The sequence below is a fragment of the Lithobates pipiens genome, unplaced genomic scaffold (genome assembly GCF_037356315.1).
Source record: "Lithobates pipiens isolate NorthernLeopardFrog02 unplaced genomic scaffold, aLitPip1_a1.2 Scaffold_28, whole genome shotgun sequence".
Taxonomy (NCBI): domain Eukaryota; kingdom Metazoa; phylum Chordata; class Amphibia; order Anura; family Ranidae; genus Lithobates; species Lithobates pipiens.
In genome coordinates, this window is record NW_027507789.1 from 175,018,762 (window position 1) to 175,090,850 (window position 72,089).

Genomic DNA, 72,089 nt, shown 5'->3' on the forward strand with positions numbered 1-72,089 from the left:
TTTGCCTGTATGAGTCCTATCAGCTTCAGCTGATAAGACTGCAGTACTGCTGTCCCATGCCCTGCTTTACACTGTATGTGAGGTCACATGGTCACATGGTGTGTAGAAGGAAGCTCTGAGTGATTAGCAGCCTCCTGGGAGTTCAGTGTTGTGTGCTGTAGGAAGTCCTGATAACAGATAGATAAGACATAGAGTGTGTGCCATAAATTAGGGGAGATCTTGGCATGCTCAGTGACGTCATTCTAAAGAACGAAAAGGATTACAACAATACTAAGCAAGTAAGGAGATATCTACAAGCAGTGTTCATTAGGGTTTTTTATGCTGATTCACATCGGACAAAGTTGTAGGGGAGGGTTTACAACCACTTTAAGAGCCCTTTCACACTGCCAGCACCTGAAAAACACTGGTACAGTGCTGCTTAAACTAGCGGCGCATTACCAGTGTTTTTTGAGCACTAGCGGGGCACTTTTGGCCAAATAAAGGGTTAAAAGTGTCCACAAAGTGGCACTGCCAAAAGCGCTTTGCGGGCACTTTGCAGGTGCTTCCCATTGATTTCAGTGGGAAGGGGCTCTTTAGTAGTGGTATATTCATCGCTCCAAAAGCGCTGCAAAGAAGCTGCTTGCAGGACTTTTTTTTTTTTTGACGCCCTGCCAGCGCAGCACCTCAGTGTGAAAGCACTCGGGCTTTCACACTGGGATTGCAGATGAGGCTTCTTTCAGGCGCTTTACATGTGCTTTTTTTAATGCTAAAGTGCCTGGAAAACGCCTGGAAAAACACCCCAGTGTGAAAGGGGTCTAAGAGGAGGACAGCCCATGAAATATGATAATATAACTATGCCAATATTCGCTGATCTCTCTCTGAATAAACTTTAATTAGAAGGAGACAGTTAAAACCCACATTGGAATTAATGCGAAAGTAAGATATTCAATATAATTGGGGATTCCCGGTATGTCTGACTGGGTGAAAAAATAGAAAATCAGTAAAATTGAGGTTCCCTGAGGAGTTGCAAGACTTTTGTGCAAAGTTAGACTTGCTTGTGCCAGAGATTCCCGATTGGACACAAAAAAAAAGAGAATACAGAATTCCTAGAAGATCATTGGCGATTAGTCCCAAAAATAGGAGGGTTTTCAAAGAAAAGATGAGGAGAAGGATTAGGAAGATATTCAGAAGAACAATGTAGAGGTGTGGGGGTAATGGAGAAAAATATTTTTTTCTTTTTACTTTTTTAAAATTAGGAGCTGACAGGTGACCTTGGATACCTGGGGACCTTAGGGTTCCTACCCAGGAGGGAGGGGAGAGGGGGCCCTTTCCAACAGCCCAGACAGAGTTCCATCATTCTCAAGAGAGTAGATGGGTACTAGGGACCGGAAGCTAAAATATCTGTCTACCAGGAAATAAAAGAGAAATGAGATGTATATTTGTGTGTTATGGGCGGGTTGTGGGGTTTAACGGAGGAGTGAGGATATGGGGGAAGGGTATTAGGTTAGAATAAAGAAAGGTAAACAAGGGAAATGTTTTAAAGATTATGGAGAAGGTCTGTTTAAAGGTCTACAGTCCTGTGTGTCTTGCAGGGTCTCAATTTGTTCCGTCAGCGCCTGCGCCCAATTCAGAATGAATGGGGGCGACGACGGAACAAGGAATATATTAGGATGAGGAAATGAAGAAATAAAAATAAAATGAAGACTTTGAACTTCCTAACATACAACATAAGAGGCTTAAATACTCCATCAAAAAGACAAAGTTTTAAAAGAAATTGGAAGATACTAAGTATAGTTTTTTTTTTTTAACAGGAGACTTGTATAGCACAGGATTCAAGCCTAAAACTATACTCTAGGAATCATCCGACCAGGGGTGGATCCAGGGGGGACAACAAGGCAATTGCTCCCCCTGAGAAAATAGTGAGCGGGTGGGTGGCCGGGTGGCTGAGCAGGCCGACGGGTGAGCGAGCGGATGGGCAGGCTGGTGAGCAGGCCAGTAAGTGAGCATGCCGGTGGGCAGTCTGGCGTGTGACTGAGTGAGCAGGTAGGTGTTCTTTCGGGAAGCCGCTACCCATCTAACTATACAACTGAAGTGACGTGTCTCAGCCATCTTGGTACAGCCTTACTCGTCTGCAATAAGCCTAGAGTTATAAGTCGGCAAGCAGATATCTTTATACACCCACCAGTCTTGGTTTTCACAGTTATTTTTAACAGTAAACTCAACTTATATTTCACTATATGAGCTGAGTTTACTGTATTTTGTATGTATGTACGTGTGTATTCATATGGGTTATTTTGCAGTTATATGCATATACATATTCACATCTATTTTATATCCATTTTATTCCCATTTATGAATTTATACATTTACGCTATTCATTTACAATTATAATTATTAAATTAAATTAAATTAATTAATACATTTTACATATTTCATCTTTCTTTATAAAATGTATTTATCCACAATCATGACTATGATAAAATTAGATAATTCATACAGTTATGAAAATATACACCATCTATTTCATAATATGATTTTGAGTATTTTTTATTATCATTTATGCAATGTTTTTCATCTATTAATTTAATATAAAAGTTGGTAAATATATATATATATATATATATATAGTGTCTTTAACAATCATCTTCATCCCAGTTATTCATATATATATATATATATATATATATATATATATATATATATATATATATATATATATATATTTATTTATTTTTATACATTTAAAATTATATTGCAGAGCATATTGTATAATATATTAGATATATATTTTTTGTATTGTTACAATCACAATAGCACTAAAGCATCTTAATGAAGAGATTAGCACTCTCTCCACTAGATGGCAGTGTTACTATATATATTGTATACTATATATATATATATATATATATATATATATATATATATATAATTATGGTCGGAATCCTCTGCTCTAAGAGATATGAAAGAACACATAAACACATTACAAGACTAGCATAAAACAGACCTGAAGTGTGCCCTGGCCTGCTGTAAGGTAAGCCCTGGTGAACTGGGCGGTGAGCCCTGGTCTGCTGGGCGATATGCCAAGAGTAGGGCGCATACCTTAAGAAAGTAAATGGATGTTTCTGTAGAGAAGCGTGTTTTAAGAGAAGTACTCAGAAAAAGGGAATGGGTGGGTGGGTAACACGCACTGGAACCGACACAGACTGTTGTGGGCGGTCTGGTTAAATACCCTCCGGGCTCCTCCCATAATTAAAGGCCACCATACTGGCCTTCTTATTTATGGTCGGAGCCCTCCGCTCTAAGCCCTTGTACACACGGTCGGACATTCCGATGGACAATGACCATGTTGTCGGATAATCCGACAGTGTGTGGGCTCCATCGGACTGCTTCCTTCGGAGTATCCGACGGACCAAGTTTTCCAGCTGGGCTATAAAATTTTCCGACAACTTGATCCGATCGAACTTTGTCCGATCATGTGTAGAGAATTCCGATAGGACAAAGTGCCACGCATGCTCAGATAACATTCCTAGACCAAAGCTATTGGCTACTAGCCTGAACGTAGTCCCGTCCTAACGAAATAACATCATCAAGTACGATCGGATTTTCTGACAACTTTGTCCGACTGTGTGTATTCAACAGTTTCGGACAAAATCCGTCGGACAAAATCCGGATTTGGTTGTCGGAATGTCCGACCGTGTGTACAAGGGCTAAGAGATATGAAAGAACACATAAACACGTCGCAAGACTAACAACATAAAACAGACCTGAAGTGTGCCCTGGCCTGCTGTAAGGTAAGCCCTTGTGAACTGGGCGGGGAGCCCTGGTCTGCTGGGCGATATGTCAAGAGAAGGGCGCAAAAGATTTGGTTAGGGAGGTAATTATTAATTTATGTACAATAAGACACTACAGGGCAAGGTTGCTGAAGGCTCGTGACATCTCCATTTGTGGATTGGGGATGTATCGAGCGAAGCAGGTGGATTTCCACCTGCCCACCTTTTTGATCACGTGGTCTGAGACCCCGTTTCGTGAGGCTGCTCCAACGCTAAATATTGTCCAGGAAAATGGCCGGGGTCAAGGCCTAAGTAGCTCAAAAGGATCCTGATGTGACTAATGAACTGGTTGCTGCTTAGGGGGCTAATCGGGAACGATAGTAATGGGCTGTCCTGCGAGGGATCGGACGGATGAGCTAATAACTGATCTAGAATGGACGCGGGGCACCGGGCGTTGAGAGTTCGGAAAGTTTGATATCAACCCCGGACCGGACTGTTGTGTTTTGGACACCCTGAGGTGCAAGATGAAGTAAGTCTGATGGCGTATGAGGTGGCGACTACGTAACAGCTTACAACTGGGACAGTGACTGACTTCACTGGGGCGTAAGAAGCTGTAGAAAGCCGGGTAGATGGCTGCCAGGCTGAAATTAACCGAAAGGAGAGTGTAACAGAATGAAAGACATGTCTCGGAATATGGCGCTGATAACAGGTAGCCGTTTACTACTGATTTGGGGTTGTGCCTGTGAACACCATGCAGGATGGTCTTGACCGTATGGGCGGCAGACAAGATGGTTTGTTAGGATCTCGTAAGGAGATGAAATACTTGATGTCAGCTAAGTAGAGTCTATTGGTATTGTGTGACAATGCCAACTGTGTGTGGCGGCATGACATGAAGGCCAGGATGTGATAGAGATCTCCTGATATTGCCCTGGGGTTTGAGGCTAGTAACCTGTCATAGACCTCCCAGGCTGTACGGTAGGCCGTCAGGGTGTTGTGAGATAATGATAAGTTAATAATGTAGGTAGCATCGTGAAGGTGTTGTTTGAGTCCGAGGTTAGCTATGACCAGTGTGAGATAAGAGACATGGTCGGGTCGGTTCGAGTTCCTGCGAAAAGAATGATGTGACGTTAAAACAGGCGGTGCGTCAGCCAGAGTATTGCATTGCCTGGGATGTAGCCACGGAGGACATTAGATTGGTGCTGTGGAGATAGTTGCACCAGTCTGCGCCGGAAGGCCATGATGGCCAGCGACTTGGGCCTGCTTTATTTGTAATATTGGCTGTGGCTTGGTTGTCTGTGGCAACGTCATTGTTTGTCTTGCCCAGTTGCTACACCAGACTTGAGCTGCTGCGACAATGGGGTAGAGTTTGAAAAAAGAGGAGGACTAACTGAACCTGGGAATCAAGAGGATTTCTGACCACCATGGCCCTGTAAACCAAAGATGGCCAAAAATTGAGGCAAGGACCTATGGAGGCTGTGGCGTCCATGAGTACCTGAGGTGAAAGAGGGAGATGCTGACAGAAAGAACATTGGCATGCCATTTTAGTATGTGAGAAATTCGTCTCACATGGGCAGATCCGTTGTTGCTGGCACATCTAATTTAAGGGTTTAGACAGGGTCATGTACCTGGGAGACAAACACTAAGAGGCGGGAGATAACGGATCACCCCAAGTCTGGCTGCTGCCTTAGCTGAGAATGAGACAGTCATAGAATGAGCACCCTGCGTACTTGTGACCTAGATCCACTGCTGCATGCCGATACGGGTCCAATTCTTCCCTCCCGTTGGGGTTGCCCTGCATAGCAGATCTCTGACTGTCCACAAGGCTAGCACAAACTCTGTGACAGTGAGCTTGCGATTAAGACAAGGGTCTCCGGCCTTCAGGATGACGGAGACGTCTCATCACAAATATGACCTGCTCTCGGGCAAGTTGTGTACTGCTATAAGAAGGGATGCTAAGTTAACGTCATTGTCGTCCAAGATGTCTATCTTGATGCCCTGCTGGGACAAGGTGTGCAGGAAAGACAGTGGTGCATATGTTGGGTGTACCTGTAAGTGAAGGTACAGGAATGACGGTGGTGACTGCAGCTGGTAGGGGCACGGCTGGGCGAACCTCCAGAATTCTCACTCTGCTTGGACTTCGGTGACTACTTCGGTGTAGTCACCCAGGAGTGCAGCTGAGTAGTCGCAAAGAAGATAGACTGAAGTGGTGCCTGGTAGGGCTGCCACTGGCGGTGGAAACAGTAGCCTAAAAGCTCAGTTTGCTAGCTGCGGCAGGGTAGGAATTACTCCTGCGATGCAGTTCTGCTATGAGGTTGTTTTTTTCTTTTTTTTCTTTTTACTTATTTATTTATTTATTTTTATATACATACTGTATATATATATATATATATATATATATATATATATATATATATATATATATATATATATATTTATTTACGGTCCAAGCTCTTGTGAGACTGTAAGCTGCCGCTTGTTGAGCCCACAAAGGGCGACGGCAAGGCTGAGGCGAAGTCCTCGCTGTCTGCCTGCGACATGACGTCAGCTAAAAAGGAAGGGGGGGGGTGCGTATGTTTGAGGTAAGTTGCAAAGGTAGGAGGGGATAGATGCGTTTGGGTAGATAAGATGAAAGGCAGAAGGAAAACAAGAACAGGACAAGGAACGACAGCCATAGTGACAGTTGGTTTGCGCTCGAGCGCTGTTGAGTGTGACTTTGGAAAACTCAAAAGAATGCGTGACAACCGAGGTGAGCCAGGAGGTGACTGGCTAGGTAACCGATAGCTCGGGTGTCCGTCTGTGCTTGGCACAGACTAATGAACTAGAGCGCCCCAGGGCGGACTGGGGTGGGTAGCTGAAGTCTGGTATACTAAGTAGGAATGTTGCGATCTGTAGTTTATTGACGTGGGTTCGGTCTACTAACGCTTGCACACCCAGTCCGCCCTGGGGTGGGTAGCTGAAGTCTGGTATACTAAATAGGAATGTTGCGATCTGTAGTTTATTGACATGGGTTTGGTCTACTAATGCTTGCACTGCCAGCAAGTATGGAGATTAGGCGACCTTGTCTGCGTATTGAAGGCTTGTGCTTCGAAAACAGAGTGAAGTGCACAGAAGTATGTGACAGTTGCTAACGCCTCAGGAGCAGGTCGAATTCTGTACGTGAAGTAAAAATATGTAGTGAAAGAGTGTTTAAGAGAAAGGGGGAATCCCATTGAACTACACACCTGACTTTATGCCCTAGTTGTAAAGTCGACTAGTTGGGGTCGAAAACTGAGTTGACCGGGAGCCTGTAGTAAGGTGACATGAGAATTTCGTTTTGACAAGGGGGATTGCAAAGAGCTGTTTGGGGCAAAGCCCCCTGATGAAGATGCAAGCCCTCGACAATGTTTTTTTTTTTTTTTGGGAGATACTGTCCAAACCTGGTGCAGGGTGGACTAACTGGTGTTCTAACTGGCCTAAAAAAGGGGAAAGCGCCAGAGAAAATGATGAGCAGCCGTGTTGCTACTGGAGACGATGAGTGGCAGTTTGAGCCACTTGCTGAAATGCCTGCAGCGATTGCAAGGAAGCAGCTTTATTTGAATTATAAATTGAATTATAAGTGTGTAAGAATGAGGTTAGCAGCCGTGTTGCTACTGGAGATGAGTGGCCGTATTGAGCAATTGCATTGATGCTTGCAGCGATTGCAAGGAAGCAGCTTAATTTGAAAGGTGAAAGCAATGTTTTGCGGAATTATAAGTGTGTAGGAATGAGGTGAGCAGCTGTGTTGCTACTGGAGTCGATTGGCAGTTTTGAGCCAAATGCAGAAAGACTTACAGCGATTGCAAGAATGCAGCCTTGTTGAAAGGCAAAAGAAAAGGTTATAGAGGAAATGTGATTATGTAGGAATGACCGTGCGCAACACTGAGCAAATTGGTGGAGGAAATTATGTATGATCATGCAGGGATAGACTGAGAAAGTGAAACGTTAAGCACTGCTGAATTCGTACTGTCGATGTGACTAGTTTGAACTGGGTTGTAGCTATGGAATAGACTGCGAAAGATTTGACTCATTTGAGTCGGTGATGCAACAGGATTCGGCTCCGTTGTTAGAGTTTGTGTTTGGGAAGGACTCGAGTCATTGCGCTGATGCTGCTACTGATGCTGCTACTAGACTCGAATCCTCTGTAGATGCGACTGAGAGGCTCGTATGTCGGATCCGACCGTATCGCTGATGATATGGCTGGGTTCGGATTGATTGAATTGTGATGGCGGTTGAAGGGGCTTGTGATTGTCGAGGATCCGAAACATAGAAGCAAAGTTGCGACCAGATTCGAATCGGCCGTAGATGCGAGGTGACTAAGGGGCTCGTATGTCAGATCTGACCGTATCGCCGATGATATGGCTGGGTTTGGATCGACAGAATGGTGATGGCGGTTGAAGGGGCTTTTGATTGCCGAGGATCCAAAACATAGAAGCGAAGTTGCGACTAGATTCGAATCGGCCATAGTTGTGAGGTGACTAAGGGGCTTGAATGTCGGATCTGACCGCATCGACCATGAAGTGAACATTTCGTAGGGGTTACAAATGGCTTGAGTAAGCCCGCGTTGGGTAGAAAGCATGAAATACTTGTAAGATGACATAGAAAGACTTACGGCGGCGTAAGTGCGACTTTTGCAAAACGAACATGATAACATAACTATTCGAATTTAGAAGGAGCGGTAACAACAAAGTCCTACCTGCGACAGCGAGTGTGTAGCGGTCCGAGCGTGGGACAATCGATTAAAAATATACGACCGATCTCGAAAGTACAACTACGCGGACACGCAGTGAGTTGGCAGAGTCAGCTTCTGCAATGCATCTGATATGAATCAGCTTGAAAAATGTATGAGATGAATCCGACATAAATTGGTAGTAAGGAGTATCTGATACGAATTAGTTGTAGCGTGTATGCCATTCCTTACTGTGAAACCGAACACCTATCAACCACCCATCCCCCCCAGGCTAGTCAAGTGCAGGAAAGGCATCAGGTGGGTTTAATTACACCTCAATCAGCCACAGAAACCCATACAAACAATACATGTTTAGCTCAAAAATGGATGAGATGGCAACCCCATGGCCAGTGAATTTTATAACCAGTGAAGCCTATGGCGAGTGATATGGGAGAACGACTCGGAGGCTTGGATATATGAATGAATCGTATGTTTGGTAGAAGGAACTTACAAATGTACTACGCCTGTGCTGAATGATGTAGAGCGTTAACAACTCAGAGGCAGGTTTTTGCGAAAGGGGTGCAGGATAGATGGCATAATAAACCGCAAGTTTGCACATGATACGAAAAGTTCGGATACTACCTGTGACCGTGAGTGGGAACCATCGACGAAGAGCTCGAACAAAGAAGCCGGAGTGCACCTGCGATTGAATGCAAGGACTGATGAACACGAGGTGAGCTGAGAAGAGTCGGCCCCCTGACATGCAATACCGTGCACTGGAACCGACACAAACTGTTGTGGGTGGTCTGGTTAAATATCCTCCGGGCTCCTCCCATAAATAAAGGCCACCATACTGGCCTTCTTTTATTTATATATATATATATATATATATATATATATATATATATATATTCAGTGTTCGGGGCAAATTCGAAAGCCGTGGAACATCGTTAAAGTCTATGGGACACTAACATGAAATAAAATTAAATTAAATATCGTGCCTGGGGGTGTCTATAGTATGCTTGTAAAGTGGCGCAGTTTTCTCATGCTTAGAACAGTACCGCAGCAAAATTACATTTCTAAAGGAAAAAAGTAATTTAAAACTGATCGCGGCTGTAATGAATTGTCAGGTCTCGGCAATATATATAAAACTCATTGAAAAAAAACAACATGGCCCCCCCATTAAAGGGAACCCTGCGCCAAATAAAAAAAAAAATTGTGTAAAGGTCCCCCGCAAAATCCATACCAGACCCTTTATCCAAGCAAACAACCTGGCAGGCCACAGGAAAAGAGGGAGCACCCCCCCCCCCCCCGAACCATAACAGGCCACATGCCCTCAACATGGGGAGGGTGCTTTGGGGTCTGACCCCAAAGCACCTTGTCCCCATGTTGATGGGGACAAGGGCCTCATCCCCACAACCCTTGCCCGGTGGTTGTGGGGGGTCTGCAGGCAGTGGGCTTATCAGAATTTTTACGCACCCTTTAACAAGGGGACACCCAGTTCCCGCCCCCCTCATGTGAATTGGTAACGGGGTACATTGTACCCCTACCATTTCACAAAAAAAGTGTCAAAAATGGTAAAAAAAGACAAGAGACAGCTTGGGACAAGTCCTTTATTAAAAAATAAAAATATATAAAAACAAAGAAAAGGAAAGTGGCACTGTTCTATAAAGCCAAACTATCATAAAGTGTAAATTGGGGGTGGTGAAGTATTCCAGGTAGCACAGGAGAACAAATTCCCAAACATGGGTGTGAGGCTGTGTGTACTGTATAATAAAAAACGTGTGATGGCTTATATGAAAGTGCTATAACGTATCAAGCAAAAAACTGTAAAAAATATGGTAGTAGTAAAAAAGTAGGTAAGTGCATACAAAATCCTTTTGCATTAAACATTTATATTTGATGAGTGAAAAAATCCAAAGGCTATACAAGAAGAATAAAGTAGTGTCCATGTATCAAAAAATGAACCCCCAAAAGTGACTGGTGCAAACTCAAAAAATGGTGACAGTCTATCATTAATTCCAGTGCCAGAGGTATATAAGTGACTATTCTGTGCTCCCCTCTCGTATTTGCACTCACCAGAGCACCTTACCCCTGTAAAGTATACTCCTATTCCTGGTGGCCCAATATCCAGGATATTTCCTCCTCCACTGCCTGGTATGGGCAATCGAATCCCCACCTGGAAGCTGGGTCCCTCCTGGGGTGAGTAGCGTATAGTGAGGTGTAAACAGACTCCTAGTATTCCACTAGTGGTGTCCTCCTCCCTCCACTACGAGCTTGGAACATTTGGGTATCCACAAAATATATATGCAATAGATCCTTGTTTAAAAAATGGGGAGCTCCAATTGATCTGGTAGCCATAAAAAAGATATCTGTAAATGAAACAATCTGGGGGGTCTGGACGGTGTGCATTCCACAGGCCTTGTCGAGAGAAGCCGGAAGTGACGTAGTGCGTACCAAGTCCGGTCTTACGCGTTTCGTCATAAGACATCATCTGAGCTGCGGCGATCTTGATACACCCTACGTCTTATATAGCGGATGGAGGTATCATTGTAGCCGCTTGCAATTATGCCAAATTACAATGGGGGGGGGGAGGGCACAACCAAGGCACAGTACACCACCACGCATTGCCCATTAAAACATATTCACTGGTTGTGGGGAAAATAAACAAAATAAAACAGCCATGATGCATCATGTGATGGATATTGGTACTGCATACAGCAACAAGCTTCCATCCCGCAAACATACAATGCAGATGTTACCAAGTAAACCTTAAAGTATAAAATATAATAAAATCGGCAAGGGATTAGGGCATGATCAATAGAGGAAAATGAATAGATTTATATAAAAGGTATATGTGTACAAATCAATTACTAAGAAGTATGTAAAGGACAAAAATAAAATTATGTCTATATATATATATATATATATATATATATATATATATATATATATATATATATATATATATATATATATATATATATATATATATATATAGTATACAGTATATATAGTAACACTGCCATCTAGTGGAGAGAGTGCTAATCTCTTCATTAAGATGCTTTAGTGCTATTGTGATTGTAACAATACAAAAAATATATATCTAATATATTATACAATATGCTCTGCAATATAATTTTAAATGTATAAAAATATACATATATATATATATATATATATATATATATATATATATATGAATAACTGGGATGAAGATGATTGTTAAAGACACTATATATATATATATATATATATTTACCAACTTTTATATTAAATTAATAGATGAAAAAATTGCATAAATGATAATAAAAAATACTCAAAATCATATTATGAAATAGATGTGTCTAATGGGTGCATTCAAAAATCAAGATAAAATCTATATACATGTATTAAATATCTATGGGGTAAGAATATAAAAACAAAGAACACAACTATGTGCATTAAAGTATCCAATCTAAATTCTATACCTAAAGTATGACCAGGGGTGGAATTAACATCCATGTCAGGGCAGATAAGCCTATAAATATTCGTATGTACCCGTATAGAGGAAAAGATCAGGGGGTGTTGGGTGGTATAAGAACCCACTCAGTCATGTGCGGGGGTGAATATAGAAGACCTAAATGTCTTGAACTCAATGTCAAGAGGCTAAACACATCTGTGGTCGTGGGCATCCCTAAGGGAAGAGAGAATCAGAGAGTGCTGGATAGTAATGAGTCCAAAATGGTGGTATGTATTAGCCCTTGTACACACGGTCGGACATTCTGACAACCAAATCCGATGGATTTTGTCCGAAACTGTTGCATACACACGGTCGGACAAAGTTGTCGGAGAATTCGTTCTTGCAGAACGTGATGACGTAATTTTTTTACAATGGGACTACGTTCAGGCTAGTAGCCAATAGCTTTGGTCTAGGAATTTGATCTGAGCATGCGTGGCACTTTGCCCAATCGGAATTCTCTACACACAATTGGACAAAGTCCGATCGGATCATTGTCGGAAAATTTTATAGCCCAGCTGGAAAACTTGGTCCGTCGGATACTCCGACAGAAACAGTCCGATGGAGCCCACACACGGTCGGATTATCTGACAACACGGTCCTATCGGACATTGTCCATCGGAATATCTGACCGTGTGTACAAGGGCTAAGAGGTAGATGGAAATACAATAATCAATCAGAACTTCAGGGGGGGGGGGATATAGCACATTATACAGGAATTTAGAAATTAGATAAAAAAACAGTTGAGGTCGATATCAATGATTAAACCCCTTGGCACTAAAGACCCCAAACAATAGATCCATTTAGTCTCATTCTGAGACACCTGTATCTTTTTGTTGTCCCCTCTCCAATGGTCATTAATGAGGTCTATTCCATAAAAGATTGATCCTGAGGGGTCTCTTTGATGAAATTTATCAATGTGCCTAGAGAGATTATGCTTGGGAAAGCCTTTCCTTATATTATTTATGTGCTCTCTAATCCTTACACAGAGAGTCCTAGTGGTTCTGCCCACATATTGTAAGCGCCAGGGACATTCAATTATGTATGTTACATGGGTACTATTGCAGGTGATAAGTTCCCTGATTTGATATTCTTTGCCAGTTCTAGATTTGAAGACTTCTTTTTTCTTTGGTTGCTTCTTACTAACTCGAAAGGGTAAACACCTCTGGCACCTATAGAAACCCTTCATCCCTGCAAACAATTTAATAGTTCTGGGTGGGTCAATGACGTTGAACCGACTGATTTCTAAGAGTAGGGGCTTTTTTTTTATTATAGATGAATCTTGTTTTTTTTATAAGTATCTTTGCTGGAGTCCTATCAGATTTCAGAATCGGCCAATATTTCCTGATGATGTGTTCAATAGACTGATATTGGTTATTAAAACCAGTAATGAATGCAAAATCCATGTGGGTACATGTATTCTCGTTCCTCTTAACCAGTAAGGAATTTTGATCCATATTCATTATCTCCGCATTCAGTTTCATCATAGATTCTTTGTGCCACCCCTTATCTGAGAACTTCTTGATTCGAATCTCTGCTTGTGCACTATAATCTTCCAGATTGTAACAATTTCTCTGTAGTCTCATTAGTTGACCTTTAGGTATGTTTTCCTTCCACTTTGGGTGGTGGCAGATAGAGACCGGTATATACCCATTGCGGTCTGTGGGTTTAAAAAAAGTTTTGGTATGTAATTCATAATTTTCTTTAAAAAATTGAAGATCCAGATAGTCTATTTGTTGTTGGTCACATTAACCAGTAAAGGAGATTCCGTATTTGTTCTGATTAATTTCTTCTAAGAAATTCTGAAAAGATTCAGTTGTTCCTTCCCACAGGATAATCACATCATCGATGTATCTTCGTTAGAATCTTATTTCTGGACGTCTTCTCCTATAGATATATCTTTCCTCCCACATGTTCATAAATAAATAGGCCACACTATGGGCATATCTAGCCCCCATGGCCACACCCTTTGTCTGGACACAAGAGTCCTTTTTATACCAAAAATAGTTGCTCTCCATTGTCAATTTAAGACCTTCAAGAATAAAACTTATTTGTTTTTGTCTGAGGTTGGTGTCCTCATGTAAGGCTTTTTCAACTCCATCCAGGACATCCTTCTGGATAATACTGGTGTACAGTGAGTTCACATCTATGGTGGTGAGGAGACATTCATTGACCCCTGTAACATGTTGCAATTCATTTATTAATTGCATACTGTCCCTTAGGTATGACTTCCCTTTAAGCACCAGGGGTTTTAGAAATTGGTCGATGTATTCTCCCAATCTTGAAAAAGGTGAGTTCATTCCACTTGATGGGCCTCCCAGGGGGTTTCTCGATTCTCTTATATGAGTTGTAAAGATAAATGTTTTTTCACCTTAATGCATTCTATGCATGACAACCCCATGATATATATATATATATTTTTCTTTCCGACATTCGAATTTGGTATAGAATGAATTTGAATAGAAAAGATTAGAATGGAAATAGAGAACAGACTAGAAAAACAATAGAACAGAATAGAATATAGATACTATCTATTTAATTTTTCATTTCTTTTGCAGATTACTATTTGTTTCCATAAGATCTCCTGCAGACTATTAGCATCTATTTAATTTTTTTGCAGATCTCCTGCAGACTATTAGTATCTATTTTGTTTTCTCACCAGATCTCCTGCAGACCATTAGCATCTATTTTTTTTAGCAGATCTCCTGTAGACTAACAGCCATTTGTCATGGTTATGCAGTGACCTTCCTGTGTTTGCTTACCTCCCCTCATGTCTTCAGACTAAGAGGCCAGCCACTTCCACCTGGTGATTTTTATAACCTCTCCTCTAAGCATTGCTCCACCCCAGGCCCTATCAGGGAGCCCTATATTAACCTGTGCACTGCAGGCCATCAGTGCTGATCAACCATTGTGTATTCATTTGTGTGTTAGTTTCCTGTTTCCTGCCGTGTGCTCTTCTACTGTTTTCCGTTACCGACTTTGGCGTGTTTTGACTATCCCTGTTTGCCTGTGATCCTGACCTTTTGGCGTGTCCCCAAATATTCTTGTCTGCTTGTGGCCCCGACCTTGGCTTTTTCCCTCACCATCCCTATCCTCCTGTTTCCTACTGTGGGTGTGAGCTGGGGGACCCTGGGGGTCGCGACCTGGAGCCAGTTGCAGCCAAGTCCATCCTCACCACCAGAGGCGCTGGTGAACACCTGCTGGCTCTTAGACTCCGCGCCCCAGGGAATCTTACGCTCTAACCCCCCTGGGATCTGTCCCCTGTCTGCAGCAGTCAGTCAAGGGTCCACAACCTTGCGGTGCACTCCTGATCCTACAGTGTGCACCTGTCACCTCGCCTCAAGGTGACCTGACACCATTTCACTTCTCCTGCAGACTGTTAGAATCAATTTCATTTTTTTTGGAGATTACTATTTATTTCCATCAGATTTCCTGCAGTATAATAACATTCATTTCATTTTTTGCAGATTTCCTGCAGACTATTAGCATCTATATCTAAAGGAAATGGCTGTTCTAATGCAAAAAAAATAAAATAAAAATGAAATAGATGCTAATAGTTTGCAGGAGATCTGCAAAAAAATTAAATAGATGTTAATATACTGCAGGAGATCTGATGGAAATAAATAGTAATCTGCAAAAAAAGAAAAATGAAATTGATTCTAACAGTCTGCAGGAGATCTGCAAAAAAAATAAGTGAAATGGCTGTTAATAGTCTACATGAGATCTGCTAAAAAAGAAATAGATGCTAATAGTCTGCAGATCTGCAAAAAAAAATGAAATAGATGCTAATAGTCTGCAGGAGATCTGGAGAAAAACGAAATAGATACTAATAGTCTGCAGGAAATCTGCAAAAAAATGAAATAGATGCTAATAGTCTGCAGGAGATCTTATTAAAACAAATGGTAATCTGCAAAAAAATTAAAAATGAAATAGATAGTATCTATATTCTATTCTGTTCTATTGTTCTAGTCTATTCTCTATTTCTATTCTAATCTTTTCTATTCAAATTCGAAATTCATTCTATACGAAATTCAAATGTCGGAAATATATATATATATATATATATATATATATATATATATATATATATATATATATATATATATATATATAAAACCATCTTCCGAAATTCGAATTTAGTATATAATGATTTCGATTTTAATAGAAAAGATTTTAATAGAATATAAAAGAATAGACTAGAAAAACAATAGAACAGAACAGAATAAAATATAATATATTCTATTCTGTTCTGTTATATAGTTTTTCTAGTCTATTTTCCATTTTATTATAGACTTTTCTATCCAAATTTAAAATTAATTCATTTAAAAATTTGAATTCATACTATTCAAAATTCAAATTTATTCTATTCAAATTTGAATTTCAGAAGATGGTTGTATATTCTTTGTATTTTATTCTATTAAATTATATTTTTTTTTCTATTCTGTTCTAATCTTTTCTATTTGAATTAGAAATTTTGGAAGATGGTTAATTACTTATACTTACTTATATATATCTGTCACATCAACTTTTCATACTTGCAGTGTACCAGTGCAAAAAAAACACACATACATCTTATTTCATTTATATTTATGGTATCAATGAAGTTGTCAGCATGCCTGATTAAAGAAGTCACAGATGTCGATCACAAGGCAAGTGCATATGCTGTATGTCATTGTCCACTTGCCAAAAGTTGTGTAATGTATTTGTCCACTTGCCACGACACCTGCCACAAGTGCCACGTGGCCGGCCACGAGTGCCACATGACCTGCCACGAGTGCCACGTGACCGGCCACGAGTGCCACGTGACCTGACACGAGTGCCACGTGACCTGACACGAGTGCCACGTGACCTGACACGAGTGCCATGTGACCGGCCACGAGTGCCATGTGACCAAGTTGTGGATTGTCCACTTGCCATGTCACCTGCCACCAAGCGACCCCAGATATGGGCAATATGAAAGTACTTTTCTGCAGCAGAGAATTACATTTTGCGACCCGAATTTGGGGCCACATATCTCGGGGTCACTTATAGCTAGAAACACCAAGTGACCCCGAGATACATGGCCCTAAATTCGGGTCGCAAAATATTTTCGAATCCGGTTGAAATAGTTTCGAATGCGATTGAAATAATTTCGAATCATGATGAAATCATTTCGAATTCGGTAGAAATATTTTCGAATTCGGTAGAAAACTAAACGAAATACGAAAGCGAATTTAATGAATTTAACGAATATAACTAAACAAAATTAATTAATTAACAAATTAAAACGAAACTAAACAAATTTTTTTCCTTTTGCACATGTCTAGGAGGAGTGTTAAATTTAGCTATAATAATAATAACTAGAAAAGTCTACCATTTCTGGGGAAATTGTGTGAAGTGTTCTTGCCTCCACCTACTGGAGTGGGTGGAGTAACTGGGTGGAGTGGCTAGAGTAACTGTTGTGTGGTTGGAGTGGCTGAAGTAACTGTGAAAAGTGTTAAAAAGCTTAATATTTTAAACAGTATAAATAGTAGTACAAAAGTTGAAGTCCCATCATTAGCTGAAAGAGCATATTTTTCAAAAATGATATTTTTAGTTTTCAAAAATAATTTTTTTTAAATGTTTTTTTTACAAACAGATTTTTTAAAAAAAATATATTTTTCATTTTCATAAATGTTTTTTTTTTAATTCTAAAATGATTTTTTTTTTCAAAAATTATAATGATTTTTTTTTTTCAAAAATTATAATGATTTTCTTTTTTCAAAAAAAAATTTCCCCAAATTTTTTTTTCCCCGAAAATTTTTTTCAAAAAAATATTTTTTCTAATTTTTTTATTTTCAACAATTTTTATTTTTTCTTTTCAACATTTTTTTTTCTAATTATTATTTTTTTTTTTTTCATGTTGTGGTCATAACGTTTTGGCTGATAATGGGGTGGTCGTAAATTATTTAGCTGATCATGGAGTGATCATAGTTTTAGCTGATCACAGGGGTCATAATGTTTTGGCTGATTGTGGGGTTGTCAGCTTTTGTCACCTCCCACCCCAAGAAATGGCCTGGTGATGAAATCTTCTGGAGGGCGAGAGGTTAAATACCACCAAAAGAAAGCTCTATAAAATGATCACATTGACAGATCTGAAATTTGGCCTGGGAAGCAAGAGAGGGGTAAAAGTGCAGAGCGTGACGTGTGTTCATTCTATTAGAAATCAGCTCTCCGTGAAGCATAGCGACTATATGAAGTCCACACACCTACACAGCTTTGTCTGGCTCTTCTGACAGGAACGCACATGCGCACTGTGAATCAAGAGCAGCCAACATAATGCTTCTGGCTGCGGAGCTCCACTTTTTCTTTTTTATTAAACTTTATTGTAACAAACAACGAATGGCTGTAGCTGGAGATCTAATGCTTCCTGTCAAACGTGAAGCTCCACACCGCAGACAGACACCTTAGTAACATACGCCCACAATCCCCGCCCCGTTCCTATACACGCCGTCCGTCCCCTCCTCCGTGCGGTGTATTATGGGAGGCGGGTTTGAATAGTCGCGGGCAGTGTTGTTCGGTCTCTTCCTCCTTTCACCATGGCGTGTGTGGAGCCGGGACGTTGGAGTTTTTCCGCTTCTTCGCCGGACCTGGAGAATACCGAGCAACAGGAGAGGTGACATGTTGTGGGGACTCTGTTATAAGCGGGGGCAGGCAGAATATTTGCAGCTACATGTTAAGTACACGGTGCCACAGCAACCAATCAGCGTCCACTGTGCTGCAGTCAGGCCGGTTTATAATGGATTCTGATTGGTTGCTCTGCCCGTTCATGAGGATGTGACAGGTTCTCTTGTCATATCCTTTCTGTGGTGAATCAACTACACTCCTCATCCTGGATGCTACTCCCGGGTATGGGGGTGCATGTGACCCCCCCCATTGTAGAAATGGCTGCTAGTCTCGGGTATGGGGGTGCATGTGATCTCCCCCCATTGTAGAAATGGCTGCTAGTCCCGGGTATGGGGGTGCATGTGACCCCCCATTGTAGAAATGGCTGCTAGTCCCTGAGTATTGGGGTGCATGTGACCTCCTCCCCTCACTTTGGAAATGACTATTACTCCTGAGTGTGGGGGTACATGTGACACATCCTAGAAATGGCTGCTAGTCCCCGGGTATGGGGGTGCATATAACCCCCCCACCATTGTAGAAATAGCTGCTACTCCCTGGGGATGGGAGTGCATGTCACTATGGGGGTGCTTACGACCCCCCCCCCCAATCCTAGAAATAGTTGCTACCCGTGTGACCTCCCCACCATCGTAGTAATGGCTGCTAATCCCCGGGTATGGGGCTGCATGCGACCTCCCCCCTCCTATCCTAGTAGTAGGTGCTACTCCCCTGGTATGGGGTTTGATGTCACCCACCCCCATCATAGAAATAGCTGCTACTCCCCGTGTATGGGGGTGCATGTGACCACTTTCTCCCCTCACTCTGGAAAACGCTGCTACTCTTGTGTGGGGGTGCATGTGACCCCCCCCCCATCCTAGAAATAGATGCTAGTCCCCGTTTGTGGGGGTCCATCTGACCCCCCCCCCACAATCATAGAAATAGAATCTAGTCGCCGGATATGGGGGTGCATGTGACCCCTTTCTCCCCTCGCCCTGGAAAACGCTGCTACTCCTGAGTATGGGGGTGCATGTGACCCCCCCCCCAGCCTAGAAATAGCTGCTGCCCCCCCGGGTATGGGGGTGCATCTGACCTTCTCCCATCACTGCTGGTATGATTATTGGCGAGAAGAGCGTTAACCACGTCAGCTTTACCCCTTTTCATGGCCAGGCCATAGTTTGCTATTCAACACTGCCTTTTTTTACTCAAAGTTGGTGTGGCACTGAATCGGAAGGTGCCATTACTGGCAATAGCTGCCGATTTGGCAATGTGCACTGAGGCTAAAGCATGTTATACAGCACAGTGCTTGCGCGGTGTCATTTGACCCCCTTCTATCACCTAACCCCAACCCCCCCCCCCCCCCCCCCCCCCCTCATAAACTGACCACGGTTTATCATGGATGCTGAGCGCTGACACTGTAGTCAGTTTATATGCCTCTCTCATCTGCAGCTCTCCTCTCCCCACTCATGTCAGTGCCCGATTCCTGCTATCATAACTACAAAATAATCCTCCCATCCCCCTGTAACATAACAATTTGTGTGTCTGTTATATTAAAAAAAAAAAAAAAATGCTGACCTATACTTGTATTAGAGCGGCTCTTGTGACTCCTTGGCTCTCGCCTCCTCTCCAGGTTGTATCAGCAGCACTACTTGGCCCCGCCCACTGGAGCTGTCAGCCAGGCAGCGGTGAGTGCCGGGAGATGCTCTGATATAGGTACAAATTGGCATATTTTATTTTTCATATACAACAAGGTTATGTTAAAGGGATGGGAGGATTTTTTTTTTTGTACTGGGTTAACCACTTCCCGCCCGGCCTATAGCAGAACTAAGGCCGGGCAGTAGTTCTGTTATCCTGGGCGTCATATGATGTCCAGCAGGATAACATGCCGGTGTGCGCCTGCAGCGCACGGATGCTCCTTACCACGTGATCATCTCTGACCAATCAGTGTGAACCAGGAAGTGCCGGTAAACGGCTTTCCTCTGCTCGTGCTGGCAGGGAGAGCTGATTGGCATCTCTCCGTGTCAGGGGAGGTCTGTGCTGATTATCAGCACAGCCCCATCAGATGTGCCACAAACCGTGCCCATCAGAAACGCCTGTCAGTGCCAATCATTGCCCATCAATAAAACCTGTCAATGCCCATCAGTGCCGCCTATCAGTCCCCATCAATTCTACATATCAGTGCTGCCTCATTAGTACCCATCAGTGAAGGCGAGAACAACATTTTAGAGCGGAAATAAACATTTTTATTTATTTTTTTCCTTTAAAATATCAGTATTTTTTAGTTTAGCAAAAAATAAAAACCCCAGAGGTGATCAAATACCACCAAAAGAAAGCTCTATTTGTGAGAACTAAATGATAAAAATAGTCTGTGTACAGTGTTGCATGACTGCGCAATTGTCATTCAAAATGCGACAGAGCTGTAGGCTGAAAATTGTCCTGGGCATGAAGGGGGTAAAAGTGCCGGTATTGAAGTGGTTAAAGTGTAGCTAAGGCAGCTAGGCAGAGTCAAATAGTATTCTGGAGTGGTAGGAGAGTTAATGACTTGGGTCAGTGACCGATGTGGGGTTAGAATTGCCTGAGAGATGGTGGCAGATATGGATGTGATGGAGGGGGAACAGGTGAGAAGCGGGCTAGTAGAAGTGTGAGACAGTGAGGAATGTGGTGGACATCGGACAGTATTTGCCGCTGTCTGGAGCACGACTGCGACTTTGCGGCTGACAAATCTGATACTAAGTGACACTTTATGGGGACTGGTGACACCAATACAGTGATAAAAAAAAAAATGCACTGGCAATGTATTAATGACACTGGCAGGGAAGGGGTTAACATCAGGGGCGATCAAAGAGTTAAATGTGCTCCTAGGGAGTGCTCTAACTGTGAGAAGACAGATCCGTGTTGCTGCTTAGCTCTGTCTCTCCTAGCATAATGGCGATCTGCCTTGTTTACATAGGCTGACCGCCGTATTGCCTCTGTTGGGAAAGATTGGTGGGTCCCGGCAGACTTCGGGTTCACCAGAACCGCTGGTTGGCTCCCGTTGTGTCCAGTTGCAGTGAGGGTTAATCTCTGGCCATGCGGACCCGGAAGAGGCGATCGCGTGTAGGTACGTGATTTTTACCTGTAGGAGGTACATACGTTGGGCGGTCGGCAAGTGGTTAAAGTTGAACTATAGGCAAAACTTTTTTATTTTTTTCGTTTTAGATGGAGCAAGGGAGGCTTATAACCGCTGTGATTTATTTATTTATTTTTTCACCATCTGTCATATTTTGGAGATTTCACTTCCTGTCCCATAGCCAAACAGGAAGTGAGAGGAAATCCCTGCAAATTAGGTGAATTCCTTGGGGACCCCCAGGTCACCGTAACTAGTGTCTCCATTGGAAGATTTCCTGTCTATTACTTTTCTGGGAACAACTCAAAATTTGTGATTTTTCTTTTACTTTCACTTTTAATAATGGCAAATATGATAAATGGAGAGGGAGAAATTCTCCTTAACCACTTTGCGCAAATTGCCGTACCTGTACATCGGAACTTTACAGCTAAATATCGTTATGGCAGCAGCTACCTGCCATAATCTCGATATTTTCAGGAATAGCGTGTGTTTTTCTCTTTAAGAGTGGTCTCTGCGGCGAATCGTTGCAAGATCACTTTTATCAGTGGCGGGAGGGGGGCCCCTGGCTGCACTTCGGTGGTCTCCGCTTCTTAGCAGAGCTGCTGGTAGTGGCAGAGACTATCGAGTCCGCACCCCTCACTGGCTCAAGGGGAAGATGGACCCCTGCTCGGCTCCATAACATTGGATGATGGAAGCAACGTCAAACGTCACTTCCCCCAATGGTCTTAAAAGGGGAATTTTTTATTTTTTTTTGAGGGGGGGGGGGGGCGCCTTTATTTTATTTTTATTTTTTTTAATTATATTTAAGTGTAATTGTGAGATCTGAGGTCTCTGACTCCAGATCTCACATTTAAGAGGTCCCGTCGTGTGTGTTTTTTTTTTTCTATTACAAGGGAAGTTTACATTCCCTGTAATGGGAATAAAAGTGACCCAATTGATATAAAAAAAGTAAAAAAAAAAAAATTCTTATTTATTTTAAGCTCCCGTCCTGCCAAGCTCGTGCACAGAAGCAAATGCATACGTAAGTCTCACCCGCATATGGAATTCTAACACTAGACCTCTAACTCTAAACATGTAACCTGTAGAAATTTTTAAACATCTTCAGTTGAGATTTTTAAGTGCCAACGTTTATCGCCATTCCACGAAAAACGGAGATTGTTCCCTGTGTGTTGATTGTCAATACCAGGCTCTGGGTTGTGATTGGATACTTCCGATCAGCAGGTCCCCACCACAAATCATTGGCTGGGACTTGATTATAGACTCTTGCTGTGTACAATCGCTGGGGGCGTGTATGTGCACTCCCTAAATTTGGAGGAAGGCAGCAACACATGGGTACAATGCTTTGCCTGAACCTGTCAAAGTACTTTGGGGGCAGTGGTTAATGCAAAACTTTATTTATTTTCCCCCCATTTTAGAGTAAGGAATATGAAAATATATATATATTCCCATCTGTGTCCCCTTTTAGGGAGATTTTCCTTCACTTCCCGTCCCATAGCCAAAAGAGGAGGTGGGAAGAAATCTCTCCAATGTGAGGGAATCCTTGGGGTGTCACCAGAACTAGTGACCCCATTGGAAGATTCCCCCTCTTTTACTGTTTTGATGATCCAAAAGGTGGGGTTTTTCCTTTCACTTTACAGTAATAATGGTAAACAGGACAAATAGGGTGAATCTCCCTAATACTAATACTCACAGGTCCAGCATTGCCCCGCTGAGATCCTCTTGGCTTCTCTCACTGCTCCATCCCGTGACACCATGTTTCTGATGGCATCGAGCAGCTCACAGGCTTCTCTGGGTTCAGCAGGCAGGGCTCCCTATGACACTTTCCCATTCAGCCCCAGTGCTCCTTTACACACCTAGGGGATGAGAATGAGTGGACCGCCACTGACTAGTGGTCACACGATCAGATGCCCATCCTGCCAGCTATTGATTGTTACTAGCGGCTGGGAACGTCTTTGGTCTTTTGTCACCCTAAAGAGGGTGGGCTTAGCATCCACACACTTATGTCCAGGGGTAGCTGAGGATTCTGTGCTATGAGCTCGTTCATTGCTTGGTCCCAGCACAGTGACTGGTCTGTCAGACAACTCTTCCTATGGATCAGGAATCTGTGGTATTGGCTTCTGTTCATATGACCACACTAACGGCCAATCAGTGGTCATGTGATTGGCCAGTCCTTCCTGCCCCTTGTGTGTATAGACCTGTTTAAAAGGGATGTCGGGCTGGGGGGATGGGGGGTTAACAGTTTGATCACCATGCTAGGCGTGTGCTCAGGGTATGAATAGAAACTGCCACTCTGCCCATTGCTATTCAGCACAGGACCATACAGCTTACTTGCATGGCTATGCAACTGCTAACTGTCTTGTAATTCCACATAATGAAAGCTGCTCTTATTTAAAGCAGACTTTACTACCCAGGGAGCAGTTTGCCCCTCCTCCTCTGCATTCTGAGAATACCTAGCTCTGCCTCCATGGTTGCCTTAAAGAGGGAGTCCACTGAAAAAAAAAATATGAAAAGCTAGCAGCTATAAATACTACAGCTGCTGACTTTTAATAAATGGGCACTCGCCTGTCCCAGGGTCCAGCGATGTCGGCAGCCGAGGCTGATCGATCGCTCGGCTGCTGCCTCCGCCCTTCTCAGTGAGGGAATCGGGAAGTGAAGCCTTGCGGCTTCACTTCCTGGTTCCCTACAGCGCAATTAAAATGGTCCGCGTGTGTGTGTGTCCCAGCAGACAGCGCGGCGGGACAGGAAAAAGCATAGACTCCTGTGGGAGTCTATGCCCGGAAGTGGGTGCAAATACCTGTCTTAGACAGGTATCTGCACCCCCCCTCCCCCCTGAAAGGTACCAACTGTGACACCGGAGGGGGGGGGGGTTCCGTTGAGCGGAAGTTCCACTTGAGAGTGGAACCTCTCTTTAAGCAGGAATGCCATGTAGCCCACTCCAGCAGCCCTCTTGGTTATGCTTGCCAGATATACCAGAAAGCATCAGCCTACAGCCAGCATCTAGAGGATGGTGGACCTCATGGTGCGTCATTGGATTGGCCACAAGGCACAGCTGGCTCCTGATAACATCAGAAAATAAGATAGTGGTGCAAACCACAGCTAGTTTAGCTGGGCAAGGGAGTATCTTGAGCACAACCTAGCGAAAAAGGTAAGTGGGCCTTTAGTGGTTGTAAACCCACTTTAAAAAAAAAAAACGGCCAGTGAAATCATACGCGCATGCATGTGTGTTCATCCGATTCCCCCATAGAGGAGAGCTGGCAGGGCAGTCCCTGCAGTGTGCCGGGTCCGCTCTGTCATCCGCCGGCTCAGCGGGGATAAACGGAGCAATCCCCTCTGAGCAAGCGGATCATCACGGGGTGGATCATTACGGATCCGTCCCGTGTGAAAGGGGCCTTAGTGGTTAAACTTAATTCATTTACACAGTCTATTCCATTGACAAATTATTACAATGTTTACACTTAGTTCAACTGATTAACCACTTTCAGACCGGACCATTTTGCTGGTAAATGACCAGAGGTCTTTTTACAATTTGGCACTGCGCTGCTTTAACTGGTAATTGCGCAGTCATGCAGTGTTGTACCCAAACAAAATTTGCGTCCTTTTCTTCCCACAAATAGAGCTTTCTTTTGAATCTTACCGTATATACTCGAGTATAGGCCGACCCGAATATAAGCCGAGGTCCCCAATTTACCCCCAAAAAACTGGAAAAAATTATTGACTCGTGTATAAGCCGAGGGTGAGACATGCCTGTCCATCCCTGTGTGTGGTCCATCCCTGTGTGTGTCCATGCATCCGTGTGTGTGTGTGTCCATGCATCCGTGTGTGTGTGTGTGTGTCCATGCATCCGTGTGTGTGTGTGTGTGTCCATGCATCCGTGTGTGTGTGTGTGTCCATCCATCCCTGTGTGTGTGCATGCATCCGTGTGTGTGTGTGTGTCCATGCATCCGTGTGTGTCCATCCATCCCTGTGTGTGCATGCATCCGTGTGTGTGTGTGTGTGTGTGTGTCCGTGCAGCCTACCTGTGTCCAGCCTACCTGTGTCCAGCCTGCCTGTGTCCGTCCCGGCCTGCGTCCCGTCCCGGCCTGCGTCCCGTCCCGGCCTGCGTCCCGGCCTGCGTCCCGTCCCGGCCTGCGTCCCGGCCCGTCCCGCAGCTCTTCGTCGGTGGCCATTCTAGGATTCAAAAGCCGCGCCTCCGTCGGTGATAGGCGGAACACTCAATTTCCCACTGACTGCTGGGAAATTGAGTGTTCCGCCTATCGGATGTCCGTGATAGGCGGAACACTCAATTTCCCAGCAGTCAGTGGTCCGCCTATCATGGACGTCCGCTCATCCTCATACTACGGACGAGGATGAGAGGACGTCCGTGATAGGCGGAACACAGACTGCTGGGAAATTCAGTGTTCCGCCTATCACAGGCGAAGGCGGAGACGGAGGCGCGGCCTTTGAATCCTAGAATGGCCGCTGTCTGTCTGCTCGACACGCTGATCGGGCAGACAGACAGCGATGACTCGAGTATAAGCCGAGGGGGGCACTTTCAGACTCAAAAAAGAGGCTGAAAATCTCGGCTTATACTCGAGTATATACGGTATTTGATTGCCTCTGCGATTTTTATTTTTTGCGATATAAATGGAAAAAGACCGCAAATTTTGAAAAAAAATGATATTTTCTACTTTTTGTTATTAGAAAAATCCAATAAACTCAATTTTAGTCATACATTTAGGCCAAAATGTATTCAGCCACATGTCTTTGGTAAAAAAAAAAGTCAATAACTGTATATTTATTGGTTTGCGCAAAAGTTGTCACATCTACAAACTAAGGTACGTTTTCTGGAATTTACGCAGCTTTTAGTTTACGACTGCCTATCTCATTTCTTGAGGTGCTAAAATGGCAGGGCAGTAAAAAACCCCCCCAAATGACCCCATTTTGGAAAGTAGACCCCCTAAGGAAATTGATAAGTGGCATGTTGAGCCCATTGAATATTTTATTTTTTTGCCTCAAGCGATTGAATAATGACGAAAAAAATTTTTTTTTTTTTTTTTTTATACAAAGTTGTCACTAAATGATATATTGCTCACACATGCTATGGGCATATGTGAAATGACACCCCAAAATAAATTCTGCTGCTTCTCCTGAGTACGGGGATACCACATATGTGGGATTTTTTGGGAGCCTAGCCGCGTACGGGGCCCCGAAAGCCAAGAACCGCCTTCAGGTTTTCTAAGGGCGTAAATATTTGACTTCACTCCTCACTACCTATTACAGTTTTGAAGGCCATAAAATGCCAAGATGGCACAAAACCCCCACAAATGACCCCATTTTAGAAAGTAGACACCCCAAGCTATTTGCAGAGAGGCATGTTGAGTCCATGGAATATTTTATATTTTGCCACAAGTTGCGGGAAAATTACAAACTTTTTTTTTAATTTTTTTTTTCACAAAGTTGTCACTAAATGATATATTGCTCACGCATGCCATGGGCATATGTGAAATGACACCCCAAAATAAATTCTGCTGCTTCTCCTGAGTACGGGGATACCACATATGTGGGACTTTTTGGGAGCCTAGCCGCGTACGGGGCCCCGAAAACCAAGCACCGCCTTCAGGCTTTCTAAGGGCGTTAGTTTTGAAGGCCATAAAATGCCAAGATGGCACAAACCCCCCCCAAATGACCCCATTTTGGAAAGTAGACACCCCTAAATTTAGGGGTACACTAGTGAGACTAGGTAATAAATGGCGGGTGCCCTGAAACTATAAAAAAATAACTAACCAACCAGCGTCACCTGTAACCGTTATATGGTGATCACTGGTGAAAGGGTTAACTAGGGGGCAATCAGGGGGCTTTATGCGGTAGTATATGGGGGTCCCTGGCGCTATAAAAAGCTGCGGCGAACTTAAATACCTGCCTAACTAGCGTCACCTGTGACACTAATACAGCGATCAGAAAAATGATCGCTTATTAGGCTGGGTTCACACTGGAGCGATGCGGGAACGCCACGAATCCGCGGCGGGTTCCCGCATCGCATGCCTCCCGGCGGCAGTTCACACTGCCCTATGCGAACTGCTGGGAGTGTCAGTGAAATGTTAATGACACCCCCAGATCAGTTCGCATATCGCAGTGCGATCTGCAAACTCGGATCGCATGGTGTGAACACCCATGCGATCCGATTCTGCTGCGGACCAAAAAAAGGGTCCCGTGCGAATTTGCGGCGGATGCGGCACGAATTCAGCCATACTATCTGTATGGCTGAACTCGAATCGCACAGAGATCGGATGTGATTTGCACTGCAGTGCGAATCACATCCGTTCTCATAAACCGCTGCAATGTGAACCCAGCCTTAGTGACACTGGCGACGGGGGGTGATCACGGGGTTAAACCTTTATTGGGGGGGTTAGGGGGGCACATTAGAACTAAAGGGGGCTAACCCTAACTGCCCTAACAGTTATTACAGTCACAAATGACACCAATGCAAAAAAAAAAAAAAAATGCAATTGGTGTCACTGTGACTGGGGGGGGCAGGGGTGATCGGGGGGTAAAGGGGGGGTGTGAGTGTGCCTGGCATGTTCTACTGTATGTGTGGTGTGTTGGTGCAACTCACCGATGCTCTCTCCTCGGTGCCGGAACGAAAAATACCGACAGAGGAGAGAATACATCACTTCCTCTCCTGTTTACATTACAGGAGAGGAAGTGATGTCACGAAGGATTTCCATTCGTCGGGAGCGATCGCGAGGGGGTGGCCATGAATGAATGGCCGTCCCCTCGTCCGGGATCGCTCCCGAACGAATGCCGACCGATCGGGCCCCCCACCCGCGGGAAGGCAGGGACTTATATATACGCCCTTATGCCTGCCCGTGCCATTCTGCCGACGTATATCGTCGTGCGGCGGTCGGCAAGTGGTTAAGAATGTTCTGATTTTGGCAGACTTTTTTTTTTTCTTTCTTTTTTTTCTTCTTCTTCCTCCTTTCTATTGACGAAGAATAAAAAAAAAACACAAGAATTGTGATTCGCAAAGGGGAAAAATTGTGAATGATTCTTGAAGATTAATCATGCAGCTCTACTTTATCTTGCTGCCTTCCAAGCAGTAAGATAAACCTTCTGCGTGCAGCTCCACCTGTCCCGGGGTCCAGCGAGGCAGATCGATCTCTCGGCTGCTGCCGTCACCATTCTAGGTGAGGGAATCAGGAAGTGAAGCATTGCAGCTTCACTTCCCGGTTCCCTACTGCGCGAGTCGCGTAGCGCAATAGGAATTGTCTGCGCTGTCTCTGGGACCCGTGTGTGTCCCAGCAGACAGCGCGCAGGGACAGGAAGAGGCATAGACTCCCGTGGGAGTCTATGCACGGAAGTCGGTGTAAATACCTGTCTTTGACAGGTATCTGCACCCCCCCTCCCCCCTGAAAGGTGCCAACTGTGACACCGGAGGGGGGGAGGGTTGCGATCAGCGGAAGTTCCACTTTAGGGTGGAACCCCACTTTAAGACAGAACTAATGAGAAATGTGACGAATTTCAGCTATAATGGTTGGTTTACTTTCACTTTCAGTTGTGGAATGTGATGTTTTATAGAAAATAGGATTGCCCTGTCCTTGCGTGTCAGCCATTTAGGTCAGTTCATATTTTTGGGTGTGGCATTGTGCACGTTAGTCTATGCATTACTGCAACACATTTTGCACTGCGGTGCCATTCATTCTTAATGGTACCCTAATGCAGCTTGCCAACAGATATTCATTGCAACACATGGTAAAGCATTACATTGCAGTGCATTGCAAAAATGGTGCATGTCCATTCAAATTGGGTCCCCCATGCATGTGACACTTTCCCATTCTGATCTGTGACAATATGAACAAATCTGGCTGTGCTCCACCACATGCTAAAACCCAGTTTATGGGCATTCCTGTGTTGGAGTTCAACGCGGCAATTAAGCCACCTCCCCAATTGTCACAACATTTCTGTTTCCTGGCTGATGTTGATGGTCACTTTTTTTTGTCTTTTTAGGAATATTTGCTGGGACTTCATAGTGGTGCATGGATCTCCCCATCATCACCAAGTACACAGAGGAGAATTGACAGTGACATTGTACACCAAGGAGAAAACATTTGCAGCGCTGTATCTCCTATATGCACAGAGGAAACTCTACTGAAGCCCCAATCCCCACCCTAGCCCATTATTCCAGGGAGAGGGAGTACTGTATTAGCTGCTGGCTTGTGCTGTGAATGATGGCACTTTGGAGACTATTGTCGTCATTCAGGAAAACACAAGCCCAAAATACAAGCAGGCAGCTACTGCTCTTTCCTTTCCCCTGAATAGTAGGCAGGTGGGTCTGCATTTAGTAGTTTGAAAGAGTATTATCTGCCAGCTTGTTTTTTTTGGACCCAGAACAGTCATTCACAACACAAGCCAACAGCTACCACTGTATTTCTTTTCCCTAGAAATGCAGCCAGGTAGGTCTGTGCTATGTAGTCATTGTTCCGTGGAAAAGTCAATGGGGTACAGGGCTGCAAAGGTTATCCCTGGAGCCCTAGTAATCCAGATCACATTTATAAACAATAGTTTAGAATGTGTTTATTAGGGCTGTCATTTCTGTAATGTCGTTTGCGATTTTTTTTTTTTTTTTTTCTTTTTGGCACAGCTTTTATACTTTTTGTCTTATTTTTCAGATATGTAATCAAAGCCATGGAGGGAGCAAAGAATGAGGACCCGGAGATTGCCGACAAATACGAAAGGTAACTGCGAGCAATGCATGAAGGTCCTTAAAGTGGTAATAAAACCCTATTCTACCACTTGTACTTACAGACAAGCTTATAGTAAGGCATACCTGTAGATACTGTGAATATCTCCTAAACTTGCACAGTTTAGGAAATATTCAGAGTGCATGCAACCGGTGACATTACCGGTGCATGCACTCTGATGGTCCAGCATACAGTGCCGGGCCTTCAGAGCCTGTGCTATAAACGGCGGCTCCACAAGCTTGCACGGGAGTGACATTGTCGCGCCCCCGGCCACATGCAGCTGCGAACCCGAAGGAAGGCCAGCGAAAGATGTCAGCCCTCTCAGCAGTGCTTTACAACATTAGGGCTTACAGTCTAGGAGGGAGGGCCACATGATACGTAGGTTAATAACTGTGGGGGGTGAGCTAATGAAGAAAATAAATGTGCAGTTATTAGGTTGGAGGCAGGGTAGGCTTCTCGGAAGAAGTTTTCAGGGATTGCCTGAAAGTAGATATATTTGCAGATAGTCTGACCGATTTAGGTAGGAAATCCCAGAGGATGGGAGAGGCTCTGGAGAAGTCCTGGAGGTGAATATGGGAGGAGGCGATGAGGGAGCTAGAGAGCCGGAGGAATGAAGAGGACGATTAGGTTGGTATTTTGAGACTAGGCTAGTAATGTGGATGGCTTTGTAACTTTTATTGTTTAGTATTTTGAATTTAATTTAGTTGGGCAAATGGCAGCCAATGCAGAGAGGGGTAGCAGATGCTGAGCGGTTTGTAAGGTGGATGAGTCTGGCAGCAGCATTCATGATGGACTGAAGGGGGGATAGTCTATTTAAAGGTAAGACGATGAGAAGGGAGTCTCAGTGAAGGCGAGAGATAACCAGAGAGTGAATCAGGAACTTTGTGGTTACATTGGTTAGGAAGGGATGTAGTTTGGAGATGTTGTGGAGCTTGAGGCGGCAAGCTTTATAAAGGGATTGGGTGTGGGGTCAAAAGGAGAGTTCAGAGTCCAGGATAACACTTGGCACACCCTGGCATGTGGGGATGGGTGGATGGTTGTGCAATTGCTCTTGACAGAAGTCGGGGAAGGGGGGGTGATATGTGTATGTTTTACAGCCTTTGGGAAGATGCTGGAAGAGAAGGAGAGATTGAAGATGAGAGAGTGACCGTAGTATTTTTGAGAGGGAATAGGACCCCCAGGGGACAGGTGGTTGGGTGGGTGTTAGAAAGGAGTTTAACAGGTTTGAATAAGGGGAGTGTCAAATTGTACCTGTTGAACTGGGGTCAATCTTATTTATGAAGTGAGTGAGTTGGTGGGGGAGGCAGTGGAAGACAAAGAGTTGAAGAGTTGATGGGGACTAGATGAAAAGGTGTTAATGAGCGTGATAAAATAGGTCTGCATGGCTGTGTGGAGGCAAGAAGTGACTTTGTGGAGAGCAGATTTGTATTGCTTGAAGTCTTTGAGAGACTTAGTCTTATGCCCACAGATGCTCAAGGATATATATGGATTTATTTATTTTTTCTATTTACCGTATATACTCGAGTATAAGCCGAGATTTTCAGCCTCTTTTTTGAGGCTGAAAGTGCCCCCTCGGCTTATACTCGAGTCACCGCTGTCTGACTGCTCGATCAGCGTATCGAGCAGACAGACAGCGGACATTCTAAAATTCAAAAGCCGTGCCTCCGCCTCCGCCTTCGCCTGTGATAGGCGGAACACTGAATTTCCCAGCAGTCAGTGTTCCGCCTATCACGGACATCCGCTCATCCTCGTACTACGGACGAGGATGAGACGATGTCCGTGATAGGCGGAACACAGGCTGCTGGGAAATTCAGTGTTCCGCCTATCACAGGCGAAGGCGGAGGCGCGGCTTTTGAATTTTAGAATGGCCGCCGAGAAGAGCGGCGATCCTGGAAGGACGGAGGAGGCTCGGGACGGCGGCTCGGGACACAGGTAGGCTGGACACACACACAAGGCTGCACGGACACACACACACAGGGATGGATGGATGGACACACACACACAGGGATGGATGGATGGACACACACACACAGGGATGGCTGGATGGACACACACACACACAGGGATGGCTGGATGGACACACACACACAGGGATGGATGGATGGATGGACACACACACACAGGGATGGATGGATGGATGGACACACACACACAGGGATGGATGGATGGATGGACACACACACACAGGGATGGATGGATGGATGGACACACACACACAGGGATGGATGGATGGATGGACACACACACACAGGGATGGATGGATGGATGGACACACACACACAGGGATGGATGGATGGATGGACACACACACACAGGGATGGATGGATGGATGGACACACACACACAGGGATGGATGGATGGATGGACACACACACACAGGGATGGATGGACACACACACACAGGGATGGATGGACACACACACACAGGGATGGATGGATGGATGGATGGACACACACACACAGGGATGGATGGATGGATGGATGGACACACACACACAGGGATGGATGGATGGATGGATGGACACACACACACAGGGATGGATGGATGGATGGACACACACACACAGGGATGGATGGATGGATGGACACACACACACAGGGATGGATGGATGGACACACACACACAGGGATGGATGGATGGATGGACACACACACACAGGGATGGATGGATGGATGGACACACACACACAGGGATGGATGGATGGACGGACACACACACAGGGATGGACGGACACACACACAGGGATGGACGGACACACAGGGATGGACAGCCATGTCTCACCCTCGGCTTATACACGAGTCAATAAGTTTTCCAGTTTTTTGGGGGTAAATTGGGGGCCTCGGCTTATATTCGGGTCGGCCTATACTCGAGTATATACGGTAAAGAAACAAAGTTAAAGACTGTTTTGCAGATTCTCAAACAGGACTGTAATATATTATATGCTATTTCTTCCTTCAAAAAAAGTAATTTTAAGAACGTTTGTTCGATTTTTCCTAATCGTTATTGGGGTCAAATTGATGTTCGCTTTCAACCACAGTGACGGGAAAATTTTAGAAAGGAAAACTTCTTGGTCAAGGGGAATTTTCAGACAGAGTATGTGGTTTTCGTTCAGAAATTACATTCATTTTAAAACAGACTGTTACAAACAAGTGAACATTTCAAGCATTTTTTCATTCAGCAAACATAGAAAGATTTTTCGTCTGAAAATTGATCCGTGTGCCCAGCATAAAGTATCGGTACACACCTATGCAGTTTGCTTTTGATCTGTTTCTGCAGTGCTTTTTGCTCTGCGTTTTTAGATTTTTTTTATTTTTTTTATATTGTTACTGGCCGATTAATAAATTATGAAAATAGTGATCAATTACTTTACATCAGTGAATTGTTTTGGACCCAATATATCCAATTCTATTTCTCCACTGTGGTTTCCTGCAGTTTTAATTCTGTCTAAGCTTTCTCAGGTGGGAGGTGTGCCCTAACATGAGAACCCATTAATTTGACTCTTATGGGAAAAATTACCTCTTCACTTCAAATCTCATCTCCAGACAAAATTTATGTATGTGAGCACCTGGATGCATTTTGTCAGGGGGGGGTTGGGGTTGGGCGGCGCGTCTAGGATTAGTTGACATTTCCACTCAATGTATGGAAAGTTACTCTGCCCATTATGTAAATAGATGACTATTTGGCACAGTGTGTGTGTGTGTGTGTGTGTGTATATATATATATATATATATATATATATATATATATATATATATATATATATATATATATATATATATATAATTTCTTGAATAGTGTGTGTAAATGTGGGTGCCAGCTGTTCTGTAATTCCAGAATAATGAAAGCGGAAACTTGGTTTTTAGTATAGCTATTATATTTTAAGTAATTCTGTACCCTAAATATAACTTTCCAATAAAACTGCCCCTTCCAAAGGCTGGAAATATGTACCCCTTCTGCTGCCCCTTTTTAAAGTGACACTAAAGGTACAGTTTAAAAAAACATGTCATACTTGCCTCCACTGTGCAGTACATTTTGCACAGAGTGGCCCCGATTCACCTGTTCTGGGGTCTCTCGGCGGATCCTCCCTGCAATATAAACAAAGGAGCAAAACAGGTGGGACTTTATATGAGGCGTGCACCCCAGGAGATAACACGATGGCAATGAATATGGAAAGTACCCAAAATAATATAACAACCAAAAACATTGCATGGAAGCATCACATGACATCAATTGGCATTAACATGATTTAATTGTATATAAATTATAACAGGTAAAATATTCATACTGTAAATACTATAAAAACCCGAATCCATTGGTGATAAATCTAGAAATTGTATAACTAATATAACAAATAAAATTAATAACATGATTAGTTCATACTGTAAATACTGTAGAAAACAATTCCATTAGAAGCGGGTCTCCATAATAATTATGTCCTTGATAAATTGATAAAATCCATTTGATATGTAAGGTAATGATGCAATTGTAAACATAAGGGGGGCAACTATTGACTCTCAATCCCATAATGAAGCAACATAGTTGGTTCATACTGTAAACATTATAGGTTTGGTTGGTACAGTCCAATTGGTATATAAGGTTGTAAAAGGTGATAATGTAGTATAGAAGAGAGGGCATCTATTGGCTCGACGCGTTTCGTGGCTACTGCCACTCTTCAAGAGAAAGTATGAGGTAGGTGTCTATAAATATTAAAAACATATATGTTGAAAGAGATTATATGGTAGGTCTATGTGGAGGGAGCAATAGATAACCCCTTTTGGGAAGGTTTTCCCGAGAGGGTTACCTATCGGGTGCGCTCCCCTGTCATACACTCGGCGCCCATAGCCACCGAGTGTATGACTTGGCCCCACCCCCAGTCTTTGGATTTGATTGACAGCAGGAGGAGACAATAGCTGTGCTGCTATCAATCTATCCAGTGAAGAGCCGAGAAGCCGTGGAGAGAGATCGATGTAGGATTGCACCCATGGAAATTTGGGCCTCAAGTAAGTAAAACTGGGGGGCCAGACACTGAGGTTTTTTTCACCTTTAATGCATAGGATACATTAAGGTGAAAAAAAAATGAACCTTTACAACCCCTTTAGTCACTGCTATAATGAAGACAAAGTGCTGGCTGAAGGTCCTACATAATCCAAGACTGGTGTCAATTTCATGGTCACCTGCTGCAAGCTCTGGTTCCTCCACCAGTCTGTCACTAGAGGATGTGGTGACCCAAAAGTTGGCTGGCTGAACTGCTAAGCATAATGTGGGACCTGAAAATGTCCAATGCTGCAGAATCTTTATCCAATGCAGGAGAGGAGTGTTCTGTCATTTGCAGTGGTAGCTTTTTATAGGAAATTTTCATTTTGGCAACAGTTAAAAAATGAGACGTAGAACTGAATGGTGGTGGCAGATAAGAGTAGCAGAACATCAAATTGGATCTAGTAAGTACATCATTTTGTCCTGCACCTGGCTGGCTATGCTAATAGAAATTTGAGCTGTGCATCCCTCGGACGCTCTCCATCCAATCCGACAGAGCTTGAGCTATTTTGAAACGAATGGGCAAAAAATGTCACTAGATGTGCAAATCTGGTAGATGTCCCCAAAAAGACTTGCAGCTATAAATACAGCGAAAGGATGTTCTACAAAGTATTGACTTGTATTCTGTGTGCAGCAGCCCCCCTAACACCTGAGGTCCCTCTCGGTCCACGACTCAGCCATCCAGATTCTCCTTCCTAATGGGTTGAGATGCACCATTGGCTCCTGCAGCTGTCAATCGGTCAGCTAGCCAATCGGGGAAGAGAGGGCAGGGCCGAGCTTTGACTTATCTCGGGTGCCCCCATAGCAAGCTGCTTGCTGTGGGAGGCACTGAACCAGAGGGATGGGCCAGGAGCACAGAAGAGGGACATGAGAAGAGGAGGATCGGGGCTGCTCTGTGCAAATCCACTCCAACAGCAGGTATGTATCACATGTTGTTTTTCTAGGGTGGGGGGGAGAACCTTTACAATAACTTTTAAAGTGGAGTTCAAGCCATTTTTTGTTAAGTCAGCAGCTACAAAAAGTGTAGCTGCTGACTTTTAGAAAAAACTCACACTCTATTCTCTCCCTCGTCTCGTGCCGCATTGCAAGTGTGGACACTCGTCTGTGACAGCTTGCACCTCCTCAATCTTCTGTGATCTGTGATGTGTCCCAGAAGACTGCAGGGAGGGGGGAGAGGAGAACTTTCGCTTGACCCGCCTAGGCATGCCTCCCAAAAAAAGCATGCCAAATGTAGCATGTAAGGGGGTACGGAGTGTGTAAAGTGGAACCTCCACTTTGGGTGGAACTCCTTTTTAATAGTTCCCTTCACTAGAACTAGTGCAAGTCCAACCCCTGGTATAAAACACCACACCACTCATTACACAAAAAAGGATAACTTTATTGTTTCATTAAAGTGTATTTTTTTGGTGGTTGTTGCTATATTTTATATCACACGGTATTTGCACAGCGGTCTTTTAAACGCAATTGTTTTGGAAAAAATACACTTTAATGGATTAAACGAAACTAAACAATAAAGTTAGCCCATTTTGTTTGTGTAATGTAAAAGATGTTACGCCATGAAAATCATCAGAGAATCATGATCTTTGTGCTAAGCAACAACATCGTGATTCTTGTTTTGGCCACAATCGTGCAGCTCTATTGTGTGCTATGAGATGAGGCAGCCATTGTGCCGACATATATCTGCGTGCAGACCGGTCTGCAGCTGTTCTCGGTGTTCCCTTTGTTGCTGACCCAGCTTATTCCTGACCTGATCTTGGATCCTGCTTTTGTCTTGTGGCTGACCCGGCTTGTTTCTGACTTTGATTTGATACGTCCCTGCCTGTTGCTGACCCTGGCTAATCCTATGACCATGCTTCTGTCTCTGGCTTCTGAAGCCTTTTGATTGTCTGCCTGGCCATCTGCTGTTGCAGTTCTGCACCCTGCGGAGTGTCCCTGCTGCAAGTCTGCTGAGAGTCAGTGCTGGGACAAGGTCACCTAGTGCCCAGGGCGAACATGCCAACCTGCACCCCCCTCAAGATGCATGAGCATTGTGTGTCAACAACCCCCCCCCCCCTCAAAAAAAACCCAAAAAACTGAGCACCAATCTGCCTGATTACACTAAGCATACATTTCCCCTCTTCCCAAGTACAAATTTGCCCCTTCCACAACAAATTTTTGCCCCCCCCACCACTAAAATTTTCTCTCCAAGTACACATCCTCTCCCCCACTCTAAATTTCCCCCCCCTCCCAGCACAGCTCACCCTAAATCTCCACTCCTAGCACACACCCCCCAATTTCCCCTTCCAACACATCCCCACCCCTCCAATCTTCTCACGGTGCCCTCACATGATACCACAGTGCCCAGGGCAGCCAGCCCTACTGAGAGCTCTAACCAGCCATACATCCCGTCTTTGCAGCACAGGTGGAGTGCTTCTTTAACCTTAGCTGGACTACTGTTCACAGCTACTGTTCCTGACCTGATGATTCTCCTGTTCCCTTGGAGCTGCATCTCCTGCTGCAGGTCCCTCTGTTTCCAGTGGGGCAGAGCTGGAGAGGCCGACCACATAATTTTGCTCTCCTCTCAGATACATGACACTTTGTTACAACCCAATGCTGCTGATGTCCAGCAGCCTGTATCAGGGATAGGAGGCTGCATGTGTGGGTGTTTTTTTTTTTTTTTTCTTTCCCCTGACCAAAAATGCAGCAAGCAACATTTTTAACTAGGGCTCCAACTATAACGATTATTTTCGTCTATTATTTTCGATCGGATATTAACCGTAAAAAGTGTGGTATTTAATATGCAAAGTTTAAAAAAAGGCAATTCTTAAAAATCAATATGTGGTGGTAAATATAAATAACCAACTATATGGTTGGGGAGCAAAATCTCTAATCCACTCTGAGAATAACACAGAGAGATACTATTATTTTAAATGTAATTTTAATGCCTTCTATTACCTCCAGTCTATCAACCTCCACCTTGTCTGGGTTCAGATGCTGATCTTCCCTGCACTTTAAAGTAATTTTAAAACAACAAACATACTTGCCTGCTCTGTGTAATGGTTTTGCACAGAGCAGCCCTGATTCTTCTCTTCTAGGGTCCCCCACCAATTCTTCTGGCTCCTCCTGCCTTCAGAGTGCCCCAATGGCAAGCTGCAAATTATAGTATAGCGTGCCCCTATAGCAAGGTAAAAAAAACCTTCTGCCTTTAGACCCACTCGCTTCCTGCCCAGGACTACATGTTCCATGAGGCATTGCTCCTCTCACATTCACAAGTTCTCAGGCACTTACTGACATGTATGGACAGTAGGGGTGCAACGGATAAAAAAAACTCAAGGATTGGATCGTTCCTCGGATCAGAGTCACGTATCTAATCATTTTTCGGGTCAGCAAATTGAATTTGCAAAAACCTGTGAAAAATTCCACCACCATATAGTCCCCACTGTAATATCCACAATCTCCCCCACTGTAATATCCACGTAGAGTATTGGCTGGGTATGACTGTGATTGCAATTGTCACAGAGCAGCGCTGTGGGCACTACAGATCCAGCCCACAGCACTGCTGTCATCCGATCTCTCCCCTCCACTGTACAGATCTGTACACAGAGGGGAGAGAGGAACCGGAGGCGCTGGTTTGTTTACAAGTGATCGCTCCATCATTTGACGGAGCAATCACATTAACAGCCGACGGGTGCACCAAGATGGCTGCCACTCCAGAGCTAGGCCAAAGCAATCAGGGATCGTTCGGATCACGAATCGGTGATGATCCGTTGCACCCCTAATGGACAGTGTACTGAGCTGTATGTATGCTGCACTGTTTCCTGATATGTAAACAAAATAATGCATTCTGTATGCAGGCCAACTAATCAGATGGCCGATTAATCGATTATGAAAATAGTTGACAACTGTTTTCATCGATTAGTTGTCGATTCAATGATTAGTTGTTTCTGCCCTATTTTTGAAACTACAACGAACGCTCAACAGACCAGTGTGAAGAATTTAAAGGGATACATTTTTCTTGCACTACAGGCTTGTTTACACCACAAACTCACTCCAGAACCATTCCAGATGTTTCTGCGTTCCAGGGATGTGTTCCAGATGTGTGGTGTGTGCATTTTTTGTTTTTGTGGTGTGTGTGTGTGTGTGTGTGTTTTTTATTTCTTACTGTACTGCGGTCCGGTGCATATTTGATGCGTTCCAGTGCTTTTTGTTGTGTTTTTTTTTTTTTTTTTTTTTTTCTGCGTTAGTCCAGTGCAGGAAAAATGCAGTGTGTTCTACATTTTTATTTTATTCCTGGAACTGACTGCACTAGTGTGAATTATGCCATTGGAAACCATACAACCTACTTTACGTGGGTTTTTGATGCAGAAAAAAAAACGCACTGGGCTGCATGTGGTGTGAACTGACCCTAAAGGGTGCAATAATGGACTACAAGTTCATATTCATTTCAATTCATGATATTGATTTAAAAAGTTGAATATAATAAAATTCGATATAAAAAAAATATACATGTTTTAGATTTAAAAAATCTTATTCGGGGCAAGTGCATCCTGCATTCTGTTTCTTAACCAAAATGTCGATTCGGTGCACCAAATTTTTCGTGCGTTTTTTATATTGGGGCTGTAGCTGGATATGTAACTCCTCTGGTATGCTAAATAAAACTATTATTGGAAATGATGGACTTTATAGGCATAAGCACAAATTTCTTAAAAATGTTAACAATATTTTATAAAAAGACATACACTAATTGCCTCAGCATAACGATTACTGTCAATGTGGTCTAATTACATCACAATTGGACAAAGGCTCATTTCCATTTTGTTATGATGCATATATAACATAAAACAAAATATATGCCATTTTCAAATAACTCCTCTGGTTTGTTTAGCATTTACATCATTCACTTATTGTTTTTGTGACAGATGTCTTTTGCACAACTCTTATCATTGTGGTTTTTATCTTCTGTCTCCAGATATGTAAGAAAGGCCAAAGAAGAAGCAAAGAATGGCAACTTCCTGAAATCAATCGAATACTTCAGAAAAGCAGAACACCTACATCCAAGTGAAAAGTTGAAGGGTAGGATCGCAAAGCTTGAAGAGGCTCAACAGCTCAAGCTACAAAGTGAGCAAGATGATGAGTTTGTGGATGTGCTCAGCAGTGGTTTGATGCTATACAAGGACCTGTACAAGAAACTCTTCGAACATCAGAAAGAAGGTGTAGCCTTTTTGTACAGTCTGTATAGAGATGGGAGAAAAGGCGGTATATTGGCAGATGATATGGGCCTCGGAAAAACTATACAAGTTATTGCTTTCCTCTCTGGGATGTTTGATGCAGAATTGGCTAGTTCCATACTTTTGATAATGCCAACAACCTTAATCAGCAACTGGATAAAAGAGTTTGAAAAATGGACCCCAGGCATGAGGGTAAATGAATTTCACGGTGTGAGTAAAAAAGAACGGGCCAGAAACCTTGAAAAGATTCAGAGGAAGGGTGGTATTCTGATAACTACGTACCAGATGCTAATAAACAACTGGCAACAACTGTCTACCTACAATGGAAGAGAGTTTGTCTGGGATTACATTATTTTAGATGAGGCTCACAAAATTAAGACTTCGTCAACAAAGACTGCAAAGTCTTGTGCTGCTTTGCCTGCTAAAAATCGTGTTCTCCTTACCGGCACACCAGTCCAAAACAATTTAAGAGAAATGTGGGCTTTGTTTGACTTTGCTTGTCAAGGGACATTACTTGGGACTGCAAAGACTTTCAAAATGGAGTATGAAAATCCAATAACTAGGGCTAGAGAGAGAGATGCTACTGCAGGCGAAAAAGCTCTTGGACTAAAAATTTCTGAAAACCTCATGAACATTATCAAGCCTTACTTTCTGAGAAGAACAAAAAGTGATGTGCAGCACAAAAAGGCTTCAAAACAGCTTTCAGTCTCTCGGTCGGATATTAAAGCACCTGAGATGCCTTCTCTCACCCGAAAGAATGATTTCATAATCTGGGTGTATCTATCAGCCATTCAGGAAGATGTCTATAGAAAGTTTATATCTCTGGACCAAATTAAAGAATTATTGATGACTACAAGGTCACCTCTGGCAGAACTGACTATTCTGAAAAAATTGTGTGACCACCCCAGACTTTTGTCGGCAAGGGCATGTAGTCAGCTTGGCCTGGAGGGCGATATGTCAGACGATGAGCCTGAGCCAGTTACTAAATTTGACCATCTTTCTGACGAGGCTCTGATTGAAGAGTCTGGAAAACTTCTTCTGCTTATTGAGCTTCTTCATAAACTCAGAGAAGAAGACCACAGAACTCTTGTTTTTTCCCAGTCAAGAAAAATGCTTGACATGGTTGATCGTATTTTGACAAACAGGGGATTTAAGATTATGCGCATTGATGGTACTGTTTCCCTTTTAGACCGGGAGAAAAGAATAAGTTTGTTTCAAAGCAATAGAAATTACTCTGTACTATTGTTAACCACCCAGGTCGGCGGCGTTGGATTAACGTTAACCTCAGCAGACCGTGTTGTGATTTTTGACCCAAGCTGGAATCCAGCGACTGATGCTCAAGCTGTCGATCGAGCTTATCGAATAGGACAGCAAGCCAACGTGGTCATTTACAGGCTCATAACATGTGGGACGGTGGAAGAAAAAATTTACAGAAGGCAAATCTTTAAAGATTCTTTAATCAGGCAAACGACTGGTGACAAAAAGAATCCTCACCGCTATTTTTCAAAGCAAGAGTTAAAGGAGCTGTTTACTTTAGAGGATACGCGTACGTCTACAACCCAGATCCAGCTGCAAAATATGCACTTGTCTCAAAGGAAAACTGACACCAATCTGGATGAGCACATAGCATACTTGCATACGTTGCCCATCTTTGGCATTTCTGACCATGACCTCCTCTATGCACAAGAGACATCCAACCAAGAGGACGATGAATGTGAGAATGTGCAAGAAGCGCATTACATTAAAGAGCGGGTGCAGAAAGCTCATGAACTTGTACAAATGGAATCTCAGATGAATGAGCAACTAATGGAACAAATAAAAAAGGGAACTGAAGGAGCTTGGCTGCGGCAGATACCACCCCCAGAAAAACCCAAACCAAGAAGTCTGCCCAATCCAAAACCAGTATCTACTCCTCCTGTCATTGTGGATCTAGAAGAACAAGAAATTGCTAATATCAGCTGTCATATGGACAGTTTGTTAATTGAAAATTCTAGTGAAGATGCAGAAAACCGTCCATTTACAAGGACATTGCCAGATCAAGTAAATGGTGAAGTCACTAATCTAGTAAGTGATGACTATAGTGAGGAAAACTCGCCAGATCTTTCCATAAAAAACAAAGGGACAAAGGGTGTAGACTGTCCGATGACCAGCTTTATCGTTTTAGATTCAGATGAAGATGATCTGCCTCCAGCTCCATTTAAATGTGAACCCCCAAGTAACATAAGCATTCAAACAAATGTAATAACTGATGATGAAAATGACAAAAATCCCTCAGTTTTACATCATGATCTGCCTCTGTGGGTGAGTAATAGAATTCTTATGAGAAAAATACCATGCACTTTTTAAAGGAGGCGGCCAGTATGTTCATAAAGGGGAGCAACAGGAACACACTGCATGTAGACAGTCTTTGCCTAATTTAAAAGGAAGATCGTACGTACATAATGAAATTGATAAAAAAAAAAAAGTAAGCCTCTTTAGTGTTGAAACATAAAGTTTACTAGAAGTGTGAACGGGTTCCTATATGGCTCTGACTGTATCCCACATGCTGTATAAAATACTAAAGGTTCAGCTTTTTTTTTTTTTTCTCTTTTTAATATAAAACAAAACATGTTGTCATACTTTATCTACTCTGTGCAATGGCTTTGCACAGAACAGTCCCAATCCTCTTCACTGGCACTTCTGGCTCATCATCCCCCCCCCCCCCAACCCCATGGAGTGACCCTAGAGCAAGCTGCTTGCTCTAGGGGCACTCGTGCATGCAAGCTTCTGAGCTGCCTCTGTGTCCATGGGACACAGCATGGCTTGGTCCCGCTCTCGGTTCCTTCCCCACTGGCTCCTGCTGCTGTGTCTCAGCCAATGAGGAGAGAGCTGCTGCTCCTGTGCACATCGTTGGATCGCTATCCGGCTGGAGGGGGCAGGAGGGAGGAGCTGCACAATAAGGGGTTTTTTTTTGTCTTGAGTATAGATCCATGTTTGTCCCAAGCACGTCTGAAGTCAATTACTGTTGACTGACTCCCTACGTCTGTTGGAAGTCTATTCCAAGCATAAACTACTCCTTTCAGTAAAAGAATACAAAGATTAGTTTTGAACTTTCCATCTGCTATTTAGAGGTCATGTCCCAGTGTTCTTGATCTTGGCTTTATATAAAAAATACTGCCTTCAACCATTTTCCCCTCCCTTGGAGTATTTTAAAGGTTTGAGTCATGTCTTCCCTTTTCCCTCCTTTTCTCCAGACTACATATTAAGTTGAAGGCTCTCATATGTTGCATCTCCCCCCCCCCCCCCCCCCCCAAAAAACCTTTCACCATTCTTGTTTACCTGTCTCTGGACTTGTTCTTTCTTATCAATATCTTTGTGCGTAAGTGAACTGGACTTGGTAGTGGACTTTGTATTCTAAATGAGGTCCTGCTGGTGATCCATCCTAGAATTCAAAGGGGGCCAACCTGAAGTGATCTAGTAGGACTTAATCTTCTGACTAAAGTTCCACTTTTAAAGTTTTGTGACACAAGCTTTGTTGCAGAATTTGGGAGCAGGTTTGTGCGGGATAAGATCCAGAAAATGCAATGGATAACTTTAATTTGCCTGCTCTGGCTTGGGAGTAGTTTTAAATCAGAGTTCCAACCTCTGAAAAAAAAAAAAAAAAACTAAAGTTAGCAGCTACAAACACTGTAGCTGTTGACTTTTTTAGTAAAAGGACACTTGCCTGTCCGGGGATCCTGCAATGTTGGGCTCCCGAAGCGGATTTGTTCATTGGCTCAGGTGCAGGCACCAGCATTGCAAGTAAGGGAAACTGGCAGTGAAGTCTTCGGGCTTCACAGCCGGTTTCCTACTGCGCATGTGCTAATTGCACTGTGCTTTCTGAATGGACCCCGTTTTCTGGGACACACCCGTATCCCAGAAGGCAGTGGATTGGGGGGCAATGCAGATGGGGAAATTACATACCTCGCCGCAGCAGGGGTAGGACAGAAGTCCCGCAGGAAACCAATAAAAAAGGTACAAAATGGCAAAAAAAAACAACAATTGAGACGGGGTGTATTGGCTGGGATGCTCACTTAAGACCTAGTTTCAGTTTCATATTATACGGATAAAATGAATCTGAATCCAATTTAATTAAATGTAATGGGGTGTTACCGATTCGTCAATTGGGACGGGATACCTCCAAAGCAAATAAATCACTGGAATATAGGAAAGGGGATTTGGGATAAAGATACCCCAAGGAAGCAATAAGGAGAATCCACCACAGTATATCATTGGAAATGTATAACAAGCTTTATTGATCTTTAAAAGCTATGTTTGCTCCACATTAAATGCTATTTGTCATTTCTTAGTGGTTTTAATTTACCCAAATACCCAACAATAAAGAAATGCACACATTCAATTGGACAACGTTGTCACAAAATGGTGCCAGAACTTGAAACCCCATGCACACTGCATACACACCCAGTACACAATGTTATTCTATGGTGCTGAGATAGATATAGAATATATATTATAATGTAATTTTTTTAAATTACATAATATACATTTTTCAGCACTTTTTATTAATTTTTTTGTACTGAAAGTGCCCCCCTCTGCTTATACTTAAGTCTCTGCCATCTGCCTACCTGAACAGTGTGTCATGCAGTCAGATGGCGGCCATTCCAGTGTACAAAAGCCGCACCGCCTCCTCAATCTGTGATGGGGGAACACTCAGTTTCCCAGCAGTGAGTCAGTGTTCCACCTATCACGAACATCCTCTCATCCCACGGACCAGGATGAGAGGTTGTCCATGATAGGCGGAACACTGAGTGTTCCGCCTATCACAGATGAGGAGGAGGCGCAGCTTTTGTACAGTGGAATGGCTGCCATCTGACTGCATGACACGGTGAGAGAGGCATGCAGCTGCAGATGAGCATTGTTGACCCTCTTTTCCCCTTACAGTAGCTGCTGCGTTTCTCACCCTCGACTTATACTCGAGTCAATACGTTTTCACAGTTTTTGGGGTAAATTAGGTGCCTCGGTTTATGCGTGCGTGCGTGCGTATGTATGTATGGCTGCCGTCTGACTGCATGACATGCTGTTCAGGTAGGCAGATGGCAGTGACTCAAGTATAAGCAGAGGGGGGCACTTTCAGCACAAAAAAAGGTTAAGAGTGTGTGTATGTATAATACATTTTTTATCATATTGTAAAGTTTGGGGGGGGGGGGGGTTGTGTAGCACCCGCTAGAGAGACCAGTCCATACCAGAAATTTAATTTCAGGGCTTGTTGGCCAACTTTTCTTTGATAAAAGTTCAAAAACAAAATCAAAGGTTTTCCCCATCCATACAAAATAATACATTCAGCCTCCTGACTTATACATACAGCATTGCTGCTCAGGCCTTCCACTTCAGGCTCTAGTCTGTCTCCTACAGGCTATGCCCTTGCCAACACTGTACATTTAGATGGCAGCCCCCTGACTGCTCTGACCCTCAGACTTGGGTCTCTGACTTCCACTGTGCACACATGCACTCTCTGGCTTTCACAATGCAGCCTGCACTCTCTAGGTACTCCAGTGCACACCTGCACTCTCTGGGTTCTCCCTTGCAAGCCTGGACTCCTCGGGAGGGTGGAGCCCAGAATCATGGTCATGACTCTCAGGCCCACACACCTGAACAATCAGTGTTCCAGTGAGCCTCAAAACCTGGACCCAGGACTTGGAATTTCATCCTACCCGGATCGCTAAGAAATCCCCAGGCTCCATAATCCTGGATGCATATACTGGTGGGATATTGCACTAATATTCTCTCTCATAGATATAGACTACCTATATATCTATCCCATAGAATAACATTTGTGTGCATGGGGTTTCAAGTTCTTGCACCATTTTGTGACAACGCTGTCCAATTTTATCTGCGTGTTTCTTTTTATATTTGGGTAAATTACTCCACATTTAATGCTATTTCTTTCCTTTTTTTTTTCTTTAGGGCCGGTTCACACTGCGGGCGATGCGAGGCGACACGACTCGCCTCGCCGCAGTGTGACAAGTCGCCCCCGTTCTGTACAATGGAACCGTTCTGAGAGGAGCGACTCGAGTCGCTCCCACTCAGAAAAAAGGTTCCTGTACTACTTTTGGGCGACCTCGGGGCGACTTGCATTGACTTCTATACAGAAGTCATCTGCAAGTTGCCGCTGAGGTCGCGGCGAGGCAAGTCTGTGTCGCCTCGCCTCGCCTGCAGTGTGAACCGGCCCTTACCTGAGCCCGATCCAAACCAGTGCTGAGAGCAGCAGCTCCAGACGCTGTCTCTTTTCATTGGACAGATTGACGGCAGTGGGAGCCATTGGCTCTTGCTGCTGTCGATCAAATCCTGTATCATTAGGGGGCGGGGCCCTCTGTCAATGGGCGCAGCAGCAGGACTCGGGAGCGAGCCCGCACAGGTGCCTCAGGTAATGAGGCTTTGTGGGTGCACCCCATGAAGAGGAGGGCCCAGGATTCCCCGGGGGGGGGTACCCTCGAAGAGAATTGGGGCAGCAATTGTTTTTCACAGAGCAGGTAAGTATAGGCATGTTCTGTGTTTATGTGTAAAAAATAAATAAAAGTTAACAACCCCTTTTAACCTTGCAAGACAACAAAAATGTTCTTGATGAGGCACGGTCTTTTGAATGAAACGTCCTGAACATTTATACCAAGTTCCTTTTTGACTTCTCTCCTTCCTAAAATGTTTAGATCGGAGTAGTCTAGTAATGCCACTGCGTGGTAACGTAGGAGGATACTTGCTCTCCTATACATGGAAGCACTGGGTATGTTCTGTGGCAGAATGGTGGAGCAAGTGAAGTCAAGAGTATACTCTTGTGGGGGTTGTTCTGAGTGTCTCTGCAACTTTACTCTGAATAGGGGAAAATAGCAGAGCAATGTTAGTTATTTGTAATCTAAAACTAAACCTGTTCTACCTGCTTGCTCTGTGCAGTGATTTTGCACCGAGCAGTTCCGATCCTCTTCTCGGGTCTCCTGCTGGCACTGTGAGCGCCCCCCACCCCCATGGAGTGCCCACTTTATTGTTCCAGGCGTGAGATGGGAAGTTTGTCTCACAGCTGGAACCCAGCACTGTGTACTGTATGTAGCTAAAGCTACTTGCATTACATAGGGTGCTTAGAGCCAGTGCAGCACTTGGTGAAGGAAATAGTTTTTGGATCAGCTTGGTCCAAACAAAACGTTTAAAGTCATAGAAAACCTAGAGATCGGCTTTAATTTAAAACCATGCATACAGCATTGATTTGATACACCTGCAAAAAGCTATTGCATAAGTCAGTGTGAACTCGTTGTTGTTGTTGTTGTTATTATTATGCTTTGCAGAAGGGTTTATACGGCATGCTGTTTTGTCATGTGAATTGCACAGAAAGAAACAGCTGACATTGCTTTCATATTGCTCTTTTATTTCTCATAGGATGCCTGTAGTGCTATGCCAGATGGACGTAATGTTACGGAGGATCCAGCTTCAAACGTTTCTTTAGAGGAAAATTTGGCTTTGTTGGGGTCTCCAGTAGCTAACCCTTTAAACAGCTTTACCAATACTGTGAAACTGGAACAGTCCGATATGGAACATGGAAACCTAAGCGTGAAAGAAAAACTCGGTTTGCAGCTATCAAAATGCGATTTCAATCTTGTACTTGAAGATTCAATGGATCAAGGTGGATGTGGTGATAGCATGGGTGAACTGGAAAGTGTTATGGAGACATCAGTGGCTCAAGAGAACATCCCTATGCTTGTATTAGATGATTCCCTTGAGAATATGAGTCAGGAAGGTGACAACTTGGGTCATTCTTCAGATGCTGAAAGTGAAGTTAAAGCTGTAAGTGAAGAAATAGTAAATTCAATGCCCAACCTTGGAGACAGTCCTGAAATAGGCCAGAAGTTTAAACATAACACAAATGATGCAAACTCACATCAAAAGGAGGTTGAGTTAAATGCCATGGATGCTGAGGAGGAGGAGGAGGAGGAGATCTTTCATACTGGTCGCCGAAAAGTTTTAAGAAGAATCGCCTCTGAAAGTGAGGAGGAAACTTCTGTGTTCCTTGCTGATGAAAATGAGAGGGTTTTTTCGCCTTTTAATAGCCCTTCAGCCAAAGGGCTAAGTGCTTCAACACCCAAGTTGGACAGATCTATTTCTGGCAAACTGATCTCTCCCTCCAGAACCCCTATGAGACGCAGATCTATTGCTTCCAGGAGATCTCTTATTGACATTGCTGTAGAGGAAGCAACAGACATAGAAGAAAGCATTGTTGATGCCAGCAAGGAGAGTAGTGAGGAGGGGGAGGATGAACTTATTGAAGATGAAGCTGAAGAAGCCAAAGAAGAGCATATATCTACAGAAACAGAACCTACAGGAGACACGCTACCTGAAGGGGAAAGCGCATTGACATCGGGTGAAGAGCACAAATCTGATAGCTTTGTTGAAACCTCTTCAAATGAAGAAGAATCCATAGAGGAGTCTACTGGTGAAGTGGAACTCCTTACCGATGAACAAGTTGACTGTCTGGCTCAAGATACTGAAGTGATTCAAGCAAAGCACCCATGCATTAAAGATAATTTTGACACCCTGGTACAACGTGGCAAAGTACTTAAAGATGGTGGCAATGTGAAGGAAGCTTTGGACTGTTTTTTGAAAGCACTTGACATTAAATCAGGTGACCCTGAAGTTATGATGCTTACTTTGAATCTGTACAGGCAGATAACTTAACTATTTAACAATGGGAGACGGCCAGAAGATGTTCTCTAAATGGCCAAAATGTGCTCATCCTGAAAACTGCCTGACCCAAATTTGGGCTAAAAACGATTCTTCAATTCCATAGGCCAAGTGCAATGGAAAATACAGTTGCTTTAGATATTTGCTTGTATCAGTATCCAAATAATATTTGGTAATGGTAACTGAGTAAGCTAGCTCTTGCGATTTAAAAATAAATAAAATAAAACCACCCACCCAAACAATTACTCTATAAGTGACCAAAATGAGGCTGAAACTATTCTTGCAAATCCAGAGACTAAGTGCTATGGCAAAAACGGGCTTGCATCAATATCTAGAAAAGCTATGGAAACTTGGTAACAGAGTAGCTGAGTGCACCAAATCTTGCCATAAATCTTAAGAAACCAGTTAAAACCATTGAAACTGGGAACACTCACAAGCTGGCTGGTGATGCATTGTACAATTTTCCTATAGATTTGCTAAATCTAAACACTTTCAATTTATATGCGATCAGGCAGGCTCTTATGCTAGATAGTTGAAGGTAAATCTAAAGGGAATTGAAACAAAACATTGTCTAAGGTATGGCCAGCTTTATTTTCCTTCAGCATCCACAACTTGCAATAACCATTCCATCCAGCAGTGCCTACTAAAGCACTAAAACCTAAGTCCAGGAGAAGCCAAACACCATCCTGCGTTGGGTATGTGAGGGTGCTGATTACCTGCATCATAGAATAGGCCTGCTCGTTGGGTAGTGCTACTGAGGTGATTGGGAGTTTGCCCCTGCTATAAAATCAGTAGTGCTTGCTTTGTGAATAGGATTCCTACATGATTCAGGTGATTGGCACACTCAATACCTTCTGTGAGGGTTGTGTTAGTGCTTGGCATCTCATGGACTCTGCTCTTAGTGGCCACTGCTAGCTGGGCAGGTGGCTCCAGATGGGGCTTAGGGCTCTTTCACACGGGCAGTCCACCTGGTGGACTCTGCTTTGCTCAGCGGGGGATCGCTCTGCTGAGCAGGCGGATGACGGGCTCGTTTCTGCTCACTGTGCAGTGACAGACCTGTCAGAGACCCGCTCTCCTCTATGGGGATAGCGGATGAAAACTGACCGCCTGTCTGTTTTTTCATCTGATCCACCTGATGGATGGAAAATGGGGTCACCATCTGTCCGGTTTTCACAGATCAGATAGCGGTTGTCAGCGGATATGTCACCCCTGATATCCGCTGCTCCATAGGCCTGAACAGAGCATCCAATCGGGTCTGCCGAAAAAACGGGCAGGTGGACCTGATTGGAAAGCCCATGTGAAAGGGGCTTTACACTTGCTTTATGTAAAGCGGAAAGTGCTCATCACCAGTAAGTGCAATGGTTTTACTTTGTTTAATAAATTTTTATTGCTATCTGGTGCACTCTGTTACTTACAAGTTTCTTTCCAGTTTTTTTGTTAATGGATTGAAGATCATAAGTTTGAATAAAACCCTTATTTTCAAGGTTTGCTTTCATTTCATAGCTTTAAAGTAGAAGGAAAGGCTAAGAATAACCCTACTATAGATTTTGACTCCTCATTGCCATGCTTAAAGTGGTAGTAAAGCCACATTTTGAAAGCTTCCTGACAGGCAGTATATTACCCTGTGAGTCTCCTCTGTCATAAGTTTCCACCTGCCTGTTGGCTATCTTGTGCACTGAGCTGTGCAGCATGGTGTGCATTTATGGCCCCTGATCTGTGCCGCGGCAATGCGACTCCTGCATATATGTGCAGGAGTGATGTCCTTGCGGTTTAGCTATTCAATTGCCTGAAGGCAGGTAACACTGAAGGAAGGCCGGGTGAAGCACCAGAGGGCTTGTTTGCCATTTGCCATATTGTGCTAAATATCCTGTGCATACTAGCACATTATGGCATATGCCTGCAGGGGGCCCCTAAAAAGTGAAAATGTGCCAGACTTTACTAACGCTTTAACTTTTAGCATAAATTATATGTAAATACTGTTTTGTTCTATGCAGTCACTTGACTTTAAAGCTCCAGCGTCTTTTGTGTTTAATGTGCAGCTGGTGGGAATATTTCTAGAGCAGTGGATGATGTCGCTGTTCTAGGTGATTCAGCCCTGTTAGCCCTTCATACTAAAGGAGCTGGAATTAAAAAAAATTATAGCACTATCTTGTGTGCTCTGTTTCTTGTGTGTGTTCTTCTTCCAATTTTCATAAAGAAGTTGCATAAAGCCTGAATTGCAAGGTTTGAGATCTTCACAGCTTGAGTAGTAAACTTCCATGTGCGGTGAACACTTTCATTATTTTTATCTGTGGGTTTCTGTTCACATCTAAGCTCTACAGAAATGTGTGAAAAATTGGGTGTAGTCATGCAGTGCACACATAGCTTTTAGACTAGGTTCACATCTGTTCCAGTGGTGCCGCTGTGGGACCTGCAGAGACAGCTGCAATTGCTTATACAGTGAAATGCAGGACCCGTGGGTGGGTGCCATCAATACATATTGTACGCCGCCCACACTGGAAATTGCACCTGTATTGGGAACCTCTGATTTTTCTAAAATAGTGCATGGACTTCTTTCCTCTGGGGCACAGCAGCTCGAAGCCTCACTCCTCTCTGGTGCCATCATTGCAAGTGTGGGCATCCAGCTGTGATGGCATGCGGCTTCACTGCTGGGTGCGTATGCATGCGTCGCACTGCACTCTTAGTGGTCAGGCAATCTTCTGGAACCTGTAACGTGTCCCTGAAGATTGCAGAGGGGGAGAGGAATCATCTAGGTGGTGAGATGACTGAAGTGGGACAGGAAGTACCTGTCAAAACTAGGAACAAGGAGGGGAAAAAGGACATTCACTTTAACCATCTCAATGCAGGGCCCTTATACCCCCTTCCTGTCCAGACAAATTTTCAGCTTTCAGTGCTCTGGTACTTTGCCAATTACTCAGTCAAACACTACCCAAACATTTTTCACATAAAATAGAGCTTTCTTTTGGTGGTATTTAATCACCACTGATAGATATATATCTATCTATCTATCTATCTATCTATTTTGCGATATAAGTGAAAAAAACATGAACATTTTAGGGGAATTTTTTTTATATATATCTTTTTTTTTTTTTTTTTTTTTTTTTTTTGCAAAAAAACTATTGTGCTCATAAATTTGCATACCCTGGTAGAATTTGATTTCTTGGCCATTTTTCAGAGAATAGGGTTAACGCAAACTTTTCTTTCACTGATGGTTAGTGTTTGGCTGAAGCCATTTATTAGAAATCAACTGTGTTTACTCTCTTTAAATCATAATGGTAACAAACTACCCAAATGATCGAAAGTTTGCATACCCCAGTTCTTAATACCATCTATTGCCCCTTTTAACATCAATGACAGCTTGAAGTTTTTTGTGGATGAAGCTCTTTATCTTCTCAGATAGTAAAGCTGCCCATTCCTCTTGGCAAAAAGCCTCCAGCTCCTGTAAATTAATTCCTGGTCTGTCTTGCATGAACGGGACATTTGAGATCTTCCCAGAGTGACTCAATGATATTGAGGTCAGGAGACAGATGGCCACTCCAGAACCTTCACATTATTCTGCTGTAGCCAATGACAGGTCAACTTGGCCTTGTGTTTTGGATCATTGTCATTTTGGAATGTCTAAGTACGTCCCATGCACAGCTTTCTGGCTGATGAATGCAACTGTTCCTCCAGTATTTTTTGATAACACACTGCATTAATCTTGCCATCAATTTTGATCAAATTTTTGGTGCCTTTTTTGTAGCTCACACATCCCCAAAGCATCAGCGATCCACCTCTGTACCTTTCGTCATAGGCCTTGTTGAATCCTCTCCAAATGTAGAGTTTGTGGCCGAAAAGCTCAATTTTGGTCTCATCACTCCAAATGACTTTGTGCCGGAAGATTTAAGGCTAGTCTCTGTGCTGTTTTGGTGTATTGTAGGCGGGACACTTTGTGGCATTTGCGTAGTAATGGCTTTCTTCTGGCGACTCAACCATGCAGCCCATCTTTCTTTAAGTGCCTCCTTTATTGTGCATCTTGAAATGGCCACATCACATGTTTTCAGAGTCCTGTATTTCACCTGAAGTAGTTTGTGGGTTTTCCTGGCAGTTGTGGCTAAAATTTTAGTTGGTCTACCTGACCCTGGTTTGGTTTCAACAGAACCCCTCATTTTCCCCTTCTTGATTAGAGTTTGAACACTGCTGATTGGCATTCTCAATTCCCTGGATATCTTTGTATATCCCTTTTCCTGTTTTATACACTCAAACTTTTCCCGCAGATCTTTTGACAATTCTTTTGCTTTCCTTGTGAATCAGGATCCTCAGTGCAGTACTGTATAAAAGATACATGGGTCAGTCAGGAGTCCAGAAACTCATTGACCTTTTACACGCGCGCACACACACACGGATCACAGGTGAGGATGGTTACCTTTTTAATAGCCATTCAATCCCCTTTGTGCCAACTTGTGTGCATGTTATGCATGTTATCAGGCCAAAATCACCAGGGTATGTAAACTTGATCAGGGTCATTTGGCTAGTTTCTGTTGCCATTATTAACCACTTGCTTACTGGGCACTTAAACCCCCCTCAGTCCCAGACCAATATTCAGCTTTCAGCACTGATGCACTTTGACAATTGCGCGGGCATACAACACTGTACCCAAATGAAATTTTTATAATTTTTTTCCCACAAATAGAGCTTTCTTTTGGTGGTATTTAATTACAGCTGGGAGTTTTATTTTTGCTAAACAAACAAAAAGATGCAAAAAAAAAAATCATGTTTAACCACCTTCAGACCGGACCATTTTGCTGGTAAATGACCAGAGGTCTTTTTACAATTTGGCACTGCGCTGCTTTAACTGGTAATTGCGCGGTCATGCAATGTTGTACCCAAACAAAATTTGCGTCATTTTCTTCCCACAAATAGAGCTTTCTTTTGATGGTATTTGATTGCCTCTGCGATTTTTATTTTTTGCGATATAAACGTAAAAAGACCGCAAATTTTGAAAAAAAAAATGATATTTTCTACTTTTTGTTATTAGAAAAATCCAATAAACTCAATTTTAGTCATACATTTAGGCCAAAATGTATTCAGCCACATGTCTTTGGTAAAAAAAAAGTCAATAATTGTATATTTATTGGTTTGCGCAAAAGTTGTCACATCTACAAACTAAGGTACGTTTTCTGGAATTTACGCAGCTTTTAGTTTATGACTGCCTATCTCATTTCTTGAGGTGCTAAAATGGCAGGGCAGTACAAAACCCCCCCAAATGACCCCGTTTTGGAAAGTAGACACCCTGAGGAAATTGATAAGTGGCATGTTGAGCCCATTGAATATTTTATTTTTTTGCCTCAAGCGATTGAATGACAAAAAAAAATTTTTTTTTTTTTTTTTTTTTACACAAAGTTGTCACTAAATGATATATTGCTCACACATGCTATGGGCATATGTGAAATGACACCCCAAAATAAATTCTGCTGCTTCTCCTGAGTACGGGGATACCACATATGTGGGACTTTTTGGGAGCCTAGCCGCGTACGGGGCCCCGAAAACCAAGCACCGCCTTCAGGCTTTCTAAGGGCGTAAATTTTTGATTTCACGCCTCACTACCTATTACAGTTTTGAAGGCCATAAAATGCCAAGATGGCACAAAACCCCCACAAATGACCCCATTTTAGAAAGTAGACACCCCAAGCTATTTGCTGAGAGGCATTTTGAGTCCATGGAATATTTTATATTTTGCCACAAGTTGCGGGAAAATTACAAACTTTTTTTTTTTTTTCACAAAGTTGTCACTAAATGATATATTGCTCACGCATGCCATTGGCATATGTGAAATGACACCCCAAAATAAATTCTGCTGCTTCTCCTGAGTACGGGGATACCACATATGTGGGACTTTTTGGGAGCCTAGCCGCGTACGGGGCCCCGAAAACCAAGCACCGCCTTCAGGCTTTCTAAGGGCGTTACAGTTTTGAAGGCCATAAAATGCCAAGATGGCACAAACCCCCCCCCAAATGACCCCATTTTGGAAAGTAGACACCCCTAAATTTAGGGGTACACTAGTGAGACTAGGTAATAAATGGCGGGTGCCCTGAAACTATAAAAAAAATAACTAACCAATCAGCGTCACCTGTAACAGTTATATGGTGATCACTGGTGAAAGGGTTAACTAGGGGGCAATCAGGGGGCTTTATGCGGTAGTATATGGGGGTCCCTGGCGCTATAAAAAGCTGCGGCGAACCTAAATACCTACCTGCCTAACTAGCGTCACCTGTGACACTAATACAGCGATCAGAAAAACGATCGCTTATTAGGCTGGGTTCACACTGGAGCGATGCGGGAACGCCACGAATCCGCGGCGGGTTCCCGCATCGCATGCCTCCCGGCGGCAGTTCACACTGCCCTATGCGACCTGCTGGGAGTGTCAGTGAAATGTTAATGACACCCCCAGATCAGTTCGCATATCGCAGTGCGATCTGCAAACTCGGATCGCATGGTGTGAACACCCATGCTATCCGATTCTGCTGCGGACCAAAAAAAGGGTCCCATGCGAGTTTGCGGCGGGTGCGACACGAATTCAGCCATACTATCTGTATGGCTGAACTCGAATCGCACAGAGATCGGATGTGATTTGCACTGCAGTGCGGTGCGAATCACATCCGTTCTCATAAACCGCTGCAATGTGAACCCAGCCTTAGTGACACTGGCGACGGGGGGGTGATCACGGGGTTAAACCTTTATTGGGGGGGTTAGGGGGGTACCTTAGAACTAAAGGGGGCTAACCCTAACTGCCCTAACAGTTATTACAGTCACAAATGACACCCGCCGGGTGATCAGGGGGTTAAACCTTTATTAGGTAATAAATGGCGGGTGCCCTGAAACTATAAAAAAATAACTAACCAACCAGCGTCACCTGTAACAGTTATATGGTGATCACTGGTGAAAGGGTTAACTAGGGGGCAATCGGGGCTTTATGCGGTAGTATATGGGGGTCCCTGGCGCTATAAAAAGCTGCGGCGAACCTAAATACCTACCTGCCTAACTAGCGTCACCTGTGACACTAATACGGCGATCAGAAAAATGATCGCTTATTAGGCTGGGTTCACACTGGAGCGATGCGGAAACGCCACGAATCCGCGGCGGGTTCCCGCATCGCATGCCTCCCGGCGGCAGTTCACACTGCCCTATGTGAACTGCTGGGAGTGTCAGTGAAATGTTACTGACACCCCCAGATCAGTTCGCATATCGCAGTGCGATCTGCAAACTCGGATCGCATGGTGTGAACACCCATGCGATCCGATTCTGCTGCGGGCCAAAAAAAGGGTCCCGTGCGAATTTGCGGCGGGTGCGGCGAATGGCTGAACTCGAATCGCACAGAGATCGGATGTGATTTGCACTGCAGTGCGGTGCGAATCACATTCGTTCTCATAAACCGCTGCAATGTGAACCCTGCCTTAGTGACACTGGCGACGGGGGGTGATCACGGGGTTAAACCTTTATTGGGGGGGTTAGGGGGGCACATTAGAACTAAAGGGGGCTAACCCTAACTGCCCTAACAGTTATTACAGTCACAAATGACACCAATGCAAAAAAAAAAAAGCAATTGCTGTCACTGTGACTGGGGGGGCAGGGGTAATTGGGGGGTGATCGGGGGGTAAAGGGGGGGTGTGAGTGTGCCTGGCATGTTCTACTGTGTAGTGTAGTGCTTGTGCAACTCACCGATGCTCTCTCCTCGGTGCCGGAACGAAAACTACCGACACGGAGGAGAGAATACATCACTTCCTCTCCTGTGTTTACATTACAGGAGAGGAAGTGATGTCACCGGACATTTTCATTCGCCGGGAGCGATCGCGAGGGGGTGGCCATGAATGAATGGCCGTCCCCTCGTCCGGGATCGCTCCCGAACGAATACCGACCGCCGCAGCCACCGGGCGGGGGCCCGATCGGGCCCCCGACCCGCGGGAGGCAAGGGACGTACATGTAAGCCCTTATGCCTGCCCGTGCCATTCTGCCGACGTACATCGGCGTGCGGCGGTCGGCAAGTGGTTAATAGTTTGTTATAAAATTTTGCAAACAGGTCATTTTTCTCCTTCATTGAAGTGCGCTGATGAGGCGGCACTGATAGGCTGCACTGGTGGGCACGGATGGGTGGCACTAAGGGGCACTGATAGGTACCACTGATGGGCGCTGGTAGATGACACTGATGGGCATGGATATGTGGCACTGGGGTGCAGAACCTTTGAGGCAGATTGTGGGCACTGCTGGGTGGCACTGACGGGGGGGCACTTATTTTTTGTATCATCTTTATTGATGAGGGGGCAGGTGGGCACTGGCAGGGCTGGCCGTGATCGGCTTTTTTTTCTTTCTCCTCGCGCTGAATAATAGCCGATTACCGGCTCCGTTATATCACATGATCAGCTGTCATTGGCTGACAGCTGATCACGTGATAAGGGGTCGGGATCGACCCCTTGCTCTGATCGGTGATCAGGCGAGTCTCATAGACTCGCCGATCACAGAGCACGCCATGCGCGCCCCTCAGGGGGTGCGCAGGCCGCTCGTGCACGGGACTACGTCAATAGACGTAGTCCCGGAAAAGGAGATCCGCGCTGTAGCCGTCATTCGGCTATAGCGCGGGTCCCAAGTGGTTAAAAATCAACAGGTGAACAGTTGATTGATAATAAATGGCTTCAGCCAAACACTAACCATGAGGGAAAAATGGCCAAGAAATCATGAATTCTGCCAGGGTATCTAAACTTATGAGCACAACTAAGTAATTTTTGTTCATTAATTTGGGCCAAAATTTATACTGCTACTTTGGATCACACCCGATTCACTGCCTATGACAGCCTATCATTTCTTGAGGCCCTGAAATGTCAGGACAGTACAAATATCTCCCAAATAACCTCTTTTTGGAAAGTAGACAGTCCAAGTTATTTAGTAAGAGGCGTGGTGAGTTTTTTTTTTTAAGTTGTAATTTTTTCCTACAATTTTTTTCCCCCACAAAATCATAAGTTATCTCACACAGCATATGCATACCGTATATACTCGAGTATAAGCCGAGATTTTCAGCCTCTTTTTTGAGGCTGAAAGTGCCCCCCTCGGCTTATACTCGAGTCATCGCTGTCTGCCCGCTCGATCAGCGTGTCGAGCAGACAGACAGCGGCCATTCTGATTCAAAAGCCGCGCCTCCGGCTCCGCCTTCGCCTGTGATAGGCGGAACACTGAATTTCCCAGCAGCCTGTGTTCCGCCTATCACGGACGTCGTATCATCCTCGTACTACGGACGAGGATGATACGACGTCTGTGATAGGCGGAACACAGGCTGCTGGGAAATTCAGTGTTCCGCCTATCACAGGCGAAGGAGGAGGCGCGGCTTTTGAATTTTACAATGGCCGCCGACGAAGAGGGCACGGGACGGAGGCAAGGCAAGGCAAGGCACGGCACGGGACGGGACGAAGGCAAGGCACGACACGGGACAAAGGCTCGGGACACAGGTAGGCTGGACACACACACACACACACACACACACACACACACACACACACACACACACACACACACACACACACACACACACACACACACACACACACACACACACACACACACACACACACACACACACACACGGATGGATACACACACAGGGATGGATGGATGGATGGAGACACACACACACAGGGATGGATGGATGGATGGAGACACACACACACAGGGATGGATGGATGGATGGATGGAGACACACACACACAGGGATGGATGGATGGATGGATGGAGACACACACACACAGGGATGGATGGACGGACACACAGGGACGGACGGACACACAGGGATGGACGGACACACACACAGGGATGGACAGGCATGTCTCACCCTCGGCTTATACACGAGTCAATAAGTTTGCCAGTTTTTTTGGGGGTAAATTGGGGGCCTCGGCTTATATTCGGGTCGGCCTATACTCGAGTATATACGGTACTTCCAATTACACCCAAAACTAGATTCTGCTTCTCCGGAGTATGTTGAGACTTTCACAGCCTGGCCAAGTGAGAGAGGCTAACATGCAGGGAGCACCATCAGGCACTCTAAGGGCATAAATTACACGCGTACTTTCCTAACGACGTATCGCACTTTTGAAGACCCCTGGTGCACCAGGACAATGACCTTGCCCACAAAATGACCCCATTTTTGGAAAGCAAACACCCCAACGTATATTATGAGGCATTATGAGACTTGAACATGCGTTTCTTTATTTTTCTTACATCGGGGGACACAGAGCCATAGTAGTTACTATGTGGGTTATATGGACCACTGATAGGTGATGGACACTGGCACGCCCCTAAGACAAGAAATGTGCTCCCTATATAACCCATCCCACTACTGGGAGTCCTCAGTTTTTTCGCCAGTATCTAAGGTATTGGTCACGAGTAAAGATGTGCTGAGCTCCACTGGAAGCTTCCTTGCTGTGGCTAGCCATGCTGACCGAATCTGTTCTGATGTCCTTTCATGGGCTAAATGAATGGGACCTGGGCCCCGTGTCCGAAGAAACAAGGTTTTGCTTGCAAAAGCTTCTCTTTAGAGTGACCCTGGGGTCCAGTACTTTTTGGTAGTAAGGCCATAAAGTTTTTACTGGCAGGGTGCTGTCGCAGGTCCAGAATTGTGGTTAACCTGAGGTTCCCCTGTTTCCTAAAGGTCTCTGAACCCACCGTGAAGGGGTGAAGATTGTTTGTTTGTTTGTTTTTTTTGTTTTTTTATCCCTGCTGTGAGGAAAATGTAAGGGGGAATTTCTCCTATGTATAATGTTGTCATGCCTATGTGTCACTACTGGGGGCTGTATTGAGCACTCACCGACCTGACACTGGAAACGGCACAGAAGCCTTCATAGCTCCTCTCCTCCGGCCACAACAGATCCTCTGGTAAGACGGGACTTCCCTTTGAAAGGAAAGGAGGGGGCGTAATTTGCGCAGGGGGCATGGCTAATGCCATCAGACGCTGGCCACACATGCAGGAAGTTGATTTAAGCACACTGTATCTAGCTGCTGCTATCTGTGGAGGGACAGAGCAGAAGCTTGGCTGGATCAGGTTTGGTGACACAGGCATTTCCCTTTGACACATTGTACTTTAACAGGCTAGGATTAATAGCAGCTATTGCGCTGGACTATAGCCTAGCAGTGTAAATTCTTTTGCTTTTAGTGCCTGTGCTTTGTGCTTCAGGATATGAGTGGCAAAGGGACCAGAAACTCCACTAAGGGTTTGGTTACACAACAAACTAAAACCATTTCCAAAAGAATGTCGTCCTCCTCTGTGAGTGATATGGCTGGTCAGATTGAGCCGTCAGGGGAATCTGTAGTTGCAGCTACACAAGACATTTCAGCCCCTGAGTATATCACATGAGAGGTCTTTTTCTTCTACCATTTCTGGCTTAGAAAAGAAGATTGATGCTATTTTATACCTCCATAGTGGGGTCAAACGTAGCAGATCCCCATCTAGTGCTCCTGGAGCCTGTTATTGAGGTTCAGGAGGCTGGGGATCAAGTAGATCTTCCCAAAGATTTGGGAGATACTTGTTTATCCTCTTCTGAGGATCCTAATATATAAGGAGTAACATCACAAGACAGGTTCCTTGTGCACTCTCTTACTAAATTGGTTCGTTCAAACTTTTTGCTGCTTGCAGTGCAGGCTCTTGATGAACCCACCTCTAATTTGGGATCATTAAAACCTCCATCTGGGGATGCCTTTCCTATTCATGCATGGCTAAGGAAGTTTATGCAGAATGGGAACATCCGGATAAACAATATCTGCCTAAGAGATTCTCCACACTTTATCCTATGGAAGAGGACTTCTATTAAAAAAATGGGGGGTTCAGGGATTGATGCTGCGATTACCTCAGTGAACAAGAAACTCACATGTCCGGTGGGTAATGCGCTAATGTTAAAGGATCCAACAGATAAAAAATGGGAGTTTTCTAAAAGCCGTATGTTTGTTTGTTTTTTGTTTTTTTTGTCAAGCTCAGTAGCTAGTTCTTGCCACATTTGGTGTATCCCATTCCATTAAGGAACAGTTTGAGGAGATGCTTAAAATTCTGCCTGATAAACAGGCCCAGCAATCAGCTGGTTTATCAGATGCACTGTTTCACAGTAGATGCTATGAAGGATTCATTCAAGCCTCACGGCTTATGCTTAGACTAGTGCATTCTCGCTTCTATGGCTGAAAAGCTGGTCAGCCGAAGCACCGTGTAAAAGGCTCTTAGCCAGTTTCCCTTTTCACGGGGAATGGCTGTTTGGAGACAATTTGGATAAATGCCTACAAAAGATCTCTAATGGGAAAAGCTCTCTTTTGCCAGCAAAGAAGTTCAAACCTTTCTCTTTTTAAGCGTGCTTCCTCACCTGTGCTGGGGGCATCAGCCTCTAGGCAGTCTTAACAGCCTCAATCGTCAGGTTCAAGGGGAAGACCCCAAGGGCAGCACCAGGGTCAGAAGAGATCTTGGGGCAGAAAGCCCACAAAGCAGAATGCTAACGCCTCCTTTATGAAGGGGTGCCCTCGCTCACTTGGGTGGGGGGAAGGCTCCTGCAATTCTCAAGGATCTGGCAGGAGCAATGTTGAGACAGATGGGTGGCTTTCGCTGTTTCTCTAGGTTACAAACTAGAGTTCTGAGATTTTCCGTCTCCTTGTTTTCTAAGGTCAAATGTTCCCAACAACCCAGAGAAAAAGAAGGCTCTCCTAGCGCTGGATCATCTATTATCCCAGTCTGTAGGCCCCCTTGGTGAAAGAGGGCACAGGTTTTTATTCAAACCTTTTCACCGTCCCAAAACCAAACGAAGAAGTAAGACCTATTCTAGATCTGAAAGATCTGAATCGGCACTTGATCATCCGATCCTTTCGCATGGAGTCAATTCGATCAGTTGTTGCCATCCTTGAAGGAGGGGAGTTTTTGGCGTCTATCGATATCAAAGATGCATATCTCCACTTGCCAATATTTCCCACTCACCTGAAATTTCTGCACTTCGAAATAGAAAATGATCATTTTCAGTTTGTGGCCCTGCCATTCGGTCTATTCATAGCACCACAGGTTTTCTCAAATTCTGGCACCTCCTTTAGCCAGATTAACTGCTCAAGGCATAACGGTCCTAGCCTACTTAGATGATCTGCTTTTAATAGATCATTCGGTTTTAGGTCTAAACTGTAGATTGGTCACAACGGTAAACTACCTGGAATCTCTAGGTTGGATTCTCAACCTAGAAAAATCCTCCTTAAAACCATCAAGGAGAAAGGAGATTTCAGTTCTTGGGTCTGGTCAAAGTTACCATACAGAAAAAAGGTATTCCTACCCCAGACGAGAATCGGTGCCATTGTAGATCTAATTCAACTCGTCAAAGCAAAGAAAAATCCTCTTGTTCAGTTGTGCATGAGATTGTTGGGGAAAAACGGTGGCCTCCTTCGAGGCCTTCCCTTACTATCTCCTGAAAAGTCGTGACAACAGCTGCCAGCCTTCTAGGCTCGGGAGCAGTCCTGGAAGAAGATTCTGTCCAGGGGAGATGGTCCAAGTTTGAGAGGACCTTGCCTATCAACATTTTAGAGATTCGGGCAGTTTGTCTGGCTCTAAAGTCCTGGATGGTCAGACTGAGGGATTGTCCTGTCCAGGATTTAGTCCGACAATGCCACGGCTGTGGCTTACATCAATCACCAGGGGGGCACGAGGAGTCGTGCAGCCCTAAAAGGTGAATCAGGTTATAGCTTAGGCAAGGAATAATGTATTCTGCCCATTGGCAATATTCATTCCGGGAATAGAAGATTGGCAGGTGGACTACTTGAGTCGCCAACAATTATTTCCGGGGGAAAGGTCTCTTCACCCCAACATCTTCCTAGCAATATGTCAGAGGTGGGGTACTCCGGACGTGGACCTGTTTGCGTCCAGATTTAACAAGGTCGACAACTTCGTGTCGAACAAGGGATCCGCTAGCTTGCGGAACAGATGCATTAGTCTTCCCATGGGATCGGTTTTCTCTGATCTATGCATTTCCTCCAGTTCTGCTACTTCCACGTCTTCTTTGCAGGAATGAAAAGAGCTGATTCTGGTGGCCCCAGCATGGCCCACAAGATCTTGGTTTGCCGAGATCATAAAGATGGCAGTAGGAGTCCCTTGGACTCTGAAATTATGGCCAGACCTCCTCGCATAAGGTGTGGTATTCCATCCTACCTTACACATGCTAAATTTAGGCTTGTGGGATTGTGGGTTGTCTCCTTCGGTAGTGTGTACCTTGATTAATGCCAGGAAGTCGCCTTCCAGAATCATTTTACTATAGAGTCTGGAAGGCATATGTTTCTTGGTGTAGATCCAGGGGTTGGCACCCCAGCAAATATGTCCTAGGTAGGATCCTTGATTTCCCACAAATGGGATTGGAAATTAAGCTGGCCTTGAGTACCATCGAGGGCCAGATGTCGGCCTCTGGCTTCTCACTCTCTGGTCCGTAGTTTTGTTCAGGTGGTAAGACGGGTTAATCCCCCTATCAAGGCACCTCTAAATCCTTGGGATTTAAACTTGGTCTTATTGGCTTTGCAGAATCAGCCTTTTGAGCCTTTACGTGAACTTCCCTTGGTTCTTTTGACTAGAAAGTCTTTCTGGTTGCCATTTCTTCTGCTAGAAAAGTATCAGAACTAGCGTCTGTCTTGTAAAGACCCATATTTGATCATGCATAAAGATAAGGTGGTATTGCGTCCTCATTCTGATTTCCTACTAAAGGTGGTGACCGAGTTTCACTTAAACCAAGATATTGTTCTTCCTTCTTTCTTCCCAGAGCCTCAGTCTAGGGAAGAGAAGGCACTGCATTCCCTTGATGGAGTAAGAGCGGTCCGTGTATTTAAAGGCGACTGCTCAGGTTCGCAAAACGGATGTACTGCCAGATGGTCCAAAAAGGGGACAGGCAGCATCAAAACCTACTATTTCCAAATGGATTCATCAAGTCATTATTCAGGTTTATGGTTTAAAGGAGAGAATTCCTCCCTCCTTCTCATGTTAAAGCACACTCAAAAAGGGGTGATTGGTGCCTCTTGGGCAGTGCATCATCAGGCCTCTATGGCTCAGATCTGTAAGGCCGCAACTTGGTCTTCAGTTCATACGTTTACGAGATTTTATCAAATTGTATTGCTTGGCTACAAAACTGAGGACTACCAGTAGTGGGAGGGGTTATATAGGGAGTACACTTCTTGCCTTAGGTGATGGACACTGGCATGCCCCTATCAGTGGTCCATATAACCCACATAGTAACTACTATGGCTCTGTGTCCACTGATGTACATCAAAGAAAACAATTTTACAGGTAAGCTGTTTTAAAAATCCTGTTTTTTCGACATGCTGTTGTGTGCTGCTTGAGCCTGCAGTGACACCGTCCGACCACAGGGGTGCACCGACCTGGGCTGTTGGGCTCGGCTTGCGCTGAGGTAGGCTGTCAGCAGGGAGGGGTGGGGCTAGGAGCTCCACTGATGGTCTGACCCTGCCCTGCCCCATGTAGCTTGTATGGGCTCGCAGCAGAGAGGGAGCGCTGAGAGTGCCTCCCCTGCACATCTGAGAGCCCCACCCCCTGGACCTCTGAGAGCGGGAGGTGAGCCCGCTGGCCAGGTAGGTCTCTTTCTGCCAATAGTTACACACTGCCTGTAGACTCACTGTTATGCTATGTCATTCCCTTTAGTCGCAGCCGCAGTCTCTGGTCCTTCCTAGTAGTTGCAGTCTATTCGTTCCCTGTAGTCGCAGGCTCTGGTCATTCTTGGTAGTCGCATCCGCAGGCTCTGGTTATTTCCTGTAGTCGCATCTGCAGTCTCCAATTATCTGTGCATTTGGCTTGTGGCTGCGGCTACTGTGACATCAATGGGCAAGTTTAATGTTGGCACCGTGAAGCTAAGCATTGATGTCATGGCAATGTGTAGTCAATGATGCAGCTGCTATGTCCATTTAGAGGTAGGTGGTTCTGTTTAATCATCCCTTTTGAGTCCTCGTTCACATTGACTGCGGCTTTGAAATCGCATTATTTCATAGCCGCATGTGAGCACGACTTTAGCTATGACTTGGAAGACATCTGAAATCACCATAAGTAGTACAGGAACTACTTTTTCAAATCATTTGAACATGGCCATTGCCAGCAATGGGGTGTGACTTGTCATGCGATTTGACGGGTCAAATCGCACAAGTTGCTCCAATGTGAACGGGGGCTTAGGCCATTTTTATACCCAATCTGGTCATGCCCACTACACTCTGCAGCATGCTCAACATAATTTGTTTTTCAACTGTATCCCAGGAGGGCTGTTGTCTTGTGCACTAACCTCTAGCAACCAATCAGCAAGCAGAAATGATGCGCAGTAACCTCTAACAATTAATCAGTGAGCCATAACATGTGCTGTAACCTCGGGTAACCAATCGCAATCGCTGCCTGATCTGCTGCAGTAAATTGATTTTGAAAATGTTTGGCCAGGGTCCATTTAATTTTAGAAAGGGGTCCTGTCTCTCGCTGCTCTGCTTTGGCACCTCTGTGCCTCCAGGATCCTTTATATGAGATCATGCCTTGTCCAGCCGCAGCCACCAACACAGGAGGAAGCACTGAGCACACTGGGGGCGAATGGCACTTAACCACCCTCTCTATTTTCATTGGCTCCCCCTCCTTGCAGTGCCGCTTGGGTAAGAAGCTGGACCCTCAAGGGTGCTGTTAGCCACCAGCCTGCCATATGGGCGTAGTTGTGGATGATGTTCTGATGTGCTGCTGCTGTCCGTTGATCCACCTGGGTCACTAGGTGTGTCCCTCTTTCCCTTGTGTCCTTCTCAGTCAGGCTAGCTTAGAACTGCAGTGCTGCAGAATTTCTTCCTGTCATTCTACTGGTATCTGAGATTGTGGTAACTGCTGACAAAGTTTGATTGAGGCACTGGACTGAGTCTTCCATAATTGCTGTTGTGTTAGCCTGTTAGGCACATGTAGTAATTTGGGATAGTGGGCAGAATATTGTTGATTCTGCCCGCCACCGCGCCCTGATTCCAAATCACACTGCAATGCTGGCAAAAAACAGCCCATGTGTTTGTGGACCATTCATTTTTACTAGCGCCACAATGTGGTGTCTTTGCTGTGATTGTTGAGTGATTTATCGCAATACAAGCCTCTAAAACCACACTGTTTTGGTAACACAAAAAATTAATGGAATACAAACACGTGTGCTGCGTTTTGCCAGCATTACAGTGTGATTTGGAATTGTGGACAGAATCAGAGTTTCTGCTCACAGTCCCAAATCGCTACATGTGAACAGTCAAGGCCTAACAGGCTAACACAACAGCAATTGTGGAAGACTCAGCCTCAGCATATATTATAGGTGCAAGGAAACACAGGTTTTGTTTAACTGTGTCCCTTAAGACCCCCCCACTATCATGTTTGGTCACACCCACTTTTTGCAGTGGCACGCTGCAGAACACTGCTTCCCTGTCATGCCCCTCATTCTCAAGCTCAAAAGTTTATAGGTATGTTCTGTATGTTTGGACTCTGCACAGTACCACTTCTCTTATCTAGTATCCTGGGCTAACAAAAAAATCTGTGAGTGTGCAGCCTTCCACAAGATGGCGCCCTGCCCAGTAAGATTGGCTATAACAGTCCAATGGCAGCGAGCACTGATCCGTCAGGTTTTTTTTTTTTTTTCGGTCGGTAAGTACCAGACCTTAGACTGGACCATAGCCAACCTCACTGGCCAATGTTCATAAAAACTGGAAGAAGGCAAAACTGAAATTGGGTTTGATTTTCAAGAGGATCGGAAGAAAATGGAATTAAGGACGTGATTGCTTACTATGAGCAACACAGCTTTTCCTTTTTCCAGTCTTTATGAATTTGGTGCAATTTTGTTTTGTTTACTTTTTGTTTTACCTAGTATCGGCTGCTGAACTATATTATAAATATATATAATATTATAGGAATAACGTTCTACTTCTCTTATCCCAAAAGTGGTCAGGCAGAGGACACCAGGACAAGCAAGGAGGCAAACCAAACAACTATGGGGGCGTACATAACATAATTCTAATAATGAAACGTCGTATATAGGTAAACAGGAGAGGGGGGGAAAAGGGGGAAATTTAGGGACAGGAAAGAAAAAGGGGGGGGGGGGGACAGATAGAAAAAAAAAATCCATGTTCATGAACATGGATCCGGGCTTCCGCCCATTGAAACGTCGTTGCTTCGAGGCATATCGTGTTTACTTATCGTATAGGGTGGTCTTTGAGGCTTGGTGGAAGATTAACCAGTTTTCAGGTCGTTAAGTTTCCTCCTCTGAGTCTTTGTCCTTCGTCTGGATATTTGAATATATTCCATAATTGCCACGTTTTGGAATATGTTTTTGGTCTATTTTGCCTAGTTAAGATTAGGTCTTCCATCTGACTGATGTCATCAACTTTTTTAAGCCAAAAGTCGATGGTCGGCGGGTGAGGGGACTTCCAGCAGAGTGGAATGCAGGCTTTGGCTGTGCCCAGTAAGTGGCATATAACTGATTTTTTTTTTTTTTTTGTAGATGTGTGCTGGTGTATCATTCGCATGTAGGAGGAAATATGCCGGGTCGTCCGGGACAGTGCGGTCTAAATTTTTGGGTTATTCGGCGTATCTCTGGATCCGGTGACAGAACAGAATATATGTAAGAGGATGCCTCTTTCCTTTTGGCAGGGCATGGCCAGCAAAGATCTGACGATATTGGAAAAAGTTTTTGTTCAGTAGGGCAGGTATTCTGTACCAGCACCGGGAGGATTTGTGAGTGAACTTGAGTATGTGTTGTTTTTTTGTTGGTGGTGAGGTGGCACTTCAGGTCCCTTTCCCATTTTATGAGGCTTGGGGGCTGGTAGTCCTCTGGTGTGATTAGCATGGCATATGTCAGGGAGAGTGTATGTAATATCACCCCTGTCTCCGTACAGAGTTCCCCCAGAGTCGTGAGGGGCTGTTTTGCATGGTTGGTGGGCGGGAGGCCACAAAGGAAGTGGCTGAGCTGTAGAGCGCTCATAAAGTTCTGCGATTGTTTTCCATCTAACCATATTGCTAAAGTGGGATGCTTGGTGGAAGCCCACCTCACTCAGGTCAGAATTGGGGGTTACCTATTATGGGTCTCAAAGGGGAGTTGCGGGTAGAAAGGGAGGGGCGTAACATCAGTTGTGCACAAATTTTAACAGTGTTTCCTCTATTGTGCGCCACCAGTCTTGCTGCACCAGCTATTGCCACTGCCTACTGATTCTCGCTGCCACCAGCCCTGGCTTGTTGTTTCTGCCAACACCCGCTGACAAACTATCTGGTCCATCCTGGTGAAGCACCCACTACATGGAAGATCCCATACATCACCATGCTCTCACGGCCACTGTTACAACATCAGTGGTCTCTGAGCCAGGGCTGTACGAGAGGCCTTTCTTCTGCATGTCAGGCTCAGCCATCAGGTACATGACAGTCTCTATATTTGGAAAGCATGCAGGAGGGAATAAAAAACAGAGAGCAGTTCAGTTAGAGCTTTAATGGTCAACTTACCAATCTCAAAAGACACTAAACCAAACTACCAACATCTAGAAGCATAGAAAATCATCACATGTTCACAAACCACAAGAAAAAGAGACAAGGTTACATCCTAAACTTGAAAGCCACATAACTTAGAAACTGCCATGGGTAAATCCGTTTGTATCACTTTAAATTAAAGAAAAGCCTTACCTCAAAAATGTGTGTACAGAACATATTCAATATAGTGATAACATTACATCTCCTGTATAGGGAGTGTCCAGACCCCTACATTAAAGTGGTTCTAAAGCCAAAATGTTTTTACTTTAATGTATTTCTGGTATTGAGGTAAAATACATTTTACACACACAGCTTGGAAGTGAATACACATGTATTTTTTATACAAAAAGTGAAACTCCACTTTTCGGAACACTCCCACTCTCCGTTGTCACATTTGGCACCTTTCGGGGGGTGCAGATACCTGTATAATACAGGTATCTGCACCCACTTCCGGGAATAGACTCCCACGGGAGTCACACCCCTTCGCCTCACCCCCGCTGTTGTCTGGGAGACACACAGGTCCCAGAACACAGCGAGGACCAGTGAGGATGCAGAGCGTGACTCACGAATGCGCAGTAGGGAACTGGTAAGTGAGGTTGCGCCGCTTCACTTCCTGATTCCCTCACCTAGGATGGTGTCGGGGCAGCCGAGAGATGAGCGATTGCACAGCTTCGGCTGCCAACATTGTGGGCTCCCTGGACAGGTAAGTGTCCATTTATTAAAAGTCAGCAGCTGCAGTATTTGTAGCTGCTGCCTTTTAATTTTTTCTTTTTTTGGGTGGACCTCTTCTTTAAATCTATCTTCATATATAAAAAGAGGATAGGGTTAGAGTTCTATTATGATGTTTTATGTTATCTTGGTTTATTGATTTTTGATCGTATTGTATTTATGTATGTAATTTTTTTTTTCAAGTGGACCATCATTATCACAGACCTAAAAGGTGGCGTGGTTCCTGAGAAAGTGAGTTGACCATGAAACTCGTCGATCCAAAGATATCACATTAAAAAACATAGTCTGTGGACTGATTTATATTGCCCTGTCTCAAGCACTAATTGATGTTTAACATATATTGATATATGATGGTTTTTAACTTGTAATAAGTTTGGGTTTTATCTCTTATGTGTTTATGTCTGATTGGTACAAGGAAAGTCTCACATTTAATCCCTTCTGTCATTCCCGCTTTGGGTTTGCTGTGTGGTTATATGGTAACTTTATTAATAGTTACAGCAGTTGGTTCAGTAAGTCTTCTTGCTTAGGGGGTGTGTGTATATGGGTGGAGGCACAAGTGATGGGAAGTGTATTAGAACAGTGGTCACCAACTTTTTGGACCTTACACACCACTAAACTCAGTTTTGAATCCTGTGGACCACTAATAAGAATTTTACATGTCTTATACACACAATCCTCTGGCTTTCTGCCCCCCCCCCCCCCCCCCCGCACTCTGCATCACACTGCTGCCTTATACAGACTCAAGCTCCGTGCTCCCCTCCAGTCTGTGATCAGCACTGCCATTGGAAGACCCCTCATCCTTCACCTCCCACTCTCTGAACTACTCCTGGCGCCTCCCTCTGAGTTCACAGGAGCCCAAACTACAGAGGATGCATTGAGTATCCATCAGTATTGACTGTCACTGCTCATTGGGAACAACACTAGAAACAATATATACACAAGAAATTTGGAGGTAGGGGACTTTATGGTACCAAAAGGTCAAAGACAAAAAAAAACCGATATAATAAAAAATATGATGAATACTTAAAGGATGTTACCTCCAATCAGACCACTAACGGTCATGAATGGAGCTTCATTTCAGGATTTCATGCTCCGTATAGAGAAGTGGAAGCTATCTTTTCGACACATTGGCACGTTCTTCTGATGGATAGAACACTCCAACCCGTACTTCCCTTAAAACCAAGTTTTATCTATAGGAGGGCTACTAACTATGCAGATAAAATAGTAAAAAAAGTTTTAGATCCCCATCCAACCCTCCCACTTTTTGGGAAAAGGATGGGTTCTATGCCTGTAGAAAAGGCCGGGCATGTAAGGAGGTCAATAGACCTCTAAGGGCCATTGACAGGTTTGTATCTACATCAAATAACAAAGAATTCAGAATTACAGAGTTTATCACATGCAACACCTCATATGTAGTCTATGCTATGCTATGCAATGCCCATGTGGGTTGATTTATATTGGTCGTACAAAAAGATTGAGGATCCGTATAGCAGAGCATATTGCCAATATCAAATTGGGCTTTGAGGATCATAATGTATCTTTACACTTTAAGATCTACCACAACCAGGACCCATCAGGGTTAAAGTTTTGGGGAATTGATCACATGAAACCCTTCTGGAGAGGTTCAAATCAAGTGTGTGAACTTTCAAAATGTGAAACTGAACAGATATACTTAGCAGACACACTAGTACCGAATGGGTTAAACGTTGATTTAGACATGAATTGCTTTATCAGTGACTACTAATTCCCCTTTTTTGATATGGGTTATTTTAGGTTTTAAATTATTAACTCTCAGTCATTGGATATATTTTGGTTGTCGAGCACTGTTCAAAATAATAGAATCCAAAATTCAGCATATTATATTTCTACTTTTACTTTTATTTTTAGTTTTATTTCTATTTTTATTTGTATTTTAATTTATATTTATTTTTATATTTATTTTTATTTTATTTTTACTTTTATTTTCATTTTTATTTTTATAGTATTTTTTCATTTTTATTTGTATTAATAGTTTTATCTCTATTTGCATTAGTATTTGTATATAAAGTACTATTCTCTCCTCTGCATTTGTTGTGATATGCAGTATGCATTTGTTGTGATATGCGGTATGCTCTGAAATTTTGAGGCTTCTTTCACAATAAATTTTAGCTACTTGCTTTTTGTGTAAAAAAAAAAAAAAAAAAAAAAATCTTTGATATATATTCTTTGATACATTACCCGATTGTGTCCAGTTACCATGACAATGTGTTGTCATGTGGACTGTCTGACTGGCTATTGGCTCCTGCATCGGTGAACGTGGGGATATAAACCTGCCTCTTCAGTCATGTAGCCACGCCCTCTGTTGAAATCGGAAGTGACGAAACGCGTCAGTGCGTGGCCTACGTGACGTTCCCGGGAGTGACGATTGCGTTCCACTGCTACCCAGGTCCAGGAAGTGTTTGACAGTGTCAGCAAGGAGACCCATGCGGACACGCTGGACGTTAGGAAACGGTGACAGAACACCAATTTTTTTCAAATGCTGAACTATTT

The 72,089-nt window shown here is 44.1% G+C and overlaps 1 protein-coding gene across 1 annotated transcript; it reads left to right on the plus strand.

Annotated features, from left to right (window-relative positions):
• Positions 1-18,416: 18,416 nt before the first annotated feature.
• On the plus strand, positions 18,417-51,462 carry ERCC6L (ERCC excision repair 6 like, spindle assembly checkpoint helicase). Its single transcript, XM_077459963.1, has 4 exons — positions 18,417-18,566; positions 30,302-30,367; positions 40,357-42,916; positions 48,017-51,462. Exons 1-4 carry the CDS (start codon positions 18,490-18,492, stop codon positions 49,307-49,309), a joined length of 3,996 nt encoding a protein of 1,331 aa, XP_077316089.1. The 5' UTR covers positions 18,417-18,489; the 3' UTR covers positions 49,310-51,462.
• The last annotated feature ends 20,627 nt before the right edge of the window (positions 51,463-72,089 follow it).

What these genes read in the sequence shown, in the direction of transcription:
- ERCC6L (XM_077459963.1), top strand. Translation starts at nt 18,490, where the DNA reads ATGGCGTGTGTGGAGCCGGGACGTTGGAGTTTTTCCGCTTCTTCGCCG. An exon ending in AATACCGAGCAACAGGAGAG is followed by an intron (nt 18,567 to 30,301) that starts GTGACATGTTGT and finishes CTTATTTTTCAG; the next exon opens with ATATGTAATCAAAGCCATGG. An exon ending in ATCATGATCTGCCTCTGTGG is followed by an intron (nt 42,917 to 48,016) that starts GTGAGTAATAGA and finishes TATTTCTCATAG; the next exon opens with GATGCCTGTAGTGCTATGCC.